Below are 60948 nucleotides of genomic sequence, written 5' to 3'. Positions count from 1 at the left end.
ACATTCCAAGGTGTCCAGTGCTAATTCCAGCTTTGTTCTTCTATCTTCTCCCTAAGACAAAGAGCCAAAATTCCCACTCGTGTTGATCCTTTGGCCACTGCCCAGTCTCTGCAAACTCCACTTTGAAACGTTTTCCTTCTCTTTACTGTGGATCATGGTAAAAAAATGTCCATAAAAGGGAGAACTGGGCCCACTTTGCCCACGTTTTCAAGCCGAGAGCTGGGTTTTGCTGCCTCAGTGACTGTGCACGTAGGATTTGGTTATTGTTCTGCCAGGGCATAAGCACTTGCGTGATCTTAAGCATTTTCCCTTCTTAAGGACTGAATTCATGCTCAGAATTAGTAGCTGAGTGTTTTCTTAAGCTAGGCCTGCGTTATCTCCATCCCTGGAATATGTGATGCCGCGTGGGATGGCCGTGGGTGCTGTTTGGAATGGCTGTACTGAAGGCTGACGCTCGCCCCGTTGGAATCCAGCTGGGATGTGCCCCCTGCAACTCCTGAGTGAGGCTTGGATGCTGTTTTTAAGTAGACCCTGGACCAAGAGAGTGCCCCAAAGCGTCACTCATTCAGGGACAGGGTGGCACAACTGCCCAATATTGGGGCAAATTGCTAAAGCTTCAGTTTGCATAAACATCCCACAGGTTTGGAGGCTTCCCCAAACCTTGATCCCATTGACTTTGGGAAGTAAGAGGGCTCTTGGGAAGGGAAACCAGCTTGGATTTCCAAGCTTTTTTCTTGCTGTAGCCAGCTTGGGTGTATAGTAAGGGTAAGGGGACCAAGGCAGAGGTGGGAGGGTAATTCTGCTCCCAGGGTCAGTCACAACCTGGGAGAGGAGTGGAACCGCAGAAGGAAACCACAAGGAAATGAAAACACAGCTCTACTGAGCCCCCAAAGAGGCTCCTGCTGGGAGATCATTCCCTGTTGGCTTCTGTTACCAGGACAGGCTCATCCTGCTCCTCAAGGATGTCCTAACCTCTTGCAACCATGGTAGCCATGGGCTGGCAAGAGGGAGTCGTCTGGCAGAGATATGTCTGGTTTCACTGAAATCAGTGGCCAACCTTGCACTGACTTCACTAAGACCATCGTCTGGAACAGGATACTTGATGCAGAACAGTGAGTTTGCTCATCATCCCGAGAGCTTTGCTCCGTTAGCCAATGTGGCTAAAAACATCTTGGAAAAAAAAATCAAACCAACCAACCAAACCGACAAACCTGCCACTTTGAACTGTTTCGCTGCACGAAAATGCTCGGGAAACCAAAGAAACCGAATATTAACCCTCCAAAACAACCAACCGAGGAGGGGTGAATTGTAGGAGAGGGGGTGGCAGCCTCCAGCGGAGTAACAGTCACGGCAGATTAACGAAAGAGCCAATTTTGACCCTCACCAGCTGTACTAGGAAAAAAAAAACCCAAAAGAGATGTCGCATCATCGATAGAAAACCAACGCACATCCACAGTTATTTTACCTACAGAGCACAGAAGTGGAGAGTAAGGGTGGTGGAGCTCGGCTGGGAGCAGAGCAGGCTCCCCCTGCTCCGGCGGTAGCGCGTTATCCTTCGGAAGATCACTGGCTTGAGTAGGTAGTACATGCACAGCAATAAAAAAATCTCGTTGTGTCGTGGTGGTGGCCCCTCCTCAGATCTCGGTGGACTCAATTCGCTCGAGCCTGGAGGGAGTCCACGTCTTTTTCTCCTCGGTGTGCGGGGGGCTGGTGGCCTTGGTGTTCATCTCGTTCACCTTGTGCTCCAGGAGCTGGTTCTTCTGGTACATCTCCACGTAGTTCAGCTGCAGCTGCTTCTGGTACTTGATGACCTTCTCCTTCTCCTCCTGCCACGTGCGCCGCTCCTCCTCGAAGTCCATCACCTGCTGCTCCCGCTGCTGCCGCTCCAGCTTCAGCTCCGTCTGGAGCCTCTCCACCTCCTTCCGCAGGGAGTTCACGCTGTCCTCGCTCTGCCGCTGCATCTTGGCCTCGTCGCTCTCGCAGGCCAGCGGGTCCCGCAGCTTCTCGCCCAGGTCGCCCCCGAAGGGCCCCGGGGGTCCCATGCTGGCAAGTGTCCGCTTCAGGCCGGAGACCTCCAGCTCACAGTGGTTCAGTTTTTCCCTCAGCACCTGCACCTCGCTCATCTTGCGCTGCAGTTCGCCCTCGCAGATCTCCAGGTTGACGCTCTTGGAGCTGTAGGAGTCCTTCAGGGTGAGGATCTGCTCCTCCTTCTCCCGCAGGAAGTTCTTGCCTTCCTTGAGCTGCGAGCGCAGCCCCACGATCTCGTTCAGCTTCTGGGAGACGTCTGCCTGGGAGTCCTTCAGCTGCTGCTTGAGCAGGGAGATCTCGCCTGCCTTCTGGCACACCTGTGGGAAGAGCATCCGTGAGGTCGGGGGACAACAGCAAGGAGCCACCACCTCTGCTCGTCCCTCGTGCTGCCCATGAAACAGCCCTGCTCAAGGACTGAGTTCCAGCCTTCACCAGGCCCCAGACCACGCCAAAGACCTAAAGGTCATCCCCACACATGTGGGGGAGATTTTGTGTTTTTTCCTGCAGAAACTTGGGACTTTTCAGGGACCCGATGCTGTTCCCAGCTGGAGTTGTCCAAACAGCTGAGCCAAGTGCTGTGAGACAGTGATGCTTCCCTCCTTGCGTTTATCTTACTCACCCAACCACAGCCCTGTGGTGCTCGACCCCAAACCCTCTGCTCTCAGCAGGAGTTTTCCCACTGACCTCAGTGGCATCTGGACCTTGAACAAGCCTGAGACAGAAACACCTCAGACCCAGGGACCACCCGGGCTCTCCCTGAGCACTGGGACAGTAGGACAGGATGATGTCACTTACTCATCCTATGATGCCTTCCTTCCCAAAGACTCCTAAAGAACCCTGCAAGCGTTCAAGACTTCAAGGACAGGGCTTGGAGCACCCTGTTCTAGTGGGAGGTGTCCCTGCCCATGGCAGGGGGGTGGAACGAGGTGGTCTTTCAGGTCCCTTAACAGAGCAGGTGGCCAAAGGAGGGACAATGCAGCCTCCTCATTCTGGGATGTAACTTGCAGGGATTTTACAAAAAGCCTCTAATAAGCTCTACTGAACATCTGCAAAGGTACATTTCAGAGCCTAGTTAATCCCAGCTTCCTTGACTTCCCATCAGGATTAGCAGAATAGGGTCTTCTTGATTCTAGAGCTACGTTTTGCCTCTGCACTCTTAATAAATTTAAAGTTTCTAGCCAGTCCATGGAAGGATTAAAATTCTTCACATGATCAAGCTGGAAAAAAAAAGGTATGTGAGCACTGGCTATACAAACAGACTTTGATAAAATGTTCTAAAAATAGAAACGGTAGGAAAAAATTATGTAGAACTCAACAGGAGAACTAGAAAGAGGAATTTGCCTTTCAGCTTTTTAAGAGAGATAAACTTATTAAGAACTGAAAACAGCGTGTTGCAATGGAAAGCATGAGGTAGACTTGGCCATTGATATAATTTTTAGCTCAGTTGCTTTTTATCTTCAGCAAAAAAAAGAAATTCAAATATTTGAAAAGCAGTTTCAACATTTGCCCAAACGCAGACCTTACAAGAATTTAATTAAAACAGACTTAAACCTGGTTTTGGTAGGCACAAATACCTGTATGGAACGAGTTGTGTTCCCTGAGACTGGATTTAAATGTCACAAGTTGGAGTGACTAGACTGCAAAGTCAAATTATTAATCAGCACAGGAGGTATGCACAGAAAGTTATGCTTATTTTAGTTCAATGGAAAACAACAGGTTTGGTACTCAGACAAATGAGGTGACAAGTGTCCACAAGAGGCCACCAACCCATAGCCATTATCTGTGGGGTCCCCTTAGGGCACATGGGAGGTACTTTGGGCTGCCAGAACCCTTGATGAAAACCTGTTAAAACAAGGCTCTTACCTCCCACTTGGTCTCTTCAATCTTTGGGAGAAACTCAGCCTGCTCCTTCTTGAAAGCCACAAATTTCTTCTCCAGCTCCTCTCGCTGCTGGAGGAGTTGCCCCATGTCGTCCTGGAGTTTTTTTTTCTCCTGCTGGAGCTTGAAAATTTGGAGCTGCAAAGCCTGCTGAGCCCGCTGCGCCTTTTTGGAGACCTGCTGCAGCTTGTTGGCGTAGTTCTGCCTCAGGTCCTCCATCTCCCTCTCCCAGATCTTCTGCTTCTCCTCGAAGACCTGGAAGATCGCCGCCTCGCTCTTGTCCAGGTTCCTCCGCATCTGGAGGACCTCCTGCTCCTTCTCCCACAGCCGGTCCTCCAGGTCCTGGATGATGTCGTCCGTGGAAGGCGAGTGGAAAGGCATGGTCTCGTTGAGATGGTTCAGCCTGCTGAAGGAGGAGGTGCTCTTGCTGGAGGACCGCCCGCTGTCTGAGGTAGATATCCCGTTGTATCCCACGATGTTCTTCTCCACGTAGGTGGTGCCGATGCGGTTGATGTGGCTGGTGGAGGCGCTCATGGGCCCCACGTGCTGGCTGTAGCCCGTCCCGTAGGTGGGCAGGCTCGTTAGGGAGTTACGCCCCGAATCCGAGAGCCCCCCCCCTTGGTTTGTAGTCCTGTTAAGGCTGCCCTTGTCGAGCCCAGCTTTGGGTGCGGACGGGCTATTGCTGTTGGCGTGGTTCAAGCTCTTCCTGTTCTCCGTCATCCCGTTGCTCTGCGGCGGGCAGAGGTTCTGCATGGAATGGAAGTTTTTAGGAACTACTGGCTTAAAGGCTGAGGGTCTAACTAAGGGCTCATTGCTCTGCAAAAAGGAAAAAGGACCACGCGTCAAACATGGCAGGAGGCTCGGTAACGACACAACAAAAAGAGACACATCGACACAGGGCGGGGCTGGTGGGGTCAAGTCAGCTTGGGACGGCTCCATGTTACACCTTTTGGGCCATTTGGGGTTGTACAGGAGGGACCTGTAGTCACTGGTAGGACATGAGGGACCTGTGGTCACCGGTAGGACATGAGGGACCGGTAGGACAACACTTTGTCTTCCCTTGCCCCAGATAAAAAGAAGTAATCTTGACTCACCCCCAAATCTGTGCGATTTACCCCCTAGAATACTCCTTGGGCTGCCACTTGCCTACCAAACCTGATCAAAACAACTCTGATTTTGGCTGATCATATTTGGAAGGACTCTCAGCCTTGAGGGTGCATCGTCCTGTTGCTGAAAACTGAATTGAACCCTTGAATTGGCAGCTATTTTGCCCCAAGAGCATCATGTTTCCCTCCTGCTGGGAGTGATCTCTTCCTGTGCAGACCTTGTGTCCTGCTCATGCTCTGATGGGAGCAGGTAGGAGCTGTGACCCCAGCAGTGACTCCAGGCAAGGAACATGCTGAAGCTGCTCTTCACTGGAATATTTGTGTTTTCTATGGGCATAAGCAATGCAGGGGGGAAAATGGACCACAGGGATTTAGAAAGGATTTTAAAGCCTTGAACGTTCCCCACCCTGTCAATGCGCCTACAGAAACAAAATTTCCTCAAAATGGGATTGAGTCTCCCCTGCTGCACGTTGGGTTTTAGGTGAAAATGACAGCAGAGGAATCAAAGATGTTTTGGAAGTGCCTTCTGGGAGAAACAGGAGGAGCCCTGGTGAGCAGGCTGGAGACCAAAAACCTGATGCCTGTGAGACTGAGATGGACTACAGGGACCAGTGGATTAACAACCCAGGAGAAAAGGCCACCAAACATTGCAGAAATAATACTGGACACAAATTATGGAAGTCACTGGAGCAGAGCAGAGCAGGGCACATAAAACACTGCTGGCTCTGGGGCTCTGCTCCTCCAGACTTGGCAGATTTTGCTCCCTGAAGCCAAAAATGAGCCACAAGGACTGGGCTGGACTGGGTTATAATGTTTACAGGGGTAGTTTCAAGCCTTGTCACTTGTCCCTCACAAGGGATTTTGAACAGAGGCTCGGAGGTGCTTTCAAGCCACAGCTTTAGGTGGCAGTGGGCAGTTGAGGATTGCCTATAAATGGTACAAACATAAGAGTGGGACTCAGATGTTGGATGTACTGAAACAAGAGCTGATTCCAGCTCCCTCCCCATCCATCAGAGAGGTAGGCACATCATCTCAGGGAGGTTGGAAGAGCCAGTGGCTTAAATACAGGTTTAAATGAGCTGAAAACTTCACTGAGATCATGCTCTTGGGTTCCTCAAGAACTAACGTTGGCCCTGAAAGTGATAAGAACGATACTATCTGCACATAAAATGTACAGAGTGAGAACTGGACTATCTGCCAGGATTGCTTTTTTGCCCAGGGCTTCCTGGTGTGTGTTTTCAGGGCCGTGCCGTGGCCACCGAGCTGCTCCAGGAGGCGGAGGGTCTCACCTGGTCGAGTTTGCCGGAGATTGGCAATATCTTTGGTGGGTTACCGGGCTCTCGGTACTGGGGAGGAGGCGGCAGGTTCTTCTCGTTGTTGGAGGTCACGTTCCCACAGATGTCCATCTTCACCTTCTCGCTCTTGCGCAGGTCGCCGTTGATGTAGAGGGAGTTGGAGACCTTCTCCGACTTGTAGGTCTTCTCCTCGCCGGAGTAGCAGTTGGAGATCTCCCGCGCGGAGTAGCCGTTGTTGCGGGAGCCCTCGGAGGCCTGGCGGCCGCTGCCCTGCGTCCGGGTGCCCACGCTCTTCATGGCAAACTCCTGGTCGTTGGCCACGCCGCTGCCCACGCTCCCCATGGCGCTCCTGGGGGCGGCGGTTCGGGATGGCCGGGCGGCGAGTCCGTGGAAGTTCTGCGGGCTGGCGCGGGTGGGGTCACTCAGGACGGGCAGTGTCTCTAGCGTGGCCATGGCAGCGTCGAGGTGAGCTGGAGGCACGGGTCAGTGGCACTGGGAGCAGGAGGGAGAGGAAAGGGGCTGTTAAAGAGGTGCCTTTTACCCACCACCCCCTCTGCAGATCGAAATCGTGTCCCGGTGTCCGGTACAGAGCGGATGGTGGGGTTGTCCTCCTCTCTGGGAACCCCAGACCCCCTGTGGCAGGAGGGCCTACCCCAGCAAGGCCTAAAATCCAACCAGAGAATGCAAACAGTGCCAGCTCTCGTGTCAGCTCTCTGTGATGTGTTAGCAGTGGCACCATGGTAATGTTCTTGGCGTCGAATTCTGCTAAAACCAGCCTGGTTCACCAAACTCCAAACACACATCCTGCTTTTTGAAGTCTGATGTGACAAATAAGCTGGGAGCTAGCCTGGAAATTTGTGACTGGCGCTCAATCACTTTATACCCTAAAAGTGCAGTCCCCTTTCATACAGTCATGTTCTTCTAACTTAACCCTTCTTGGGGTGTATGTGTGGAGATTCCTCCCTTGGCTGGGGACACCCCTCAAGGTGACTCCTCAAGGTTCAGAGATCTCCCCACGAGCGTTGGTCTGGGGGAGTTACATCAAATCTTTACTTAATAACTATTTCTTTTTGCCAGCTTTAATATAACTGCTTCAATAATTGATTCAATATAGTGCACCGTCCTGTCTTATACTACACTACTAGTAGTGTTAGTGTTTGTATGGTACAGTAAATAATTCTGATTAAGATGTTTTGTCTGATCATTTGTATAAAATAAATGATTCGTTTTATATAAATATTCTCGTTTTGCCAATCATTAAAACCCGCGGGACAAAAGTGGTTCAGTCACACATTCTGTAATTCCTTAAACTTAAACCGTTGACATAATCCAAGGCTGAGATTGGATTCAGCTGCACCCAGACTCCTCTCTGAGCAGGAGTTTAGAAAGCCAGGGAGCCCTTTCTGCACCTTGTGACTCAATGGCAGGGCTTTCTAAATAAATTCTGCCTAAGCCTTCCACTCCCACCCACGACACCCCCTTGGAGAAGCACTGATCCCCCAAATCCCACTCAGTGCCCTCCAAAAGAGCTTCTCTTAAAGCCTCTGACCCCAAAGGTTGGGTGCTCCTCGGGGGAGGGAGCCTGTGTGGGTTTTGTTTGGCACAGCTCTACGGCATCGGTCGGACAAGACCGTTTGCAGTTCCCAAGGTTGGATTATTTCTGTCACTTTTCCCAGGTTTTAACAAGTTTGAGTTACCATGGGAATATGATTTCTCCATCCCTGGTCCATCAGTAGCTTATCCAATTCCTCTCTCCAGCCCATCTCTTAGGGATGACTCAACAAGTCTTAAATAACACACTTTCCATCTCTTCTTTTGGGAGTGTTGCTCCCATGGGCTTGAGCTTTTAGAAAGGTGCTTTTGTCCAAGTGTCATCCTGAGTTTTCTTTTAAACATTTGTTCCCCTTCTCCATCTTATTCTTACTTAGGTTGTGCCTTGGACTGGCCAAAACTAGGCCATGGGAAGTGGATAATGTGCAAATAATGGTTTTAAAAGTTGTCTTTGACCAGGTCAGAGGAGCTGGGACCAATTGTCCTTGGGACCAATTCTCACATGTCTGGATGCTCTTCATCAGCTTTTACATAAAGGTGAAAAATCTTATTTAAGGAAATAAGAGCAGTAGAAGGTGAAGGTTTCCCCCTGGATGGGATAATAAAAAAAGTGATGCCCCTTGCAGAGAGGTTCAGGGATGGAGGAGCTCCGACAGGGCCAGCAGGAAGAGGAGATGGAGAAAATCCCCATGTCAGTGGGGTTTTCCCTCTTCTTGGGGTAGGGATGTTCATTGAGCCCTCCCCGAGAAAAGCAGGAGAGCTGGGTTTATTTCCCTGGAGAGCAAGCTCAGGTCTGGAGCTCAGCTCCCGTGCGGTGTCTCAGGGGGTCTTGCTATTTGCGCTAATAACGGAATGGAGGAGCATTTAAAAGGTTAAAGCAGGGGCTGTGCTGCTCAACTTTGCTTTTATTAAACTGCAGTTTCTGGAGGCTTCTCCTCCCTCTTTCCAGCACCTTGTCCTGCCCAAAACACAGCTCAAGTGTCACATGGCTGGTGGGCAGATGTGGCAAACAGCTGTGCCAGAGGGAGAGGGCACAGAGCTGATACCTACAGCGAGCTGGCAGAGCTCCTGTGGCTGTGGACGTGGTCACATCCTAAAGGCACTTCCCAAAGAGCATCACAGACAGTTCATGAGTTGCACAACACCCAGGAGCTAATCCAGCTGCCTCCTGGGCACCTGGAGACTTGTTTGGGCTATGGAGTGATGAGGAGGTGTGGGCAACACCCACTCGAAGCCACACTCAACCCACGGCACCTTTGGATTTTGTTAGTCGAGGGAAGACTTTTTGTTCTGCTAATTTAGGAGTAACCTGCTTTTCAGTGACTTTTTACAGTCACTTTTCAGTGACTTCTCTTTGTGGGACACCAGCCACCATGGGAGGGATGTGCTGCAAGGCCTCAGCTCCAGACGAGGGAAAGGCAGAGGCTGCATTGTCTCCACGCAGAGCTCCCCAGCCAGCAGAGGAGAAATCCAGGTTACCTTTCCCTCACTGGGTAAATTTCACGGTGACATTTGCACGTTTACATTGACTCTCTGAGGGCAGGATGAGGTCACTGGAAAGTCTGATCCTTAAAAAGGAAAAAAAAAAAAAAAGGCCAACGCAACAACAAGCGGTTTCTTTTAACTGGGAGTCATCCAAGCAAACATTCTGAAAAAAACTTGTTATTAGCTTATGTTTACTGCAAACCCAGGGCCTGATAAACAGAGTGCAAGGACAAGCCTTACAAATGTGTTATTAAGGAGGTGCCAGAAGTGCCAACAGATCCCCGACAGTACAGCTTTGTTTGCCAAAAAGGGCCATTTTTTTGAGAACAACAACTCTTGGGTTTGTATCTTCTGGCAAGCTCCGGTTCCCAGTCAGGTTTTGCACTGGTTGTTCCTCAGCTGAACTGAGGAAACTGAACTGAAAACAAGTTTTGAGCACAGGAATAGCTCTGCCACGCTCTGGTGCAGAGCAGGAGGGTCATTTTATTCTCCTTCCAGGTTTGGAGGAGTGTGTGATTCAAAACTTCCCCAGCACATTTCTTCTCCTTAAATCTCTTAATCTCTGTAGTGATAGGATGAGGGGAAATGGTTTTAAACTTGCAAGGGGCAGGGTTAGATTAGATAAAAGGAAGAAATCCTTGGCTGTGAGGTGGGTGAGGCCCTGGCACAGGTTACCCAGAGAAGCTGTGGCTGCCCCTGGATCCCTGGAAGTGTCCAAGGCCAGGTTGGAAGGGGCTTGGAGCAACCTGGGCTAGTGGAAGGTGTCCCTACCCATGGAGATGATCTTTAATGTCCCTTCCAACCCAAACCATTCTGTGTGGGTCCATATGACTCCATGATATCTACCTCCCTCCCATGGGAACGTGAACTAAAACTGGGTGATTCTCCATGAGAGGAACTGGCAGTCCATGAGCACAGGAAGGCTGAGAGAAGCCAAATCGCTCTACTTTAGCAGTGTTTCATTCCCAAGTCTGTCCTCTGGAAGGAAAGAGGAGTCATTCTCAGCATGGCTGGGCTTAGAAGAGACTCCCAAGCCATGGTAAAGGGATGAAAGTGGCTCCCCTTGGCCTGTGGAGGGTGGAGAGGCTCCAGACAGGGAGGAAACTAAAACAGGAGTATTAAGCCACCTGCCAGCCACTGCCCTTTCCAGACGTTCTCTCTTTCCAGATGTTACATCCCATCTGCAGTGGGGAGGAGGCACCAGGAACATCTCAGTCTTCATCCTCACCAGGCTCTCAAGAAGATGCTATGTCCAACTCACCTCCCAGGGAGGGCTAGGTCTGTCCAAATCAATCCCAAGTGACACCTATCTGTCTATCTGTCCATCCCACAGGGCACTGAGCCACAGGGCCCTTGATGAGCTCTGCCCTCACTCCAGCTCCCCAAAGCCCTGTGGTTACAGCAGGAACCCGAGTGAAGGGACTTTCTGCAGACACAAAGGAGGGGCAAACCCCTCCAGAACAAACACTGAGCCGAGCTCACATTTCCCAGCCTTTCTGTGTTAATAAAAGCTCAGAAGAGTTTCTTTGTCCGCCTGGATTGATTGAAGACTCCCTTCCTGGTAGGCATCTCCATGCCAGCACCTTACCAAGGTGCAGACAGCCTTCTCTGACCACGGACACTGGGATTTCACACGCTCCATGTTGCACCAGCTCCCTGTCCCATCCAGCTGCAGTGGCCCCTTGGCCTTTCCTGCAGCAGCCTTGCCTTGGAGACAGCAATATTTTAATGCCTGATGGATGAAATCTGAGGTGAAATGTCCTTTTCCACCAGCTGTGGTGGTTAAACTCTTCATGGCCACCTCTTACCCAGACTTCTCACCATCCCTGCAGCTCCAGGGCACTCCTATTGTAAATACAATTATTTGTAAAATAACAACTGTGTCTTCACACTTGCTTTCTCCAAATGAGTTAGCGATTGCCTTCCAGTTAAACAGAATTAAAAATCACTTTCAGATAAGCAGCTGAATGGTTAACTAAGACTAAATTATGGGGGCCTGGCTCTGTTTCTGCCTGAGCAGGTTAATTGTTAACACTCTCGTAACAAAGGCCTTGGGGGAGACAGACATACCTGGGCACTGTGCCACGGGAGAGGGAAATCAATCACCCGGCCTGGGCAGAGGGAGCTCCGGCAAACAGCCCTGGAGCAAGGCAGTGCCTTGGCACACGCGCCACCCCAGGCATGTGGTGCTGGCAGGACGGGCAACAAAGGCATCTGAAGGTCAAAAATTCCCCCTCCTCACCGTGGTAACAGGTGTGCCCGTGACCTTCAACGGGCACAGGTTTGTTTGTGTCGGTTTTAACGAGCAGGCAATTACCGACGCGATAACAAACGTGCTTTGTGGTGCTGTTTTTTTCAGGGCTATAGGACCTGCACCTGCCCCGTGTTTAGGGGCTCTGGTGGGCTCTGCCAGTTTGTTGGCGGCAGCACCAAGGAGCTGGGTTGGCTGGAGGAAAAAGAAGTCAACACGTCCTGGGGTGGTGGAGCAGGTTGGAAACGGCGTAAAAGGGTTGAAAAAAAAAAAAAAAATTGCTGTAGTGATTTCGGCTTCTTCCAGAAAAATACATGGAGAGAGAAGGGCAGTAATGGGTTAGTAATGGATTAGCAGTGAGAAGACAGCAGACTCTGTAGGGAGCAAAACCACCTGTGTCCAGTGAAGCATTAACAGGCCCTGGAGAAAAACCACCACGGAAACACAAGACCTGCAATTGCACTCGGCCAATGTATCATACAGCATAGACTCACAGAACCAGGAAGGTTGGAAAAGACCTTCAAGACCATGGAGTCCAACCATCCCCCTGCACTGCCAAGGCCACCACTGACCCATGTCCCCAAGTGCCACATCCACACGGCTTTTAAATCCCTCCCGGGATGGGGATTCCCACACTGCCCTGGGCAGCTGTGCCAGGGCTTGACTGTGCTTTCCATGAAGAAATTTTCCCCAATATCCAATCTAAACCTCCCTGGTGCAACTTGAAGCCCTCTCTTCTTGTCCCTCTTAGTCCCATCCCTCTTCTTCTCCAGGCTGAGCAAACAGCCTCAGCCTCTCCTTGCACATCACAACTTCCAAGAACACCATTCAGCTACTGCTCTGCCTACTGTGTGTCACAGACCATCACATGTCACCTCCTTATGGCCATGCTGGACCCAAACCTGGCTGAGAGCACCTCCACTGGGATCGGTTCTGGGGGCAGGGACACCACAGCTGCCCTCCCATCCGGCACCTCCTTTTCTCCTACCCCCTTCTCAAGTTGCTCAGTCTTGAAGAGGGGAACGGAATGAGCTTTTCTTGTCTCTCACAAGCATTTTTTCCAGCCCTCAAGCAATTCTTGTGACTCTTTTCTGCACCTCCTCCAGCTCCTTTTCCCCCCACTCCACCATCCTGGCTCAGTGGCTGCCAAATTTTCCTCCACTTCTGGAATACAACAAGAACACACTCGAACCTGTCGGCAAAAACATGCACATCTCAGGCTCCTCAACCACAAGATTTTTCCACAACTGAAAGCCAGACGAAGTCAAATGAACAACTCCTGCTGCTCTCCTGGGACACAAACCTCTCTTTTCCCGTTTATCCCTGCTGAAGGGCACAGGAGCATTGCTATGGGGATATTTTTTCTCCCCTTCAGGCTAAAAGGCAAACTCAGGAAGGCAGGTTGGAGGGTCAAGGAGTGGCAAGTTCTTGTAGCCACTTCCAGACACCTCTTGGGCTGCAGGGTTGATGGATGTCTGCACATCTTCCATCCCTCTGTGCAAAGGATTTATGGCTGGATTTACTTTTGGACACAACTCCGAGTAACGCGCTCCAGGGTTCCCTGCTTGAGCAGGGAGGTTGGAGCAGGTGACCTCCAGGGCTCCCTCCAACCTGAACCATTCAGTCATTCTGTAGTTGCTGCTGGGCTACAGAAACTTAAGCTCTGGGGTTGGATTTTCGGGTTAAAATGAGTAAAAAGTTATTTTCTCACCCCAAGGCCCCGTGGCCTGGGAGATCCTGCAGCTCCTGCACCTGGACCGGGGCAATTCCAAGCACAAGGACAGGCTGGGTGGAGAACGGAATGAGATGAGCCCTGGGGAGAAGGGCTGGGGGATGTTTCTGCATGAAACCATCCTGTGCCATGATCAGGGTTGATGAACAGAGTGTGGGTGGAAGCAAACCCCTCCAGGAAGGGGTTTTAGAGACCTCAGCAAGCAGCAGCCCCTGCCTGGAGCCCCGGGGCACTTTGCAGGGACCTTTGTAGCTCTGTTTAGCTGGAAGCAAGGAATGCCTGAGTTCAGAAAGCAAAGCAACACCAAAGCCATTCTACATGGCTTCTCCTGGGAGCAGCCTCCATGTATCCTAAGGCTATTTCCATCACACTGCTGCAGGCATGCAGCCCCAGAAATCCATCCTGAAGCTCTGTGCTACCATCCCAGCTTTGGAGTCCTGCTGAGGAACATCCAGTTTGGGGCTTTGTCCCTCCTTGACCCCCCTCTCCTTTCCCAGCATCTGAGAGCACTGAGGGGTCTGCACAGGGAGCAGCATCCTCTGAGTAACTGGGCCCAGTTAAAAGCTACCCACCCTCCCAGTACGAGCCTATTTCTGGGACAGGAGGACCACGCTCTGCTTTTCCCTCCTGAAAAAGTGTCAGCCTCAGGTGTGGGTGGCAGGGCTGGGGGCAGGCAGGACCCCGTTTTGGGGGCTGCTCTTCCTCAAGCTTCTGTGGGAAATAAAAGCGAGAGTGGCTCAGAAACATTTCCTTTTCCTTTCCGCCTGCTAATGAGATAATTACAGCTTTTTGTATTCTGGGAAACCACTTTCTCATTATGGGGGCCGCAGCAGCTATTTACATAATAAGCCTGAAACAAAAGAGATGAGATGAAAAGGCCCAGGTGGCTCTTCGGGGGAGCTCTCCTTGAGCTGCTGAGGGAGAGCCCGTCGGGATTGATGCATTCCTCCATCCCCAAAGCCCCTCTGCCGAGGGCTGGAGTAGGTGGCAGCACTTGGTCCAGGATGTTCCCAGCTTGGGATGCTCCTCACTCCCAGCTGTGAGGGTCCCCAGGGTCCCCAGAGCCAGCCCGACGTGCTCCCGTAAACCACCCACCGCAATTCCCGTTGCCAAAGGATTTGGGAGAGGTGACCCACATCAAGGAGAGTCATGTCAGCGTTTGTGGGGCTTGTAGTGACACTCTGGGACAAGTCTCACCACCCAAGGATATGTTTGGTACCCAGCTGGCCCGTCCCCTGTCTCATCTGCCGTGTCCCAGTTTCCTACAGCTGTGGATAAGGGACATTCTGGGGACCAACCTGTCCCATCCCACATCCCATGTCCCCATTCCTTGTCCCAGCTGCTGGCCAAAGGACATTCTGGGTACCAACCTGTTCCATCCCATGTCCCATGTCTCTGTTCCTTGTCTCCCCTTCTGGCCAAAGGACATGATGGGTTCCAAATTGTCCCATCCCATTTCCCTGTCCCCTCAGTTGACTGGTTACCTGTCCCACCCCATGTCCCATTTCCATGTTCCCCCAGCTGGCCAAAGGACACGTTGGGTACCAAACTGTCTCATCCCACATCCCATGTCCCATTTTCCCATCCCCCCAGCTGGCCAAGGTACCAAACTATTTCATTCCACATCCCATGTCCCATTTCCACATTCCCCCAGCTGGCCAAGGGGCGCATTGGGTACCAAACTGTCTCATCCCACATCCCATGTCCCATTTTCCCATCCCCCCACCTGGCCAAGGGACATGCTGAGCACCAAACTGTCCCACCCCATGTCCCAGTTCCCTGCCCCCACAGCTGACTATTGGGTACCAAACTGTCCCAGCCCACACGCCAGTGCCCTGTCCCCCCATCTGGCCAAGGGACACTCTGTGTACCAAACTGTCCCTGCCAGCAGCCACCTCCCTTCCCCAATAAAGGCCCCATTGTTCTCCCCCACAAAGCCCGAATAGTGCAGCCTGCTCCAGCTCCACCTTCCCTGCCAATCCTCCCCCTTTGCTATCAGTTTTCCTCCTCAGTTGCTCTGTGTTTAAGGGACACAGTCCAGTGCCACCCCTCCCTGTCCCCCGGGAAGTGGCGGGAGGGGAATCACGGCAAAGCACGGCCGCAATCTGCACATGGCCTTGGCTCCGTGTCCTGCTTGTCCTCCTTCCCCCTCCCCGCTCCCTCAGGGTGCTCCTGGAATGAACACCCCCCCCAGCTGCCTGGAAAGCCTTCTGTGGACAGCAAAATAATCAATAAATCCATCTGGGCATTGCCACTGCTCATCCAGAACAAGCTGCTCTGCCTGTCCCAAGCCCACCACCACCCCAGCTCATCTCAGGGCGTTCCCAGTTTTAACCCACTGGATTTTCTGGATCCAAAAGGAGCAGGCAAAGGTGTGGGATTAAAAGCCAAGCACCTGGCAGGCTGCACTGATCTCAAGCTGCTCCAGTAAGGAAAGAAATAAAAAGTTGTTGTGGAGGCTGCAGCAACGCCCCAGAGAAACCTCAGCAGGTGACCTAGAGGTGTGACAAGGTGCATCTCCAAGGTACAGGGTCCCAGGGAGGCTTTTTAGGCTCCATCCTGGGAGTATTTCAAGCCCTGAATGGACCAAGCAGGGTCTGGTGCCATAGCTCAGTCTGCCTTCAGCACTGAGTTGGTCTAGAGACCCCCTAAGGACCCTCCCACCAGGAATTATCCTGCCACAGAGGTTTTGGGAAGCCACCCCAGGGCTGTCCACCTGACCAGAGTCCTCACCCTCAGGGGAATTTACCCCCCTTTTCCCTGTCTGCTGTCAGAGCCCTGGATTTTGGATCCCCCAGGATGCACCTGAGGGCAGCTAGGAGGGATTTTCCATGACATGCCATCTCTGTCCCCATCATCCCAAGGGGTAGAATACCAGTGGGACACAGTGGTTTCAAGCCCAGCCCAAACTGCCATCCCAAATCCCAGGTGTCCATCAGGAAGGGTTAGGCCACGGTCTCACCTGTGCCCACCTGCCCTTGTGGCTGCCCTCAGAAGATGCTCAGTGCTGGTTGTGCCCTTGTCCCCAGTAAGGTCCCAGTGGCTGCCCAGAAAACACCAACTTCGGTGGACAAGGAAAATTCCCGGAGTTCACTCAGTATAGGGAAAGGGAAGTTTGATGGAGCAGCCTCAGTGCTGGCTGTGGGGCTGAGCATCTGGGATGCTCCATGCCATGGGCTGGAGCACTTGAGGTCATCCCAGCCCTGTGTGCCTCAGTTTCCCCTTGTTAAGGGGATTCTATTGGATCCAGGGAGAGCTTTTCCCACCTGGAACACCCCATCCCTGCTCTGACCCCCCGGTGCAAACACAGCACAGTGGGTTCATCCCATCCCCAAAAAACACCTGCAAAGGGTCCCACTGGCTCAGCCCTACACTAATCCACCAAAACCCTTTTGGCAATGTGGCTGGAGACGACCTGCTCCCGGCTGATCCCATTGTGCTCCCTGATCCGGGGGGTATGAGGGAGCTCCTGGTTCACTGCAAGGTGCTGCTGCCCCTGGAAGTTCCCCAGCATGGAGCTGGCAGTGCCTTGCCTGGCACCCCAGGCACCTTCCTGAGCATCCTCACACATGCCCACATCCCAGGGATCCCGATGTGACCCCCTGCTCCAGCCCCACTCCTTGGCTCCGAGCACCTCGCGGTGGGAGCAGGAGTCACCAGACCCCCCCCTTGTCCCCAGATCCCTGCAGGATGGAGACCCCTGCCCTGCACGTGGTGTTGCAGGGGGAGGGCCGATCCTGCCCTTTGGGATGATCCATCACCCGGGAAGGGTTCCAAGAAGCGGCCCCCGCGAGCCCTGCCCGGCTCTGCCATTCCCAGACCTTTCCCAAACCTCTGTCCCCGCAGGAAGAACAACAAGGGGACCCTCCACCGGCTCCCACCCGCCTCCCACGCCGCCAGCCCGGCCGGGATTTATCATTAACTCGCCCTGAGGAATTTCAAGAGCGCGGAGCCAGCCCGGGAAGCGCTTTCGCTCCTCCTCGGACACCACGCGTGGAGCGAGTCCCCGCGGTGGCTTGTCCCCATGGTGGCTTGTCCCCACCGCCAGCTAAACCGGAGCGGTGCCCCAAAAACCCGCTAGGGTGCAAGGTCTCGGCGCTGGGAGCTGCCAGCTGGATCCAGGGGGAGCTCAGAGGGGGGGGAAATAGCAGCTTCCCCCATCCTGATCACCCCACCTCCGTGCACCCCATCCCCGCTCCCACCCCAGCCCGCTGGAGAGGTCCCACCCCAAAAAAATCACCTGCAAAGTGTCCCACGAGCTTAGCCCGCACTTAATCCACCAACAACCCTTCGCTCCCCTGCCTGGCCCCAAACAAAGACACCCAGCGAGAGGGGGGAAGGAGAGGAAAGGGAAGATTCCCGGAAAGAAGCACCCACCGGGATTTACCTGGGCAGCCCAGGGGTCCGTCCTGCAGCTCCCCCATCCTTCGCTCAGCTCGAAATTCATTGTTTCGCTGCCCGGTATCCCGGGAAAAAACTCCAAAATAATACCTGCGGAGAGCAACCTGCCGCTGGGCCGGGGCCAAGGGCTGCCCTCTGCTCGGTGGGATTGGCCACGGCGCCCGCGGGAGTTTAACTCTTTGTGCCCACCTCCGGCGGCGATTTTGGGGAGAGACGGCTCCGTCCGGCTCAGATTTGGGGATTTGGGGAGGGTACTGATGGCTTGGTTTCGCTCACATGGGCATTTTGGGGTCTCACAGCTGGGTTTTCCTGAAATAGGGATTTGGGGTCTGACTCTGCCTTTCTTATTTTCAAATGCGGATTTTGGGGTCTGGTGGCTTCTTTTTGCGTGCAGGGGGGTTTGGGGATCTGAAAACTTGGTTTTGCTCAAACAGGGATTTTGGGGTCGAACTGTCTGTTTTACTCCAAATGGGAATTTTGGGGTCTGACAGCTTGGTTTTGCTCAGATGGGGATTTGGGGACCAGACAGCTGGGTTTTTTCAAATATGGAATTTTGGGGTCTGAATGATTGGTTTTGCTCAAATAAGGAATTTAGGGGCCCAAGGCATCCAACAGCTAAATTTTCGTGTGTGTGTGTTGTTTTTTTTTCAATTTTTATATTTTGTGGGGTTTTTTGTTGTTGGGGTTTTTTGTTTTGTTTTTTTTTTGTTTGATTGTTTTTGGAGTTTTTGTGGGTTTTTGTTGTTATTGTTTTTTGTGGGTTATTTTGTTTTGGTTTGGTGGGGGTTTTTGTTTCTTTGTTTGGGTTTTGTTGTTATTTTGTTTTTTGTTTTTCAAATGAGGACTTTAGAGTCTGATAGCTTCTTTTTGCTCAGATGGGTGTTTAGGAGTTTGGGTCTGATGACTTGTTTTGGCTCGAATGGGGATTTTGGGGTCCAACAGCTGGGTTTTCCCAAATAGAGATTTGGGGTCTCACTGCCTGCTTTTATTCCAAGGGGGATTTTGGAGTCTAACGGCTTGGTTTTGCACAAATAGGGATTTGAGGGTCTGACAGCTTGTTTTTGCTCAAATAGGGATTTGGGGGGTCTGATAGCTGGGTTTATGTTTTTTTTTTTTCAAATAGCAGATTTTGGGGTATGATGGCCTATTTTTCCTCAAATGGAGATTTTGGGGTCTGGCATATTTTTGCTAAAGGGGGATTTTGGGGCCTGACAGCTGGATTTTCCCCAAATAGGGATTTGGGGTCTGATTGCCTGTTTTGAGGTTGGTTTTGTTTTTTTTTTTTTTTTTTTTTTTTTGGTTTGTTTGTTTGTTTTCAAAAGGGAATTTTAGGATCTGGAGTCTTGTTTTTGAATAAATAGGGATGTGGGGGTCCAACAGCTGAGGTTTCTTTCAAATGGGAATTTTAGGCTCTGACAGCTTGTTTTTGCTCAAATTGAAAGTTTGGGGTCTGACAACTTGGCTTTTTCAAAAAAGGAATGGCTCAAACCCTCTTGTTTCCCCTCAAATAGTTATTTTGGGGTCTTCCTAATAGGGGGAGAGAGGGGCAGAGAATTGGGTGAATAGGATGTTGTGTCCATAGAATCCCAGAATGGTTTGGGTTGGAAGGGACCTTAAAGATCATTTAGCTCCATCCATCCACGGGGCCCATTTAGCCCATTCCATGGGTAGGGACACTTTTCACTACACCAGGTTGCTCCAAGCCCCATCCAGCCTGGATAAAAGCTGGACTTGGTTTCTGCTCTCCCTGCTTTGCCATCCAACCCCCCCCCATCATTCAGAGCAGAGTGATACAGGATGGTCCAGAGCTCCTTCTCCTACTTTTCCAGCTGCCAGCACTGAGGCAGGAGAGCAATCAGGATTCCCATCGGGAGCCCTCTGGCCTCAGCACTTACATGGGATTATTTGCAGTGGTGGAGGGAGGGAAATAAAGCCACACAAAGCTGCCACTAATTTAGACTTATTTGCTCAAGTGAATTTTGTGTTGGCAGGATGTCTGTGGATCAAAGGAGCCACCGGTTGGAGCCTCACAAACAGCCTTGGCATCGGTGGGCAAACAGCAGCAAGAACAGTAAAACACCAATAATGCTAAAAGAATCAAATATGGGTTATAGTGCATTTAAACCAGGGCAAAACACACTGCTGGGGTGCGTGGGGAAGGTGTAAATTATACCAGAATGGGTCCCTGTGGAGACTCAAACTCTTAATTTTGCCCTTTAACTCCAGAGGCAAAGAATTCCAAGAAACAGGCTGGTTTCTGCATTGCCAGAAGATTCCCAGCGTGTGCAGCTTGGAAGCAGCCAAGAACTGCTCCTGCAATAACCAGAGCTGATCCAGGAGCTTTGTCAGGATGTGGACCCTCCTCCCCAGTGGGATTTGGGGAAGCTGCCCAAGCAGGAGCCCTTGGATCACGGCATGGAGCTGCAGCAGGCCCAGGCTGGGCAGAGCTCACAGGAGACAGGCAGCTGGTTTAGGCTGTGCTCATTCTCCCTTTGGGAGCTGAGTTATGTCTTAGCTCTTCCCACAGATGAATAAATCATGATAGGAGAGACTTTGGAGGATGCTGGAAACGCTGGGATAACCCGTGCTCCTGGCGCTCTCAGGCAACTCATAAACTTTTGAACCCTGAACTCCCGTTTCTAAGCCAGGTCTCCGGTCTCTGAGACGTGAACCTCTCCACCCACCAGAGTCACCACCCCCAGAGTCCCTCCACCACCTCTGAGAGCCAGCAGAGACTCCCCAGTTGGCATCCAGCATCCCTTTGTGCTGCATCCAGGCCATTGTGTTTCCCTGTCCCCATGAGCAGAACCACCAAGACCTGGTCTCACCCCTTTGGGGGGGTTTATCTGTCTCTGCACTTGCCCTTTTTGGGTGGCCATGGTTGGACTGTGCACCCAGACCCAACCCCACGAGGTGACCTCCAGCCTGGGTTGGAGTTATCCCCCTAAAAATCCCCCTTCTGCCTTGGGGAAGAGGCTTCAAACATCCACCTCTTGAGGAAAGGAAAAATAGACTCTATTAAACCCAAACTCTTTTTTCCCTTCTGTTTTCCTTTTTCTTTTCCTTGCAGAAGTGGCATACTTTGAGCAGCCCCCCCTGGCAGGGTGATCCCCTTTCTCTTGGAGCCATTTCATTTCAAGATCCCAAAGATCCCGGAGATCCCTGGACTGCAGCTGCAGAACTGGTTACATGTTTTCTGCCCCGAATCACAGAATCAGTTATGTTGTAAAAAAACCTCTGAGACCATCGAGTCCAACCTGTGTCCCATCCCCACCTTGTCCCCCAGCCCAGAGCACTGAGTGCCACATCCAGTCATTCCTTGGACACCTCCGGGGGTGGGGACTCCATCACCAACCTGGGCAGCCCCTTCCATTGTCTGATCACCCTTTCTGTGATTAGAATTTCTTCCTAATGTCCAACCTAAGCCTCTCCTGGTGCAGTTTAAGATTATTATCAGAGAAGGAGAAAAACAGGCAGTGAGGCCTGAAGGAGCATCCCTGGCCCAGGACTTTCCCTGGGGAACACGAGCAGAAAGCATCAATCTGCTCAGGCATGTGGTGAAGTGGAGGAGGAGATGGAAATGGGAGCAGAGACATCGACTCCCTGCGTCAGGATTTCTTCCTTTAAAGCTCTGAGGAGCAAGTTCTCAGTGCAAAACATCCCTATGTGAGCAAGAGCCTTCCTCCTCTCTCCACCCAGACTCCTTTGTTTCGAGGGAAGATCATTTCCAAAGCCTCGAGGAGCAGAAAAAAATCCTAAATAAGGGTCACTTGGCTCCTGAACATACTGTGAGGTCATGAGTGAGGTGGAGGCATCCCCATCCCGGGATGTCTTAGTGCCATGGCTGGGAAATGTCAAGGCCAGCCTGGTCTGGTGATGATGACAATCCTGCTTGGGCTGTGAAGTTGGGCTGGAGGCCTCCAGAGCTTTCCAACCAGCATCACAACAGCTTAAACCCAGCTCCAGACCTCAGCTGTGAACTGACTGTGCTTGGTAAGTGCTTGACATCCAAGAGCTTGGATGCTGAACTCAGACCTCCTGCAGCACCTCCTCACCAGGCTTTGTTTGAAGCTCTTCCCCACTATCTGTTATTAGAGCAGAGATTTCCATGCTGATCTTCAGAGCAAGGGCCTGATCCTGCTTTCACTCAATAGGTGTCAAACATCTGAGGGTTTCCCTGTGTTCCTGCAGAGATGATGCTTTGTCTGATTTGATGTGGGTGCCCTGCAGGGATCACAGGGGCCACAGGGGAGGGAAGCATGGCTGTGCCATTCCAGAAAATCCAACCAAAGCTGATGAAATCCCCAAGCAAGCTCTGGGGCTGAGCTCCCAGGAAAAGTGTCACAAAAAGGTGGACACTCAGTATTTATTTGGGCAAGAAGAAAAGGGGTTACATGATGCCACAAAACTTCTCAGTAGCTGGGGGTTCACCCACCCCAGCACTTGCACGGTGACATCCCACCACCACACTGGGATGGAACTTCAGATGCTGAGAGAGGTTGCTCCTGCTCGTTAAGTGGAATAATTTGAGCCCATGGGAGGCCCCTCCACACCCACGCAGAGCTGGGGGTGGGAGAGGACCTTCTCCAAGCTGCCACAGGGGATGGCAGGGGGTCCTGAGGCTGGGTTGGCACCACCAAGCTGGGCTGATGCCAGCTGCTGCACTGGGGGACCCTTTCTATCTCCAATCCTTAACAGCTGCCTGCTCAGCTTGAGCCAACATGAACAAGCCAAAAGACTCGGGTTTAGTCATTCAGAGGGATGGTTTCCTATTCTGGAAAAAACCATCCCTGCTGGTATAAGCTGTCTCTTCCTGTATCCACACAGGGCAGACAAAGCCTCTCAGTGCTGGCAAACCACAGCCTGGTGCATGGCCCAGGTCTTCCCATAAATCAGGAGAGGCTCCTGCATCTCCATGTGCAGCTGGTGAAAGCTCGGTGTGTGTGTGCTGGGATGCTCTGGTGTGGTGGCTTGGCCATGGGATGTGGGTCAGGTCTGTAAAAGGGTCTGTAAAAATCCCAAACCACGTGGCCTTCCTGCCCTGTGCCTCCAAAAGGGTCTGTAAAAGTCCCAAGTCAAACAGGCCTCCTGTCCTCTGCCTGCTCATCGTAACTGAAGAGACGAACATTAAACGATCACCTTCCTCCCTGCAGCTCACGAGAGGAACAGGGGAAGTGGGGTCTGGTTCACCAACCCCTCAGACCTCACAACCCCTGTAGGGTTGGATGGAGATGTTTTTCTCTCACAGGAGATCAAACCATGTTAATGCTGGGCAAGACCTTCACCTAAAACATAGGAACTGGAAAAAAAAGTGTGTGGGGAAGCAGTTGTTGTCCTTTCTTCCTGCTCTCCCTTCATGCCTTGGCTGGACAACCCCAAGAGAGGCAGCAGTGGTGCCAATGCCAATGAGGTCTCCAATGGGCAATGGCCAATAATCCTTGGGGATGCCAGGTGTTACCAGGTTTCCCAACTAACTTCTAGAATCATGGAATAATAGATTCAGAATGGTTTGGGTTGGAAAGGACCTTAAAGACCATCCAGTTCCACCCCCTGCCATGGGCAGGGACACCTTCCACTAGACCAGGTTGCTCCAAGCCACATCCAACCTGGTCTTGGACACTTCCAGGGATGGGGCAGCCACAGTTTCTCTGGATGACCTCTGCTGTGGTCTCACCACCCTCACAGAGAAGAACTTTTTCCTCTGTCTAATCTAAATCTCTCATCTTTTAGTTTAAAACCATTCCTTAAATGTCTTTGGGTGCTCATTCAGAATCAAGGAAATAAACCTCCCATTCACAGTCCAAAAGCATCAGGCCAAGTCTGGTAAAAATAACTTGGAGCAAACTAACTGGCAGCCAGGAGGGCTGGATTTCCACTGAAATCACCAGGTGTTCATGGATCCTGTTTGAAAGTGCCATTTCTGCCCATATCTGGAATTAGGGATTTGGCACAATACCCTTGGCTCAGGGTGGGAGGTTTTTTTCAGGGAGGAACATCAGGCTCGATTCTCATCAGGTTTGTGTACACGTGATGTCCCATCCAGCTTCAGCCCCATCATGGCCAGCCTCTCGTCTGGGCAAGACTTGGTGGCTGAATGGCTTCAGCAAAAGCAGAAGCAAGAGAATCCCAAAGTCCTGGGAAGAAGGAGCTTCTGAAGGGGCAGCAGAAGACCAAGCAGGGAGCCTGGAGCACCTCTGTGGTGGCTACGAAGCCTCTGTGTAGGACCCAAGGTCTACACCCCATTTCCAGCCCCCAAGGACCCAGCTGACACAGTCCATGTATTGGATCCCTCCCACAGAGAGGGCTGAGGCTGACTGGAGGTGGGTGTGGGCTGAAATTCCCTCTGAATCCATGACCAGCTGATGGCCCTGAGCTCCGGGAATTTGCAGTTAATAAATGGCCTGAGTGCTATAAACAATCCCCCAGCCACTGCCTTCCCCATGGCTTCTTTGTCCTCCGAGGAATGCGGGTATTCCCTGCCCGGAAGACAAATTCCTTTGCAGTCACTGGCACTGAACCGTGTCTGGAAACCAGTTTCCCCAGTGGATGAGCCAGTGGTTTTGTCTCCAGTCCCGCTCCAGCCACCAGCTCTCTCACTTCCTTTTCTTTAGAATGGCCAATTCTCCCTTCCCCAGCTCTACAAACTCTGCTTCCCAGCCACTGAAGGATTCAGGCTTGTTCATCTCCAGGCTCATCCTCCTCAATCCATGCACTGGCTCGGATGCCATGGGGAGAAAACGAGAAGGAAAGGTCTTCTTGACCTAGATTTGCAGTTTTGGTGGTGATAGGATGGTCCAGAACTAGGAGACACCCCTCTCCATCACATATTAGTCCTCAAACACAGCAAGGAAGGACCCAGATTTGACCAGGAAGAGGGATGGAAGAGGGTAGGACCAGAAGGGTGCTCAGCCGTGTGTGCTGCAGGTACAGAGTGATGCCTCCAGGATACTTATCAACCTTTATTCCTGAATATTTGTGGTCAAGGCAGGATTTACTGGTCATGCCAGGGGATTGTGTCCCCTCTGACCGGCACTGGTGGTGGAGGAAGCCTATGTCCTGGAGATATCCATGCCTCTGACCTCTGTGGGCTGTCCAACCACAGGAGAAAGGCAATGGGACAGAGGGAATTTGGAACAACAAAATGGACAAAAGTCAGAAAGGATCCACAGGCAAAAATCACTGTGGTTTAGGCAAAAATCACTCTGGCTTGGAAGCATTTTTGGCTGGAGAACTTTGATCATGCTGTGATTTCACCCTGTCAGGAGTGACTTTGTGGGTCACCTGAGAGATCCTCCTGCACCCTGGAGCAAACCTGTGGAGCAAGGGTGTCCCACCAAGCCTTCCCCCTGCCATGACAAACCAGCTTTCCTTGGTGGCTCCCTGGCAGCCTGGGCATCCCCCAGCCCCTCCTGGGGAGGGATCAGGGGACTGTCCATGCAGGTGCTGCTCCAGAGTGGGAGGACGGAGCAGATGGCCGAGGATGCTGATGTCTGCTGACGTCCAAGCCACAGCAGATGCCAGGGGAGACCTGGCTCCAACGTGACCCCCTTCCTGTCCATCAGGTGAAGAGGGGCCTTCTCCCAGCCCTGCTGAAGCCAACTCAGCAGATTCCAAGCCATTAACTCCTTTTGCTCCCTCACTGAGGGATGACGGACGGGGAAACCCAGGGATGGGTTTTCCACAGAACTGCCCTTCTGGAAGCCTGTGGACCTCACCCATCGCCTTTGGGATGAGCCACAGAGAGCTGAGGGTGAAAAACAAAAAGAAGGACTTTGAGGGGAGAGTAGGGGACGGGCCAGGGAGGGAAAATTTCCATATCTGCATAATGAAGCTGATTACATAAGGGCATCTTGCGTCATCTGCGGCTGCATCTCCGGAGCAGTAATTACATCTGCACCACACATCTAAAGGAAATATTACCACATTCCCTTCCAAAATCTATATTTAGCTCTCCTAAGATGTGTGCCAGGGGCTTTATCATTCCGTGTACATTGGCTACAGAGCCAGACAACGGGCACATGGAGGGTTTTTTGTTTGTTTGGTTTTTTTTGATTTGCCAGCTAGGAAAATATCTGGAGTTTGGTGTGGCAGCTGCCCCGAGTCCCCCTGGAAGGGTGGCTCCGAGGTTTTGAAGTGGTAAGTGAAGAGTGGAATATTTTCCCGGCCTCCCTCGGTGCCTGCCAGGCTGTGGGGGTCCAGCAGGAGGGCAGGAATGGCAAAGCCAGGGCTTGGCTTTCCCTCCTCCTTCAAATGCTCTTTGATTTCTGCCCTAGTGCTCTGAGCCCTGGGAAGCCTTTTTTCCCCTCGCTGAATAAATGACCTGATTTGCAGGGAGGGGTTGCTCTCACGGGTTCCTGGGCTCTCTGCTCCGTCACAGGTGTGAAACAAACCCTTTTGCTTTGCCCAGCTTTGGACTTCAGAACCATCTTTGGGCTTTGAACGCTTCTCCCATCCCTCCTGATCCTCTGGAAAAGGAAAAAAAAGGTGCTTTGAAACAGAAAGAGAGGTTGCAAACCCCTTGGTTTGATGGAAGGCTTTTCATGTGGAGCTGGAGATGGGACAAGCCTTAGGGAAGGGCTGGAGGATGAATGAAGCATAGATTTGGTTTTCTCTTATTTTCCATTTGCTCATCACCACCCTGAAAGCACTGGAAAGCACCAGCAGCTCCGATGCAAAGAAAACAGTGAGGAAATACATCCACATCTCCTCCAAAGAAACTCCTCCAACAACAACTTCTGGTGGGAAGTGGGGCTGTGCATGGCCAGGAGTGAGGGACTGAGCACCAACATCCCAAGGACTTGGTGAGAAAATGATTCTGGTTGTGTGTGTGAGTGTGTGTGTGTGTCCAGCTTGGATGAACCATCCTCAGGTGGAAAAACGCCCTCTCCATCCTGGACTCGTAGAGAGGGGTGACAAATCCTCCCTGTTTCTCAGTTCTGCATTATTTCCACCTGGAAGACACAGAGAACTGGAGGATGGAGAAAGGGGAGGATGACAAAACTCAGCAGAGCTGTGATCAGGGTCAGATCTAATGAAAACCGTGAGCTGCCCTGTAATGACTGAATAAACAACCCAGAGGATGTGAGATGAGACCTGCCCAGAAAAAAAAGACCATTTTACTCCTGTTTACAACCACTCCCAGGAGCTGCAGGATCTGTCAGTGATCAGGAATGATCTTCTAGGAAAGGAAAACCCAGAGGATCAGACAGCACATGCACAATCAATCCATGATGTCTCTGATGACCTGTCCAGCCCAAAACTTCTTCCACTGCCCTGGTGTCCTCTGGTGCTTTACCTACAGCACCCTATGGCTGATATAAAACCTTTCTCCATTGCCCCAGTCAGCCTGAAGATGACCATCATCTGTCAAAATCATGGAATCACAAAACGGTTTGGGTTGGAAGGGACCTTAAAGCTCTTGCCATGGGCAGGGACACCTTCCACTATCACAGATTGCTCCACCCTGGCCTTGGACACTTCCAGGAATCCAGGGGCAGCCACAGCTTCTCTGGGCAACCTGTGCCAGGGCCTCACCATCCTCACAGGCAAGAATTCTTTCCAATATCCCATCTAACCCTGCCCTCTGGCAGTTTAAAGCCGTTCCCTTGTCCTATCACTCCAGGCCCTTGTCCAAAATCCCTCTCCAGTTCTCTTGGAGTCCCTTCAGGTGCTGGAAGGTGCTGGAAAGTGTCTCTGGAGCAATCACCCTGTCCCTTAATGGAAAATTTTCCTCTCTCCCATTACAGGCTTTGTGACTTTTATTGCTCACCTGAGCTTTGCAGAGCAGATTATGGACTGATGGTTTACCCCAAAACATATGACGGGTTGTGTTCTGTGCCTGCACCTCCCAGGATAAAAACCTTCTGGCACTTCCCTCCTGCCCTAACCCTGCTCCCAGCTGATTTTCCCTGGCTCCCAGGGTGCTGCTTCCATCCCAGTGCTCCTGGGGAACACTTAGACAACCCTTCCTCTTTTCCTACTCCAGCATTCCTACTGATGCTGGAAGTGGGGGAAGATGGGGAATGACACCCCAATCACACAGCAATGGGCACATCTTTCTGTGTGGAAAGGAGAGAGGGGAAGAAAGATGGTGTGGGAGCAGGGAAAGAGGGAAAGCAATTCTGTAAATGATTTGCAGAAGAGAAAACAAGCTCCTGGCTGGTTTACGTGGTTTTGTGGGGACCACAGAGGTGCTGGGTTAATGGTTGGATTTGGTGATCTTAGAGGTTTTTTCCAACCTTAACCATCCTGTGATTGTGTGCTTTCAAAGGAATGCAGCAATTCCTAGTTCAGGCTCTAGGAAGGATGAGGAGGAATGGCCAAGAACTTGGACCCAGCTCATCTGGTCTAAGCTGACCATGCCCATTCAGTCCCTTGCTCACCATCAGCCAGGAGAGGAGAGCAGATCTACCAGGTCAGGATAACACTGACCAAGCCCAAATTCTGTCTCCCAGTGGTGACCAAAAGCCAAAGGCAAAGCAGAAAGAAGAGTCACCCGTCCCCCTCACAAAGCTGCTTTTCTTCCTCAACCAGCCCTTGGGCCTCAGGCCCCTTTCACAGAATCACAGAGTGGTTTGGGTTGAAAGGGACCTTAAAGACCATCTAGTTTTAGTTGCTGATAACCAGATCAGTGGGAAACAGCCCATGAGGCCCCACCACATTTATTCTGGGCTTGTGCTGGAGTAGAGATGTAGAGTCAGGCACTGCAAATCTTCTCATGGCCAGGATCAAGTCCCAGATGCCTCTTCTTCTGCTCCTGCCTCAACAGCAGGCAGCAAGATGCCTTCTCCAAACTCAGTGATGTCCTTGATACCCACAAATGTCTTTTGGATGAGGACTGAACACTGGATTTTCATTTATAGGATGTTTTTCCTGTCTTATCTATATCCCAAACCCCCTGAGCATCTTCTCCAGAGCTACAGATGCTCAGGTCAAGCTCATTTCTCTCCCTCAGAGGAGCGTGGTGTGTGATCCTCCATGTCCCATGAACACCTCACCCCTTCTCATGGTCCCCAAAACTCCAAACACATTTTAGGAGAGACCTTTAACCCCTGTCTAGCTGATGTTTCCACATGTTGAGATCCCTTGTTATTCCACTGGGAGATTATTCTCTCTGAAAATGATGATTTTAAGGAGCCTTATGCACAGACCTTCTCAGACATTCCTTTCCCAGGCTGGCGATTTCGAGCCGAGGGAGTTGTTCTCCATAAAACCCATAAAACCCTACAAATTCCTTTCCTCTGCACCCTTTGCAATCCTATAGTATCCTTTATGGGATATTGTGATCAGAAGTCTGGAAAAAGTAAAGCAAGGCCAGGGAGGAGCTCCTAGATCCTGTTTTTAAGTGGACTTGTGGTACATGTTACGTGGGGTAGAAACCCCCCCGTAGCAGTGCTGGCTCTGGGGCTGACTCTGGGTGGGACACTGCACTCCTGGATGATCCCTGCTCCAGGGAGTCACAGCAAGACACCTCTACTACCTCCATGCACAGAATCCATCCATTCCTCTGGCCTTTTCATCCTCCTTTAGAGAGATCCTGACCATAACCCTGCATTCCTTTTCTTCCCAGGCTGCATTTTCATGAATTCAGGCTTTTTTTCCATCCTGGTCCAAGCCTTAGAGATGACAAATGACTTCAGCAACAGCTTTCCTGACTTGTGGCTGTGGGGTTGGGAGGGACAGGCGGAGAAGTGGATGAGGTGACCTTCAGTTCCCAGCCCTTGTCCTCTCCTCCCCTCTCCTCCCTGAGCACAGACCACACTCTTTTCCTTAATCCCAGAAGGATTGCTCTGCTTGGAATAACCACCTTGCACTCAGCAAACAGCAAATACACCCTGGATCAGCCAAGGATCCTTCTGGGATCCATCCAGCCCCCACTGCACAGGGAGAAGACCTTGGTGACCAAGCCTCACACCTCCACCCCAGCTCCCACCGCCGTGCTTTGTGTAGTGGATGGATGTGTCCATCCCTCCCAAATCAGCCCTGCATCCATGGCCTAAAGCCAGGCAAGGATTCCTGGTGCTTTTTGCTGGTACTGGGCAAGGATGTACCAAGGGAGAAGGCACAGCCTGGGCTGAACCACCAGCTGGTCTCTCCACTCCTCTATTTTCCTCTCATCCCTGAGCTGAGCCCAGTATTCCTCAGGCGTGCATGTGAAATGGGAAGCACTTGTGAAACAAGCTCCAGAGGAGCTTGGCACATGTTACAAGCTTGCACTTCCTATATTTGGGGCAGGATTCATCCCGGCACAGCATCCTTATTAATTTGTCTGGGCTCTGAGCAATCCCACGCCGCTCATCTCACCTGTGCTGCTGACAGGGACTTCCCTGAGATCTGCCTGTTCAAACACCACAAGGATTTCCAGTGTTTTTCCTCGGGTTTTTAAAGGAATCTGTGCTGACAAATTGCTCACACGTTCCCAGGAGGCTTTACAAGGTGGCTTTGGGGCAGTGCTTCAGACAGGAGTTGGGAGCAGGATCACAGGAGGGGTCAAATGACACAGAGATGTGGATCTCTGAATCCTTTTCAGTGTGGAAAAGGATTAGCCAAAAAAACCCACTAGGAAGCAGGTAAAGGCAGAAATCAGGGAGAAAAGGGAGAAAAGGAAGAAAGCCCTTCCTCACACAGTGGTAGGTGGCCTGGGAAGCTCCTGCCATGGGATCCAGTTGATGTTCAGTGGGTACCTGTGTTCCAGGGTAAAGTTCATGGATCAGAAATCCATCAGGAGCCAGTGAAAACTGCGGAGAAGTCAAATTTGGGAGTGCATTGAGGAAATATAAAGCGGGCAGTCAAAAAACCCCCAACCCTTTTCCACCTGTCCTTGCCCATTGTTCATAGAATCACTGGGGTTGGAAAAGACCTTTAAGATCATTGAGCTCAAAAGTTCATATTGATTTTCCCTGCTGCTCATCCCTAAAACATTAAGTGCCCCCATTTTGTCCCAGGAAGGCAACGGGTTGGAGAAAGATCTGGGAAAGCTCAAGTGATTATAACCCAGAGGGTCTCGTGTTCATAATACTACAAAGACACCCCACCAAAAAAAACCCATTAAAAACTACAACAGCAACAACAACAAACCCAAAACCAAAACCAAACCCAAAATCTCCCAAACAAACAAACAGACAATCCCCCCCAAAAAACCAAAACAAATCAAACTCCAAAAACCCTCCAAACCAAAAGCCAAAACCACCTTAATATTTTGCCAAACTAAATTAAACCAGGGAATTTTCCAAGCTGAGGATGGATTAACTGTTGTGAAGGGACCTAAATCTGCATGATAGGATGAGGAACTTGTCTCCAGCAGGAAGGTGGGATGGTGGGGAAGGGGAGGTGGTGGTTAATGTTTTGGGAATGCTGTGGGAAGGAAGAGCATCCCTGGGAAAAGGCAGCTTGGGCTTTGAGGAGGTGCTAAGGACCTGAATTCCCTGGAAAGGACAGGTGAAACACAGTGTGGTGGATCCCAGGCCACCCAAACCGTGGTTGCCCTGGGGCTTGAGCACAAGGAGTTTCTTGGCTCAGAGGCAACACTGTCCCAGGGCCCAGCTGGAAGCTGGACAAGTCCCGTGATGCCACCTTTGCAGGTGGATAAGCTGGAGGGGTCAGTGGGTTCTGTTGACTCCCAGAGAGGGAATGCCAAGAAATGCAGGAGCTGTTGGCTCACACGAACCTGGGAGTGACAGAGGGGTCACGGGGACACTGAGCTCCAGGGGACATTGGCTACCTGAACATGATGCCACCTGACCCTTAGTTCCAGGAGGAAAGAAAACTCTGGGGAAAAGAGGAGGAAAGAAAACTCTCCATGACTTGGTGAGGAGTTTTAAAAAAGTGTGTTTACAGCAGGGGGATCACCCTGGTGCAGACAGACCTACAGACTTCCGAGCACTTGAAGAAGCAGGTAGAGCTTGGACAAAATACCAGGGAAGGGAACAGAGCTGGGAAGGGGCTGGAGCAGCAGGAGCGGCTGAGGGAGCTGGGGGGGTTCAGCCTGGAGAAAAGGAGGCTCAGGGGGGACCTTCTGGCTCTGTAACTCCCTGACAGAGCTGGGGGGGGGGAATCAGGCTCTGCTCCCAGGGAACAAGGGACAGGAGGAGAGGAAACGGCCTCAAGCTGTGCCAGGGGAGGTTTAGGTTGGATATTAGGGAAGATTTCATCACTTAAAAGATTGTCCATCCCTGGCACAGCTGCCCAGGGCAGTGTTGGAGTCCCCATCCCTGGAGGGATTTAAAAGCTGTGTGGATGTGGCACGTGGGGACACTGGTTAGTGGTGGCCTTGGCAGTGCTGGGTTAAGGGTTGGACTCAATGATCTTAGAGGGGTTTTCCAACCTCAGTGACTCTGTGATTCTCTCTGTGCCTTGTGTTGCCTTGTCTTTATGGCTCTCAGCCTCTTCCTGATCCTGCCCCCTGGAATCCCAGGAAACACCACATGTTTGCCCTGGGAAGGGTCTTTTTTCCCCCTCTTCTCACCTGGCCCTGTCTCTGCAGAGCCATTCTTGCCAAGGGCAGCCTTGCACTGATGATGCCTCGGACCCCAGTCCCGGCCTGGGGGGGGGGCTGCCCCACAAATAAGGCCCTGCTCAGATACCACTGAGGGAGGAGGGACAAGGGGTTAAACACCCCCAAATGTCCGTGGTCCTAAAAATAGCCAGGCTTTTCCTGCTCACATTGACTCACCCGTCACAGACCACAAATTCCTGAGACACGTCACGGGGCTGTGGGGAAATCGCCTTTCCCTGCACTGCTCCAAACAGACCCTGTGTTTGTGTCACCCTCTGAGGGACAGCCCTGCCCTCCCAAGCACGGGGAGTGATGCCATTACAGTGCCAGGGGTGATGGTGCTGAGATGTGTCAGCAGAGATGGACTTGACAGGATTGAGAGCTGAGTGAGCATCCTCACTCCCTTCTCCTTCTCCTGGGATTTCCAGGGGTCCTTTTTGGGGTTCATCCCTGCCAGTGAGGGTTTCTACACCTGCAGGTGCCTCCTGCTCTGGAATAAGATGCCCAGCAGAAAGTAGGACCTTGTGTGTGTGTCTGTTCCCATCCAACCGGATTTCAGTTGTCTCTGGTTTGAGTCCCACTCCCTCTTTCAGCTCCAAATCCTCCCCCACCTCTTCCCAAGTGCCAGAGCTTTAACCCCAAATGGGAGTGGCTCAAAGGCCCCTTCTTGAAATGTCCCTCAGTAGACTCTCACTTAGTGGTTCCAGCTTAAGAGCAGAAATGCAGGAAAAACACAACCCGAACTATTTTGGAGATGTGGGGACCAGGAGTCTGCTCAGCTGCCTCTGGACATCCAGGTGAGATCACAACCACGAGCAACACAGCCTCTGAAAGCCACCAGCTGACCCACACAGCCGTGTGGTCAGGGAGGTGTGACCTCAGGAGATGGGATAGAGCAGGGGGTCCATGGCCCTTTGGTGCCAGCCAAGCCCCTTCTCCCTGCAGGAGCCTTCCCACCAAGACATGTCCCCTCTCCAGCACCCAGATCCTCATGGTCCTAACCCAACCTGCCCAAAACTCTGCCCTTTGATCGCTGGGGCCTTCTCCCACCGAGAGGAAGGTGCAGAAGGATGTGCTTCACATCTGCCCTGCTCGGTGTAGAGACCCCCAACCCACAGCTGGGGTTAAAGGAAAGGTTGTCACTGATATGTTGGGAGCCACTTCCTTCCCCTCCCCTCCTCCAGAATAGCTTTTTGTCTTTGGGTTTATTTTCTTTGTTGCATTATAAAGGTTTGACCCTGACGTGTTTTGAATGGATTCAAACGCGGCATTGAATTCCTCTCGGGATGTGGCTGCTTTGGGGAAGAGAGGGAGGAGGGAATTTCATTGTGTCCAACCTTGCAAACCTTTGGAGAGGAAAAGCAGGGTCTGTTTCTCTCTGCTGAGTCCTGTGTCCTCTCCCAGCTCCTCCCTAAGATCCAGCCACTCCCACACATGTCACTTGTCCCTGTTCAACAGCAGCTCCACCAGCACAACTCCTCCACAGTGGGAAAAGTGGGATAATCATCTCCTGGCCAGCTCAGTCCTGGTCAGGTCCAGCACAGACTCTGCCAAGACCTCACGGATGGATCCAGCTGATTCTTGAGCGTCTGGAGACTCAACCACCAGGTAAATTAGTGCAAACCCAGGATCTCCCTGAGCATCCACCACCAGCTGCTTCTCCCTGTGCCAGGGGCTCTGGATGCATCAGGGATGGTTACAGAGGGAAATGGGAGCCTCAGGTGATGCCAACCTGCAAAGCTGGCTGCACAGAGGGGTTGTGTCTGCTGTGACAGTGACACTTGGCCCTGGGGGTCCCTGTGGCCCCCCTGTGTGATTTCAGGGGAGAAGGGACTCACACGGATGGCAAGGTGACAGAGTCACAGCCCTCTGTGACTGATGGCTTTGCATGTGGCTGAGACCTGTTTATGGTGTTTATTCAGCTGGTGGGTGGCCAGCTAATAATTTCACCCTCTTGAAGTAAAGAATAAAAGCTCTGGCAACAATCTGGCCTCTTGGCAGGGAGTCAAAGGGTCTTGGAGACCCCAGTTTTATTTTGGGCTGTCCCTTCTCCACCCAAAACACATAAGAACTGGCTACCAGGACAAAAACTGTTAGTATTCTGGCTCAGCAAACTTACAGAATTTACTCTGCAATTCAGTTTGCAGCAAATGAATCCCCTTCCCAAGCCTTGGCCATATCAGATCTCTCCTGGAGGCTCATGGACAACAGGGAGGAAAGGACTTTTCATTTGATTTTCCAAAATGAAGAGCAGCGAAATAACTGCAGCAGCATTGCCTGTGCTCAAGCTGGAGATCAGAAAATTGCTGATAACAAGGGAGGAAAAAAGCTCAATAATTTCTGTTCTGGCTTTGGAAAAAGCAGGCTGATGTTCTCATATTGCACAGGGACAACCAAGTGCTTTCTAGTCCATTAGTAACCCAGGAAGACACTCAATGGCATGGCCTTAGGATAAACATTTTTAAACAGTGGGTTCAAATTAATTTGCTCCCAAGAGTCCCATGGAGGGAGGACAAGGAGTGGTGTTGCCTGCTGCTCATCCTCTCTAAAAAATCCTGGGACTTCTCTCTGATCCCAGAAGGCTGGAAAGATGATAATTACAGGGCAATATTAAAAAAAAAAATAAAAGGGGGAGAGAAGAAGAGTTGGAATGATACAGCTGAGCCTGGCAGAAAGTGATGCAGAGCTGGAGGGATGGAGCGTGGGAAGCTGTCAATATAAATAGATGGCTCATGCAAAGCAGCACTTCACAGATTCATTCAACTCCAGCAAGGGCAGGTTGTGTGAGATGACCCAGGCAGCTCCACAGATGGAAATGTGCTCCTGTGAGGTGCTTTGGTTTGGAGTGACGAGGTTATTCTGCTTAAAAAATGAGTTATCGTGGAATCATGGAGTGGTTTGGGTTGGAAGGGACCTTAAAGATCATCCAGTTCCAACCCCCTGCCATGGGCAGGGACACCTTCCACTATGCCATGTTGCTCCAAGCCCTGTCCAACCTGGCCTTGGACACTTCCAGGGATGGGGCAACCACAGCTTCTCTGGGTAACCTGTGCCAGGGCCTCCCCACCCTCACAGGGAGGAATTTCTTTCCAACATCCAATCCAACCCTGCCCTCTGGCAGTTTAAAGCCATTCCCCTTGTCCTGTCTGCCCTTGTGAAAAGCTGCTCTCCCTATTCTTTATGCTTAAAGCTTTTGGTGGGGAATGCTGGCTCTTCACTGGATGCCAAGGGGCTGGGACAGGGGTGTTTCCAGCTGGGTTTCGTGGAGGTCTTCCCATCTTCCCTGTGCAGCTGGTGATTGGAGAAAAAAGACTAGGAAAGGGAGGATCTCACTGATCCTTCCCCATTTCCCCCCCATCCCTGGAGCTTTTCAGGGATACCTCCCACCCGAGGTTGTCTTTGGAACCCCCTGAATGGTTTGATGCTGTCAGGGGACACTCTCCATGACACTGCCTGGTCCCTCCTCACTCAACCTAGTGGTGTTTCATCCTCCATAAATTTTTTGGCAGTGAATTTTTACATTTACAGTGAATTATGACCTCTAAGAAAAGCCACGTCATTTGGTTTCTCTTTAACCCAGTATTTGAGTCATCTCCTGTTACATTTTGAGGTAGAGAGAAGAGTCACCTCCCCTCATCCCTTCATCCCATAAACAGGCCCTTTATTAACCCATTTTAGGCTCAATAGGAGCTGCATATACTTGAAATTTTAGTGCCTCTCAGGCACTTTTGAGAGTTAAAAATCACTGTCCCAGGCTACGGTTCCCCTCTTGTGACTCTTCTTCAGCCCTACAAGTCACTGGGATACCCACAAGAGGTGTCCCTGGAGCAGAAACCATCTCCCTGTTGCCATTCCCACCTCTTATGTGGGACATGCAGGCCACTGCCCACCCCCAGGGAGGCAGAATCCCCCAAGGTAATTCATGCCAATTACTGCAATCAGCTAATTAGCAAACAAGATCGATTCAAATGAAGTTACGGTGTCAACAGCTATTATGCAGGCTTGTGTGTGCTGGAGTAAAGCCATCCTGGGGGGATCAAAAAGCCCTTGGAGATGGGAAATAGGGAGAGGTAAAGGGGATGTGGAGGGCAGAAGGGAAATAGGGGGAAAAGAAAACATCCCTGAGACAAATTAAGGAGGAGAAGTGTCGGGAATGGAAAGCGATCCAGGGAATTGCTTGTGAATTTGATGGGGATGATGGATAGGGATGGTGCCCACCAGCCAGGCAGGTTGGGATGAGAGGAAGAAGTCAGGTCTTCAGCTGGGAAATACCTGGACTCCTCTGCAGGACATCCCCCCAAAGGTGGGGAGCAGGGTGGGATTCATCCTGGCATTTTCCAGGGTGAAACAGCCTGGGAAGAGCTCTCTCCTCCCTGGCCATGGGACATCCCTGCCAGCGACCTGCACCAGAGCCAGCTCTCCAAGGAAAACTGATTATCACTTCTGGAAGGGAATTGCCAGCCTGGGATGCAACAATCTCCCAGGACTGGGAGTTAGAGCCAGGCTTGTTCCATTTCTGCCTACCACCATCTCCTTTGGGAAACCTGGAGCAGGACGGGGCCATGAGGATGTGAGGCTCTGGGACCAGTTCCCACCCGGAGCCAGAGCCTGGTGTAAAGCCTGCAGAGACATCTGCTAATCCTGCCCTAAGCCCTCTGTGATGGATTTAAAGGGTGTTTCTGTCGCTCGCCCCTGGGATCAAGATCCTTACAGGATAAGTGTCCGAAGGAAATGAAGGGATTCTTCTTCCCCCAGTGGGGTGTGAAACGGAGACGCAGCTCCCGCTGGGATGCCCCTGGGGGGTGGTGTGCTGGTGTCACCTCAGAGGACAGGGACACCTGCTGCAATGCTGTGCTGGACTTTCAGGAGGGGAGTTTTGCTCTGGAGCTGACAGATGCCCTGGTTTTATCACAGCAGCTGGCCCAGAGAAACATTATCCGGCAGCCCAAATCTCTGCCTGTCTTTAAAACCCTGGAGAGGTGCAAAATTGCTTTTCACTCCAGAGCCAAGGGTGGAGAGCTGAAGAAAAGGGTTTTCCCTGCTTCCTGTCCTGCTCAAAGCTGGGTTTGGGGCTATAAGGCTGTTGTTCTACCTGTCCTCAACTTCTCTGCTAAGGAGGAGGGGGGGAGACATCAACAGATTGATGGAAAGTTCATTAAAGGAGGAAAAATGAAGCTTTCCAGCTTTGAGGAATAACCTGTGAGTGCTGGATGCATCCACACAGCCTGGTGCTGGGATAGCAGGGCTGGCCACTTGGGCATTCATGGCACGGGGAGGCTGCTCAGGTGACTTGTAGGACTCGTTTTTAAAACAAACAGATCCCTTTTATCGCCTGAAATCCCGAACCTCCGCCGGGAGGAAACGTGTGGAACAAAGCAACGCCACCATTAATCACCCCTGGAGCTTGGGGCTTGGCTGAGGCACCTCTTCCCAAAGCCATGGACCCACCTCCCACAGTGCTGGGCACCACCCAGCCCTGCTCAGAGCCGGGCTGGCCAGCCCTGCTCACCCTGCACGTTTCCATCCAGAGGGAAATAATCCCTCTTTTCATTCCCAGCTATCAGGAATGCACCACACCTGGTGCCCCTCGGGGAGTGTTTGCCGTCCTGGCGGGCGCCGGGGCCGGGTTGTTTGCCCAGGGATTTTTTTTTTTTAATTTTTTTTTAAATTAAATATTATTATTAAAAGCTAATTCGGGCCCCTGAGAGTGTGGAGGGGAGGGCAAAGCCCTTGGCTGGCGCTGAGGAATGTCAACAGGCCCTGGGTTGGTTTGGCCGGTCCTGGCGGTGTCACAAAGCCCTCCAGAGCCGCAGGAGACGAGTTTGTCCAGGTTTTTCTGCTGGAAAACAGTCTGGCTGTTGCCTGCAGGGGGATTACCCACCCCAAACACGTGCAGGTGGCACATTTCACCGCTTTAGACACAAGATCAGGTTCTAAAACACCTCCTCATAGTCCCCAGATTAGCTCCCATTCCATGCAATCCCTTGGAGGGGCCGAGGGAAGCTCAGCTTTGCAGGGTTAGGGATCAGGCCACACGAAGCACCAGCAGCAGAGCACAAAACACATTAAAAACTTCCCACTCAGGGCTCAACAGCACTAAAACCACTCCTGGGTGTTGGGGACACCCCGATCCCCGAAGAGATCAGCCCCTGGGGCTTGGAAAACCACTGGGAGGGAGAGAGGGAGAGCGTGGCAGGCAGGAGGAAGAGCGCAGCAGTCCATGGGAAGGAGGAAGGAGGGGAGCAAACTCCTGCTGTGCAGTGGCTGGTGGCCAGGGCCCAGCCGGGCAGCAGGGATTTATTGGTGACATTACTGGAGGAGCCAGAGCCGTGGGGAACATCAGGGGAACATCCCTGAGCCTGGCACTGAGCTGAGCTTTATGGGCTGTGCTCAGCCCACTCCTGAGACAGGTATTTATGCCCCCACTGAGCTGAGAGCGGGTGGAGGTGTGGGTTCTCCTGGCAGAGGCCTTTTAAAGAATGTATTAATTTGAGGAGGGAGAAATTTCAGCCAAGAACAGGTCCTGGTCTTTCCCAGAGATCCCTGCCCTGGACAGTGACCACAGTGCCTGAGGGAGGAGAGCTGTGGGAGTGCAGCTCTGCCTGTCTCATCCCAGCATCTCTTATGATTTTGGGGATGTTTTCATCCTCTCCTTTCTGCCCTGGCCTCTCTAAGCCACCCTGAGGAGCCACTTCAGCTGATCCATGTGACAGGGACAGCCTTCCCTGGCTTTCCACCCCACAGTTTGGGAGGTGAGATGCATGGTCTGGCCAAAACAAACACCAACATGTCCCTGTCCCCTCTCCCTCATCTCCTTACAAACACACCAACATGTCCCTGTCCCTGTCCCTTGTCCCCCTACAAACACCAACATGTCCCTGTCACCTGTCCCTCGTCCCCTTGCAATTCCCTGCATTGCTGGAGGCAGGAGCCCCCACTGCAGGGAAGTGTCTGAGTCCTCCCATCCCAACACCTCCGCTGGGATGGCTGGGCTGTTACTCCAAGTGCTTGCCAAGGGCAGAGCTGGGGATGTAATGAAGGCAACGGTCCATGGGGAGTGGAACGAGCCTGTACTAGATCAGCTGATATAATTAGAAAGCAGGGACAAGGAGATGAGCTCCTGTACCCGAAAGCTGGGCTGTTTTTTCCAGCTCCAGCAGCTGGGCTAATAAAAGCTCCGACCTCCCCTTGTGCATCATCTCCAGCTCGTGCCTGCGGGGCACTGCCATGGCTGGGAGCTCGGGAGGAGCTCCCATCCATCAGTGTTTCCAGGGATGGGGCACCTACAGCCTCTCTGGGCAGCATCCACCACCATCACTTCGGTCAGTCTGTCTCCTCTCGCCCCCTTGCCCTGGGCCCAGTGGGTCTGGGCACCGTCTGTCCCCCCCCAAACCAGAGGGGGATGCTCACCCAGTTGACTTTGCCTACTGGTTTCATGTCCAGGTTGTCTCTCCTCATGTTTTGATGCAGGAAAGAAACCCAAAATGGCCCCAGAATGAAAACCCAGTCTGGTGAAAGTGGGGAGGAGACGGTGGATTTGCATGGGAACATCCCCACCAAGTGAGATGACAGGCTGGGAGAGCTGGGGGTGTTCAGCCTGGAGAAGAGAAGGCTCCAGGGAGACCTTCCAACACCTTCCAGTGCCTAAAGAGGCTCCAGGAGAGCTGGAGAGGGACTGGGGACAAGAGATGGAGTGACAGGACAAGGAGGAAGGGCTTCACACTGATAGAGGGCAGGGTTAGATGGGATATTGGGAAGGCATTGTTGTCTGGGAGGGTGGGGAGGCCCTGGCACAGGTTGGGCAGAGAAGCTGTGGCTGCCCCTGGATCCCTGGAAGTGTCCAAGGCCAGGTTGGATGGGGCTTGGAGCAACCTGGTCCAGTGGAAGGTGTTCCTGCTCATGGCAAGGGATGGAACTGGATGATCTTTAAGGTCCCTTCTCAACCCAAACCATTCCGTGATTCTATGAAATCCCAACCCCACAAGCCAGAGTTTCCCCATGGAAGAAGGAACAGGGTGAGGTGCCCATTCATCTGCAAACCCACTTCATCTCCTCTGGCAGCATTTACTCCCCTCATAACCCCCAAAACTTCCAAACTAACCTCACAAGCAAGGATTTAGCTGGATTTAGTGTCAGGAAAACCCTGGTTGTCTGGAGAGTGCAGAACATGCCCGGGCAGGCTGGGGCAAGCAATGTTCCTGCTGGATTTATGGGACATAGACACCTGGTCTGGAGACAAAGAGGTCCATTAAGTCCTACTACACGGCCTTGGGGCCGGAGGGAAGGAAACGTGGAAGTCTTCTGAGCCATACAGGGTCTACAACAAGGTATCCTGAAATCCTGAGCCTAGAGAGAAGACTGGTCCTATGGGTATATGGGAGAAGCACATGGATGCAGGATGAGACCCAACCAACCACCCTGGGCTTGTTCTCACCTCCCCTGCAAAACAACTCCCCCATCCCATCCTCCTCCCAGTCTGTCCCTGGCAGGCACGGATCTGTCGGGCATCACTCCACAGCCCTTCCGAGCAGGGAACCAATTTCCTCCAGTGCTGGACACACAGCCAGCCACTGCTTATCCCAGGTTTTGTTCCTGGCTTGGATCATTATTTTTATTACTGGTGCTGGGCTTCCAGAGGAAAACATATCTTTGGGCCACATCCCAAGGGATTTGGATAATTCGTCACCCGCAGACGCACATATATTTATTTAAAAGCGCCTCTTGTTATGTTACTTGGCAACTTCCGAGCCCGTGTGTTTCTCCAGCTGATAAATATTTGTGAGGTTGGTTGTGTGAAGAGCAGCATGTGTTAATGATCCGATTGCCTTTTTTCCCGGCCTTCCTGCAAAGGGAACGGGCTCCATTGCCCGGCAGAAAAGGACCTGGGGATGCCGGTCCACAGTGGCCCACACCAGGTGTGCCCAGGTGGCCAAGAAGGCCAAAAATAATGTGACCAGCAGGACTAGGACAGTTCCCATCCCCTGTGCTGGCACTGCTGAGGCACCTCCAGTGCTGGTGCCAGTTCTGGGCCCCTCAGACAAGAGTGATGCTGAGGGGCTGGAGCGTGTCCAGGGAAGGGAACGGAGCTGGGGAAGGGTCTGGAGCACCTGGAGCAGCTGAGGGAGCTGTAGGGGCTCAGCCTGGAGAAAAGGAGGCTCAGGTCAGGGCTGCTGTTGGTGAAGCCATCCCAGATCCTTCTGCACACAAGGGCTGCCCATGGTTGGCATCGTCCAGTGAGGCTCCATGTGCTGGAGTCATGTCATAGCATGAGCCCTCCTACTTTAATCCAAAGGAAAATCCAAAATGTTTCCAGCCCCTGTTACCACTCCCAAACTCAATGCACACATGTGAGAAGGAAGGTGCCAGCCACGGGGAGGAGATGGAAGGCAGACACGGCCACCGAGCCTCATGGTGGGTCAAATTCCAGCAAGACTCAGACAGAACTCATCCTTCTGACTCAGGAACCAGATAAAGCCAACAGGATCCACATGTTCATGGCACAAAAAAACAATTTTGGGAGAGAGAAACTCAGCTAGGATCGCTGTGAGGCTGATTCCCAGCCTTGCAGCAGCTCCACTGAGCTGAAGCAGGAGCTCCTGCAGCTCCTCCAGTGGCTCAAGGGGACTTTCAGCTCCCTCTGCCAGGAGAACTCTCGGCTCCAGCCAAACCTGGATCATAAGGCATAAGCCATCCCTCTTTCCTGACAGCTGCCTTAACACTTGTGTTTGCTTTCCTTGCTGTTTAAGGAGCTACAGGGACCTTCCTGTCCCCCTCAGGGGGTGTCAGCGTGGTCCTTTCCCCCACGGGGCCGTGGGGTGATGGGAGAGCTGAGTTTGGGGTGCATGTTGGGAAACATCCAGCTTATTGCAGGCTCTCAAAGTCCTTGGTCCACCACCACCTCCAGGATGGAGCATCACAGCCTGGAATGGTTTGGGATGGACAGGACCTTAACAACCATCCAGTTCCAACCCCCCTTCCATGGGCATTCACTAGACCAGGTTCCACGAAAACGACTCCCAGGTTGTGGAAAGCACAACCAGACAATGAATCCAGTGACCCAGAGTGGAGTCCAAAGGCTTTCCCCATGGAGCAGAGGTGAGGATGACCTGGAGGGGCTGGGGGGTCCCTGCCTGCTCCCCCATCCTGAGGGGCAGCAATGTCTGGGCTCCTGGCCTCGTGCCTCCATTTCACTTTCAGATCCCTCAAATAATAACCGTGTTTGCCAGCTCCTGTGACAGGAATGACTAATGGGAAAGATCTTCTGTGAAGGGAAACAAGAAATCTCCGTGTTTCACCCTTCGTTTGCTGGATTTCTCTCACATCCCCGGACATGGCTGGGCTCAGTTCCCCCTCACCACAAAGCAGATTTTAAGCCCTACAACAGTTCCAGTAACACCCCCTTAACTCTTAACCTTCCCAGTTGGGACATAACTCCCTTCATAAACTTTTTGCAGCCCGGTTCATCCACATTCCTGCTCCACACGGAGTTATCGCTCGGCGAGTGCCTCTGCCTGCTGATGCAACGTGGTTTTCACAGCGCATTTGGAAAACACCCTCCCCATCTGCCTGTTTTTTGCAAGTCAGGGGACCGTCTTTCTTCCTACTTCCTGTTTTTCCTCGGGATGGGCAATCAGAGGTGCCCTTATCATGCACCACGCCGTGGCGATGCCCCTGTGCTGGGCGCAGCAGCGGGTGCCCAGGGCTGATGCTGCAGCCCCCGTGGGGCTCTACCAGCCCCATCCTCTTGTAGGACAAGCTGCTGCTGTCTCCCAAATATATACAACCAGATGTTGGACTTTCAGATGCTTTTCTCCCTCCTCCTTTTTGGATCTGGGGGATGGTCCCTTGGGACATCAGCCCAGTGACCCAGCAAAGAAGAGTTTGAGGAGGAGGGAATCTCTTTCCTGTGTGGAGCCATGCAGCTGCTGGCACTGCTTTTTAAATGCCCACCGCTGCCTCAGGGAGCCCATTTCAGCCCCTCCACACATTCCTCCTCTTCCCTGTTGCCACCACAAAGCCACCACTCAGGACAACCGTGCCCTGTTCCCTCGCGTGAGCCCGGGCAACGCAGACAGGGGATGACACCGCTCTGGCATTTCCACGCCTGTTTTCAGCCCATTCGCCTCCCAGCCTTTGCAGAAAATAAATTCCCCAGCCAGGCTGAACTCGGATGACAGCATCGCTGCTATATATAGCCACGGCAGATCGCCGCTGCTCCAACCAGGGCCACACATAAACAAACCGCCCGGCGCACGGAGCCCTGCGCGGAGAGGGCACGGGAGAGGGGACCGCGCGGGATGCGGGAGCCTCCCAGCCCTGCCCGCTCCAAACCGGGGGTGCTCGGAGATCCTGCGCTCCCCTGTCATGCCAGCACCTCCCCAGAGGGCTCGGCTGCTGGGCATAATCCGCCGCCGGAGCGGGTTTGAGGATGAAGGATGTGCTGGAGGGTGTTGAAAGCAGAGCACGGAGAGCTGAGGGAGTTGCCAAAGGTTATCCCGTGGGGCGAGTGGCATCCCCCGGCTTGGATCGCACCCGCTGATTCCCGGCTTGAATCAAAGCAGCCGTTGGCATCCCCCTCCCTCCTGTTGTGGGGCAGAAAATGCCAGAAAATGACCCGCTGCAGCCATGCCCACCCCTCCTACCTCCACTCCACAGCTCCCTGCAGCCCTCCTGCCTGCATCTGCCTGCTCCGCTCCCTGCCCGACCCTATGCCGTGGTGCACGGAGATCCGTGGAGCTGCACAGGGTTTCATGGAGCTGCACGGGGATCTGTGGAGCTGCACGGGGATCTGTGGAGCTGCACGGGGATCCATGGAGCTGCACGGGGATCCGTGGAACTGCACGGGGATCCGTGGAGCTGCACGGGGATCCGTGGAACTGCACGGGGATCTGTGGAGCTGCACGGGGCTGCGTGGGGTGTGGAGCCGAGGGAAGAGGTTGTTGATGTGCAGCAGGGGCCGTGCCTGGCTCACTGGCAGGCCTTGCCCTCCTTCCCCGGCTCTCCACGTGGGGAAGAGAACCGGGATGCTCAGGGGGTGCTAAGGGGGAATCTTAAGGGGTGCTCAGGGAATGCTCAGGGGGTGCTCAAGGAATGCTCAGGGGGGTGCCCAGCAGGGTGTGGAGCATCCAGCAGCCCGACACCGTCCTCTGGACCAGAGGGATCATCCAGCCGGGGGGGAGGGGGCCGCTGGCATTCACAGGTCCCCAGGCTCTCGCCTGGGCTCCGAGGAGTGGATGGGGTGGCAGAGGGGGGTCCCTGCGCCCCTCGGGCACACCCACAGCCTCGGATGGGGCTCTGTGCTGCACTGCAGCAGCTCCGGCCCCTCTCCTTCCCGGGGAGCTGGCAGGAGGGGATGCCCACCCTCATCCTTCCTTCCCCACGGCCCCCTCCCCGCCTGCTCCAAGCCCCGATGCCGGGCCAGCGGGCGGGATGAGCCATCGGGAGGAGCAACAACCTGCTCCTCTCCCGCGTGGGGATGGAGCCCGCGGGTCTGAGCCCCCCGGGAGCAGAGGGCAGCGGGGTGGGTGTGCACCCACAGCCCTGCCAGCGTGAGCCCATGGCTTGGGGGCTGCGATGGGTGGGGGGAAACACTCAGTGTCCACATCCTTGCAAAGCCAGGGAAGCATCGGTGCCTCCTGGGGTGCTGTCCCAAGTGGGGAACCCCGCGCTGGGGTGAGAACATTGGATGCCCAAGTCCTCGCAGAGCCAGGGAGGCATCGGTGCCTCCTTGGGTGAAGCCCCAGGCGGGGAGCCCCGTGTCATGACGTCCCCCCACGTCCTCCCTCCCTCCCCACCGCCGCTCCTGGGCGAGGGCCACCCAGCACCGAGGCAGATGACATAATTCCCAGCAACTGCACGTTAATCACTCGGCCGCCAGCAACCTCCTTCCCGTGAATCCAACCCCCAGCCCCAGCCACCGCTCCCCTCCCTGACATCACTGCCAAAGAAATAAAGAAATAAATAAAAAAGAAGACTAGGAAGGGGTGAGGAGGGGGAATAACCTGGCCCTGGCACTGGCACACAGGTCTGCCCCCCGCTCCTCCCCACCTCGCACTCTATTTTTGGGTGCTGTCACATCCCAACGGCCCCGCGGGGCCAAATCCAGGCAGCTGCGACTTTAGGCACAAACAAGGCTCCCTCCCCTCCATCACACCCGAAATCGGCGCTGGCAGCCCATCCTCCACCCCCACCCCCTCCCCAAAATCTTCCCCTCCCCCCCCCAAATTACATCTGGGTGGGTGGTTCAGGCGAGCGAAGCTCCAGCATCAGGTCCCCCACCTCGCTCTCCGTGCACCCCGCACCTCTCTCACCCCCAAGAGACCCCCCTTCCCCGTCACCCCGCACCCCATCCCACTCCCCCCACTCCCAGTGCCGCTTCCCAGTTCCTCCCAGTTCCTCCCCACCCCGAGCCTTACTCTTGGCGGGGATGCTGGGGCTGCGCCCGTGCCCGGTGGCGATCGCAGCGATGTGCGGGAGCGGGCAGGGATCGGGCAGGGATCAGGGATCGCAGCCGGGCGGCCGCTCCCGTCCGAGGGGTCTCATCTCATTTTGTCCTGTGTCACCAACACACACACACACACATTCGCAGCCACGTTTCCCCCCCCTTCTTGCGGCAAACGGCGGCCAGCCCCGACCCCACCCCCTGTCACAGCAGCAGCCTAACAGCGAGGACTGGGAGGATGGAGGAGGATCTGCTCGCCTTCCCTTTAACTCTTCCCTCGCCACCCCTCCCGGACAGGGCTCTGTCCCCATGGACCTGGCTGGGGATGCTGGGATGCTCCATGGACCCCTCCACCCTTGTCCCCTTCCCCCACGGGGCTCCTGGACAGGGGATATTTGGGGTCTGGTGGTGCCTTGGCTCAGTGCCCTGCAGCCTCACCGTATCTCATCACCCTCAAGACCCCCAAAAAAGAGCTCCCCAGTATGGCTGAGCCCCGACATTGCCCCATGCAGGGGGTCAGGGGGTGTCTCGGGGGCACAGTTGGGGTTTGAGGGGCACAGGCAGCCTCTCGGTGACAGACAAGGCTGGGGGTGGGAACCAAGCCTGTATTCACCATGGAAATCTCAGTTTGGTCCCTGTTTTCCCCCTGTCTCCAAGGATAGAGCCCTTTGGGAGGGCACAGCCTGAACCCCTGGGGGTCTCCAGTGGGGGTGGGATGGGGAAGTAATGTCAGTCTCGTGGAGAGCTCCCACCCTCTGAGCTCGGAGAGGAGGCAAACCCCCCGAACTCTCTTTTACACAGATTAACTAAAAAAGGGACATTCAAATGGTCAAGGACTCAAACTGAAGGCAGGGCAGGTCCTGGCAGTGACACAGCACAGAATTGTCTTCTCCAAGGAGGAATGAGAGGTGCCAGAGGGAAAAGGAAAAGCTCCTGAGGTTGGTGGCACATGTCCCTGCCTCCAGCTTCACCCCAGCACTGGGGCTGCTGCAGCAAGTTTGGATCCTGCAACACACACAGGCTCTACTTCCCTTGGCCTTTCCATGGATGGATGGAGCTTACACCACTCCTACTCACCTGTCAGAAGTCCCAGGAGAGAGGAAAGAGGCAGGAATTGCTGCCACTTAATTCTGCTGCTTTCCAGTGAAATGGCAGGGCAGGTAATTAATTATCCCTGCTAATGGTGCCGGACAGGCACTCGGCTGCTCCCACAGAACTGCAGGCACCGAGTGTCTCCCTGCACAGGTTGTTGCTGACAGAGATCCAGAGGCTGTGTGTGATCCTCCTTGGATGGAAAGGGCAGCTGAGGCTCTGTGATTTACTTAGTCAGTCACCTTTGAGGACCGGGATTAGAGCCTGGGACAAAGCCACTTCTCCTGTGGATGGGATTCTGCTGCTTCCCACCAGCACTGCCAAGCAATGGAGCAGCTCAGCTCCTGCATGGACAACTGGTTCTGGTCCTGCATGGACAATTTTGCTGTGAAATCTGACAGAGCCAAGAGAAAGAGCAGAGCTGCAGATAGAGGATGGAGAAGGTCAGGTCTGACGTATCCTGGGACTGTCCCACCAGAGATGAAGATGTGCCCAGGACCCAGCAGGATTATCCCTGTCCATGCAAAGCAGTTCAGAAGCCAACAGTGTTCATAGGCAGCCTGGTCTCCTCTGAGCCTGATGGTGCAGCCCCTTTCAGGGGTCATGCAGGGGTAGGGGGTGTCTTACAGGAATCTGCCACTGCCAGACTCAGATGAACCCCCTTCTGGTCCTCACCTGGTCACACACCTCCAGGACTGAGCACCAATGTGGAGAAAGCCACACCTGAGGGAGGATGAGCTCCAGCTGCCCTCTCCAAGGGCCGCTGGGCTGCTCCTGGATGCCCTGAGGGGATGAAGAGGGAATCTGCACATGTCCCCCCATCCAATGATGCCTAGGCTGGGGCAGGGACAGTTTTGTAGCTGAGAACCAGAATCACAGAATCATTTAGGTTGGAAAAGACCTCTAAGATCACTGAGTCCAAAAGTTAACCCAGCACTGCCAACAAGAGGATGCTGTTGCAGCTGATGATGTTGCAGCTCCCCCAGGTCAGCCCAGCATCCTGTCCCCAGCTGCAGCTGTGCATGGACACTCAAGGAAAAGCAAACCCAGGACGATATTTCCCCCTAAAATTCTCCAGCCCCTCCAAGGGAGAGGCATTTTTGCCAGGCTGAGAACCCTCAGTGTGCTGTGTGTCCCCACTGAGTGCACCCCCACGGCAAGTCATTGCTTCCTTCGGCGTGGGTTGAAGCCCAGAGCCTGTAGGACACCTCACATGCTTTGGGTTCACTCTCCTTTTCAGTGGCTGAGTCTTTTTATAAGGATTACCCTGGGAGTAGCATTGGGGCAGCAGGTTTTCTGCTCTCCTCTCCTACCCTGCTCTTGATCCCTTTCCAAGCAGGGCTTGCAGATGCCATCACTCTCCACGCCAGGCTGGGATGAGCTCCCTCTCCAGAGGACAGCGCTCTGCCTCTGCTCCTTGTCCTCATCCCAGCCCCTCCAGCAACCCGAGTGGACTTTGTTTTCCCTCATTTGCTGAGTGTTTTGTGTGCCTTGCTGTGGTTATCATGCTCCAGCCGTCAGATTGCAGCGAGTCCCAGGGAGAAGGTGCCAACTTTAACATATGCCTGAACAGTTCTTTTCAGACATATACAAACTGGAACAATGCCTCGCTGAGAATATGCTTGTTGGTGCAATTTGCCAACTGTGGTTTCAGATCTGCTCTTTTCAGCACGCACCAACTATTTGTAGACAGTGCAAAAGCCGGGATAGCCATGGGCTGAGGGGGGCTCTGGAAGGCTCTCTCCAGGAAGGGAGGAACCAGCCTAGGGCTGAGCAAAGACCTCTGTGTAGCACAAATAATGTTCAGATCAAACACTTTGCTTCCAAGAACCTCAGTCCCTTTTCCCCTTTGCTCATAGCGTGTGGCCAGCACTGGACAGTCACTCTGATTTCTCTACTATGAACCATGAGCAGGTTCTCACCTTGTGCAAGCAGGACTTTGCTCAGCTCATCACATCTCCTGGGTTCAAACATCTCCCAGTGCTTCTTCCATCACTGGCGTTCACCTTTCAGGTAGGACATCACTGGGATGTGACTCCAGTGCTCCTGGACCTGAGGCACAGAGCCAGCCAGGGTGTTCCTACTCTGCCGTGTCCTTGGAAAAAGGACTGATGAACCTTGGCTGGACATTCCCTAACATCTTCCCAGACACCATGGGAAGGTTTGAAGGAAGGGCAGGAAGACCATAACAAGGTGGTCTTGGGGTTGTCTGAGGAGATGGTCAAGCTTTCCCAGTGGTCTCTCTGGGTCTGAGGAGGCAGAGTTTTCTCACCATCACTGATCAGGACTTGGCTGTGCCCTTGCCCACGTGCCTGCCCTCATCTTGCAAACTCCCAGGGCAGGGATCACGTCCTGTTCCTCGCTGGTGAGACACCCCCTCAGCCGGCGCTGCTGGATGCGGGAATGCCGACGGGCTGGTCCAAGAGCAGGAGGGTCAGTGCTTGAACTGCCTGTTCCCCGTGGAGATCGGCCAAAGGCATATGTGTTTGAGATAGCAAATAATCAAGAGCCCATTGTTCGCAGCAACCTCAGTGGAAATATTTTTGTGTGTGTGTGTGTGTGTATGTGCTGGCATCCAATTTGGCAATGGTTACTCAGCACAAGTGGGCGGCCTGTCCCTTTCTCTCAGCTGGAGTCTCCTCCTCCTCACAGGGACACAGAAGAGGGATGAAACTGGAGCAGATGGTTTGGGGGTGCTCAGATATACCAGTGCCAAGGGCTGTCTCATCACCAGCTAGAGCTTCGTGGCAGGCTGAACATGCTCAAGACCACAGAGGTCTCTCCAAGCAAGGAGGGGATGCAGGAGGCTGCAGGCAACTCTTGGGGATGTCGATGGTTTCAGCTTTTGGTTGGACTTTGAGAAGAAGGAGCAGAAATTGAGATGTTTGGGACAGCAGGCAAAGTATGGGGTTCTGCATCAAAAATTCCCTTTCCAAGTCAAAAGGAATTCAAAGAACTGATGCTGGAGGGGGACTTTGGACAAGAGCATGGAGTGATGCTACAAGGGGGAATAGCTTCCCACTGTGAGAGGGTAGGGTTAGATGGGATATTGGGAAGAAATTCTTGGCTGAGAGGGTGGTGAGGCCCTGGCACAGGTTGCCCAGAGAAGCTGTGGCTGCCCCATCCCGCTTGGAAGTGTCCAAGGCCAGGTTGGAGCAACCTGGTCTAGTGGAAGGTGTCCCTGCCCATGGCAAGGGCTTGGACGAAATGACCATTAAAGGCCCCTTCCAACCCAAACCATTCTGTGTTTCTATGATGAAGGGACACTGCTGGCTTTGCTGGGAAGAAGTCTCAGGGTTTTCTCCAGGTGAGATTCCAAGGCTGTAAGCCAGGAGAACTGACCAAGGCAGGCACACTCCAGACTATCTCCTCTTTCAGCACCAAACCAGATCTGTCACAGTCCTTTCATGGAGAAATTCCCAGGCTCCCATTGAAAGCTTTGCTGCCTCTCTCATCCCTGCAGAAGTGAATGGAGAGATTTGTCCTGACCTCCATCCCCCTCCACAGCTCCCGGCATTTCGTTTTCTCCAAAGCAACGCCGCTGCTGGAATCAGCTGAGATGAAACCGAGCTGGCTCCTACACACCTTGGAGCTCAGGCAGGGCTGCTTCCCACACAGTGTCTTTCACCCAAATCAAACAGCTCCCAGCTGAGCTCTGCCATCCATCAAGCCAAGCCTCAGGCAGAGCTCGGTTCTGGCAGCTTTATACCTCTCTGGGTTCATGCTTAGCAGGGAAAGAGCAGGGACCTTTTGTTTGGGAGTGTGTGGCAAGGGGTGCACGGCCGGGGGGGCTGCAGGGTCATCCTTGGGATCACGCTGAAAGCAGTGGGAGGCTGAGATCTAGGCATCAAGGCCTGTTCTATTAGGAAGAAATTCTTCCCTGTGAGGGTGGGGAGGCCCTGGCACAGGTTGCCCAGAGAAGCTGTGGCTGCCCCTGGATCCCTGGAAGTGTCCAAGGCCAGGTTGGACGGGGCTTGGAGCAACCCGGGCTAGTGGAGGGTGTCCCTGCCCATGGCAGGGGGGGTTGGGGAACTGTGTGATCTTTAAGGTCCCTTCTAACCCAAACCATTCCATGATTCTGCTCTATGATCCCGTGATTTTCAGGCTGCAGTGTTTGATATTCCAGGGGGCACAGGTGGGTGCAGACTCCCTGCTCCCCAGGGCTGCGTTACTCCACAGGGAGGTATCGCTGAGATACCAGGTTTCTGCAGTAAAAACAGCAGCAAAAATAGCCTGTAGGCCTTGATCCAGCATGGAAAGAAATAACAGCTGATGCAACGAGGGCTTTGCTGGCCTGGGATTCAGCTGTGCTCAGGCAGCTCCAGATGACTGAGTGGCCTTGCTCTTTGTCACCTGTGCCTGGTGTCATCCTGCTGAACATGCCTTGGTGTCCACTCTCCAGTCTGCCCTGGCTGTGTTATCTGAGCCCAGTTCAGTTGCCCAAGAGCACTGTGGGTGTCCCAGAGTATCTGAGTCACCTGCACAGAGCAGGCAGGCACAGCACAGAGTCTCCATCAGCATCACCTCTGGTGGTGATCCCTGGTGGGGACAACACTGCCTGTTCTCCCTTGCTACTGAGATATCCACCCATATGAGTTGAGGTCTTTGTTGGATATTAGGAAAGATTTCTTCACTGAAAGAGTGGTTAATCACTGGAACAGGCTCTACAGGGAGTGGTGGAGTCACCATCCCTGGAAGTATCCAAAAAATGAGTAGATGTGGCACTTGGGGGTATGTTTTGGTGGGTGTGGTGGTATTCAGCCAAAGGCTGGACTTGATCTTGGAGGTCTTTTCCAAAACTTAATGATTCTGTGATTCTGTGACAAGTGTTTACATCCAATCATTTGAGGTGGGAAAGGGAGGAATTTTGGCTGTCTCAGCTCCCTGTGCTGGACACATCCAGCTGGCTTTGCTGGGAAGAAGACTCAGGGCTTTCTCCAGGTGAGATTCCAAGGATGCAAGCCCAGAGAGCTGGCCAAGGCAGGTACGCTCCAGACTATCTCCTCTTTCAGCCCCACACCAGATCTGTCACAGTCCTTTCATGGAGAAATTCCCAGGCTCCCACTGAAAGCTTCTCTGCCTCTCTCATCCCTGCAGAAGTGAATGGAGAGGTTTATCCTGACCTCCATCCCACTCCATAGCTCCTGGTTCATGCCCATATCCACACTTGTGTCAGGTGGCCACAGCCAGGTTTCCTATTGGCAGAGGACAGATTTCTGGGGTAATTTTAGCAGCTCTCCACCACTCCTCTGGGTGGTAAATGAACACTTCCAGCTCTGTGCTGTGTGGGATTCACCCCAGTCTCACCAGATCAGCCACTTCAGCAAGGTGGAAATCTCTGGCTCTTTGCCACGGGAAGGCTTTGGGGAGAAAACATCATTATCTTGCTTTTTACCTTTAGCCTTGGCCAGCAGATCCTCCAGCCCCTCGCTGCCTGCTCTCCCAGAGCAGCCTGGGGGAATGACCTCAGCCTCAAACTGCATTAGGCAAGGTCCCTGTTAAACAGGGCTGCTCTCAGAGCCACAGTTCACAGGCATCCTTGGCAACCGCCTTGGGCTTTTTCCAGTCCTCCTGGGAGAAGCACAGTCCCCAGAAATCAATAACTGAGCTCTTTGGAAAGTCAGCAGGACTTTGGCGTGATCTAAGCCACTCTCCTCAGTGATTTCTCTCTACTGAAAGCAAAAAAGGGGTCCCTAAATGAGAGCCCAGGACCCGAAGGGGACCCTCCCTGACCCTCTGTCCCATCCCAAGGGATTGTTTAATGCTCTCTGCTCACACCTGTGTCCCATTCTCCTGGTCTCTCGCCCCCCAACACAGAGCCAGGCAAGGGGGGCCAAGCAGGTTTTCAGTGAAAAAAAACCTTTATTTTTTTTCTATGGAAATGCCATCCTGAGGTAATGCTGGAACAGAGAGAGTCAATCTCTCCTTCTCACATAGGGCTCAGCCCCCACAACTCATTTCATCTTCAGATATTCTCTTTAAAACTGGGATTTCTTTCCTGACTACAAAGGTTCCTTATTGAACATCCAATAAACACCCCAGCCCCTCCCCCTGTCTATCTTTTCCCTTCCCCAAAACATCCAAAATAGCAGACACAGCTTGATTAATATTAATTTTATATTAATTCCTCTCCCATCAGTGCTTTTTCTATGTGTCTGGGCTACAAGACTTCTCCCCAAGCTTCGATTAATGACTTAGAAGGCCTGGTTCTCCTGCCCCATCCCCATCCTGCACCACTTCCAGAGGAAAACACCACAAAACAGCAACTGAGGACACTCTGCTGTAATCCCCCCTCCCAGCATATCTGGTGCAAAGCCCACCAAAGGTCCCTCCTGATACTGAGGCACCACTGAGTCAAAATTAGGGCTGGCATGTTCTCCTGCCTGTGGACAGGAGCTGGGTTTGGAGCCTAGATTAACAGAGAAGATGCCTAATGCTCATTAAGGTGATGAATTAATACTGAATTGTGTGCAATATGCTTTATGAAAGTAACTGAGAGGCTGAGAGATGCACCAGCCCAAAATCTCCACGCTCTGCCAAGGGTCAATCCTGCAGTTCAAAGGGAACAAAGAAAAACTGAAGGAAGCTCAGGAACCACATTTCTAGTGGCCTGAGAAACTTGACTCACGGCCAGAGATGCAGAGAGGTCAGCTGGGTTTGTGCAAGAGGAGGTGGAGATGTGAGGGAGTCATGGACTGACCCTGTTTGCACAGTGAAGACCTTTTTGGGGGGGGTCATGGCTTGTCAGAGTCACTGGGAAAAGGCACAGTGAGAGGCAACGATGGGAAGATGGAGCTGCCTGAATTCCCAAGTTCACCCGTTTTTTAGCAGTGAGGGTGTTTCACCAGCTGGACAACTTACAATTGGATCCTCTCCCAGTCTTTAAACTGAGCCCATCTGTGTTTTTAAATACTAAGTTTAACCCCAGAAATGATGATACAGACAGAAAAAAAAAGAAGCCATTAGCCACTTTCTGCAAAGGTTCAGAGTCCTTGCACTTACTGACCCCTTGGAAAACATAAGGAGCCCCTGCACCTTTCAGAAACAAACTCCAGGATGTTTTAAAATATGTTTGTGCTACGTCTAGAGTGGTGTAGCAACAGCTGAAGGTCACAAGCACCATATAAATAGAAAGGAGATTTTATTGTGACATGTCCATCCGGAGCCATTGCTCCTGGGTATGCCATCTGGGATGGGAACAGGAGCCTGTGCATCCCTGCTACAGGGAAAAAAAAGAAATCCTTGTCCTTGCAAGGAGCGTAAGATGACACCATGGGAGAGGGGATAACGATGGGGTTGTAAATTTGCTCCCAATTTTCCTGATTTTCATGAAAAATCAGACGTGTGATGGTGACCTTTGGAATGCAAAGTTCTCCTGTGGGGCTTCAATCACACACCCAAGCAGAGAGAAGGAATGTTTTCCCCCATCAAAGGCGTTTTCTCTCTGCTGGAGAGTGGTTTGTAATGGCTGTGCTTCTAATTTGGGGAGCTCAGCGTCCCCATCAGTGGGGGTAAGAGGGGCTCTCTGGTGTCCTTTGGCATGAGCTGGTAGGACTTCACACCAGGGTCTGACAACGTGCTACTAAAGACCTTTCCTGGCCAAAATCCTGCTTCATGAAATTTCCCTGTGCATCCCATCAGCTCCCTGCACCCACCATTTTCATTCCTCGTGTATCTGGGTGATAAATTCTCCAGGATCTGGAGCAGGAGGTGCCCTTGGTCTGTGCCAGAACAACAACACTGGGAAGCAACTGGTCATGATCACTCCAGCAAGAGCCTGTGGATATCCCAAAAGAAGGGGATCACAGGGAGCTATGGGGGGAGTAAACCCTGAAATAGGAGTGAAAACAGGAGGAATGAAACACTGGGATGGAAGAGCTTGATCCAAGGAATGTGGCTGGACAGGTCTTTTGCAGTCACTCCAATTGCTGCTGCTCCTGAAGCAACTGAGTCGAGAGAAGATGAAGCTTTCGCTTTCCTCACTTGGCATCCAAGATAACTCTTGGTGTTTACTTAAGGAAAGCACTTTGAGAGGGACACAGGCTGTAAATCTTCAGACGCCGTGGCTGGACAAGAGCCAGAGAGTCTCTCAGCTCTCTCTGCGTGAGGTTCATCTAATCAGGGAATCTGCTTTCCTGATGGAGGAAACAGCCTCACCCTCCCATGGTGGGGTGAACTCCAGTGAGAGCAGGACTGGGTCTGGGACCAGAGAGCTGTGGGTGCTTGGTGAGGACCCTCTCCTTGGAAACCTGACCCTTTCTTGGGAGCAGGTCCTCTGACAGCTGCTCAATGCCACCTCCTTCTCCTCCTCCATGATCCCACTCTGGGGACGTCTCTTTTCACCATGGATATGGATCAGGAGCAGCCCCCTGCCCCCCAACACACCCCTTTCGCAAGGTACAGGTTGTCTGCACCTCTGTGAGCAGGAAAGCATGGATAAATAACCAAATTACTGTCGCCTGCTACTGCTGTCTGGAAGGAACTTGCTGATCCTGGTGGCACGCTAAGGAAGAGCTGGAGGTGAGGAATGCAGGGTAGCCAGGAGCTTCTGCAGCACAGGTAGTGCCAGATGGACTCCAAAGGGATCTTACCTCTCCCACTTCAATAGAGACTTGCTGGGCTCATAATTTTTCCATAGGATTATTTTTAGGAGGTGGTAAGGATGGGAACTGCAAGTCTGTTGAAATACCTTTGAGGTAGAAACCCATGGGAATGAAAGGAGGGGGGTCCCAGCTTTTCCCTGCAGCTTGGAGGGAGAGACTGTTCCTTCCCCTCCTTGAAGGACAACTGGGTGTACGACACTGTGACCCCAGAGAGGAGAATCTCTTGTCTCCTGCTCTGCCTGCTGATATGGTATTGGATTGTGTGATGGGTCACACCTATTGATCACAGCAGGCTAAAAAAGAAACAACCCATAAATAACTCCTGACGTCCCCAGCTGTGCCAGAAATCCCGAGCAAAGGGCTTTTAGGGGAGCTGTTGTGGGTCTTTCTCTGTCCCTCTCCTCTGGAAAACACTGGGGACAGGTTTTGGGTTAAGCCAAATGACTGGGGCTCCACTAAATGTTTTTGCAGGTGTTTTCTTAGCAGGGCTGAGTTATCTCGTTCCTTCATTCGGCCCTTCCTGGAAAAAGCCACATTGGAAGGGGGCAGTGGAATGGTCAGCTCTGTGCTGTTCCCACGCCTGCTCTCACTAACACCAAAACTGGTACATGGGCAGATGGTTAAGACATGAAGGCAAAGGTGACTGTCCTGTTCCTTCCCCGAGGCGAGTCATTCCTCATGCTCAATCTGTCCCTTGAATTCACAGAACTGCATGATTTTGGCAAAAAAGAACTGTAAGAATTGCCTGGCAGGGAGACTAAGGGGGAATCATGTTGGGATTGTGCTTTCTTAAGGAAACTCAGCCCCAGATGGCTCCGGGGTGCAGGAGCAAAGCCTGGGTCCTGCAGATCACCAGGGACCCTTCCAGCATCCAGGTCAGCTCCTACCCAGCCCCACTCACTGCTGGCCAAGGCCAGGGCATGAGGGGAAGCAGGAAATCCCCTCCATAAAGCACTTACTGATGCTCCACAGGATCCCACGTGCCACAGACCTACAGAGCCCAAAGGGACACGCGAGCAGAGGAGACGTCCAGGCACCACGGGCCTCCTCCCCCCTCCTCTTTCCTCCTCCCTCCCTCCCTCCCCCCTTTTCCTTGTTTTCACACAGCTGAAGCAAATGTTCCCCACGTAATGATGACTTGGCCAACAGGTCAAGTCAAGCATGACAGATCCCATTCCCGAGCCGGGGTCAGGCGGCAAATCGCCCTAATGCTGCTGGCACCGGGATCGCTGTGCTGGGGGGCAAGTGGGGTCCCCCCAGCACTGTCTGGCTGCTCACACCTCAGGTTTTGGGGGGGCTGGAGCATACAGACACTGCAGAAGAGGCCGTGGGAGCAGCACCACAGTGGTAACTCCCAAGCTGGGGGCATTTCCCACTTTATCAGAGGCCACGGCAACATGTTTGCTGAATATGTGAGTTACCTCCGCTGCCAACGGGGCACACTGTGCCCTGCGCTGCCTTGGCAGGAGGGAGGAGGCTGGAAATGACTTTGCTGGAGCAAGAGGGGTCCCCAGGGGAGCGAGGAGTTGCAGGTTCCTCTCAGGGAGCAGAGAAAGCTCCAGAGGACACCCAGCTATGAACCCAAGAAATGAATCCATCCTATTGCAGGGAGATGGAGAGTCAGCCAGGGAGGGGAAGGTTTATTTAGAGAAACAACCGTGGGCTGCCTGCCCACACCAGGCTTTTAGCTGATGATCTGCACGTGCCATAGCTGGGGGCGGCTGGGGGAAGGAGTCCACTATTATAAGCCTGACAGCATCTCTGCTGAATCCTGCTGGAGCCTGGGGAGGGCCTGATCCAGCAGGATCCCACCTCCAGCATCACCTCATGTGACCTCGGCCGAATCAGAGACAACTCCATGGCAGGTCATCCTCTCTCCTTCCAGGGGTGCAGCCTGGGAGCATCCAGCACTGGTGGGGAGCACCAGTGATTCCTGAGAAACTGGAAAATTTGAAGGGTTGCCCAAGATTTATAACGCGCCCAGAGATCCACATAAGCCCTGAGCATCCTCTGGGAAAAGGTGGGAAAAGACTGTGCTGAAGGGAGAGGCTGGAGATGTGCAGATTCCCCCACTCCCGAGCAGGAGGAAGTCTGAAGCATCAATGATCCTTGGGATTAATGGTGATCTGGGCACTGAATCCATTCCCTTTACACCTCTCATCCCTCCAGACACGGCCAGCACCTCACAGTGATGGGAATCAGCACAGGATAATCCATCTCTTTCCCTCTCCATTTCTGCCTCTGTTAAACACGCCCCACTCCGGGACGGCTCTGTCCGCAGTAATTAAGGTGGATATTTCTCCTGCAGCAAAGGGCACTTCCCGGCTCATTAACACAGGCAGGACTCGGCTAGAGCATCCCTTCCCTGCCCTGGGGGAGGACACAGGGAAAACAGTGCTGGGTGTACCTGGGAGTCCCACTGATCCATGGGAGCCAGGCATTCCCAGGCATGGATGGGGACATGGGGCAACACGCTCAGAGATTTTGGGGTCCTGGGCTTAGCTGTGTTCTGGGGTCAACCACATCTGTTTGCTTTGGAGCAGTGGGGAATCATCACAGAACCATGGATTGATTTGGATTGGGAAGGACAATAAAGACCATCCAGTTCCACCCCCCTACCATGGGCAGGGACACCTTCCACTGCCCCAGGTAGCTCCAAGCCCCATCCAACCTGGCCTTGGGAAGCAAGATGAGATGTGAGGAATGAGAGGCCAGGTGGGCTGTGGGACCAGGAGCCCACCTGAGCACATCAACCTCCTCTGCACAAATGGTTTTTTGACACAGCTCGGGAGACAATGGCCATTCTCTGCCCCACTCACAACCTGCAAAACCCATCCCAGCTCAGGCAGAAACAGGGAGGGATGGGGCAGACCCAGTGCTGTGGCTTCATGGCCCTGGGAGCTGCTCCTCCTTTCTCCTCTCAGCCCCACAGCTCTCAGAGCCAGAGGAAAGATGCTGAAAGACCTGCAAGGCTCACCTAGAAAACCTGGAAAATACATTCAAAGGCCAGTTTGCAACAGCCTTTCCTTCTCAAATGACTAGAGATGCTTTTCCTTCCCAGAGTTTACCTGCAGGAGGTGACAAAAAGGAAAGAAACCCTGATTTTCAGTGTTTTCCCTGAAAACACACGTGCTGAAGCAAAGCCACCCATGGAGCAGGCAGGGCTGGTGCTGGATGGTCATTCCTGTGCTCGCCCCTGGGCTCTGCAGGCAGCAGAACCACCAAACAGCAGAGCCAATTGGCCAGTACTGGTGGTCCTCCATCACAGAATCAATCACAGACTTGTTTGGGTTGGAAGGGACCTTAAAGACCATCCAGCTCCCATCCCCTGCCATGGGCAGGGACCATCCCTCTCATCCTGCCTCTCTCTGCAAGGATGCTCTGTGCCCTGAGTGAACCTCCCAGTAGCCCCCTGGGGTGGAGGAGGGGAGATCAGGGTCATTAGTGCAAAGAGGAATGAGGCCAAGAAGGCTTTCATGCCTCAGCATCTTAATTGAAGTGGGTTTCCCATCCTCCCCCTGCTCCCAAGCCACCACATCCAGGCTCCATCAAAGGCTCACAGCTCTCCTGGTCCAGTGCTGTGCACTCTCATCCTCCACGAACCACTCACATCTCTTTAATTAAATGTCAAGATATGCAGGTTTGTTTTTTTTTTTCAAGAGCCCTCTGCTCGGAAAAATTCATGGAGACTTCAGTTACTGAGTACTGAGGAGGGGGAGGAGCTTTGGGTAGGAAAATGGTGGAGAAAACAGAGATCACAGCCAGGCAGGATCTCCTGAAATCCTTTGGGTTGTTTATTTGCAAGGCTGGATATTAGGAAAAGGTTCTTCCCCCCAAGGGTGCTTGGGCACTGCCCAGGCTCCCCAGGGAATGGTCACGGCCCCAAGGCTGCCAGAGCTCCAGGAGGGTTTGGACAACGCTCTCAGGGACAGGGTGGGATTGTTGGGGTGTCTGTGCAGGGCCAGGAGTTGGACTGGATGGTCCTTGTGGGTCCCTTCCAGCTCAGGATATTCCATGATTCTCTGACCTACTAAACCAGCCACCTCCATGCTGGAGAGGCAGCCCCTTCATCTCCAAAGAGGTGGCCAGTCCTGGTGCATCCCCCCCCAGGGAATCCAGCCCTGTCCAGCATCAGCATGGGCTGTCCTTGTCCTGCAGGACCAAAACTGCTTTCCAGCAGCAAAGGGCAGCGTGGCACCATCCTCCAGAGGTCTGGGAGATCATGGAATCACAGGATCACAGAGTGGTTTGGGTTGGAAGGGATATTAAAGATCACCTCGTTCCACCCCCCTGCCATGTGCAGGGACACCTTCCACTAGACCAGGTTGCTTCAAGCTCCATCCAACCTGGCCTTGGACACTTCCAGGGATGAGGAGTCCACAGCCTAGATGCTTTAAGCCTTTGCTGCTTCTTTATACCAAGTCCTCTGGAGCCTCCTCCTTCCTGGAGTGTTTCCCTGCTCAGGAATGCCCTGTGAAAGGCACAGTGTCCGACATGGAGAGGTGCCAGATGTTCTTTCTTGCAGCTGATGGAGGGCTGGATGCCGAGTGCTGGCACTCCCAGAGGAGGCATTTGGATCTTCCTGTACAATTTGTCCTCCCAAGGAGACTTGGAGATGAAGTAGGAGAGGAGGCAGCAGGGCAGGAAGCAGCAGGGCAGGACACATCCTCCAGCCAAAAATGCACTCGGCTCCTGTCCCAGGCCATCACCTTGGATCAGCTCCACCTGCTCTGGGTCACTGCTTCAACCTCAGACCTGGCCAGGGCCAGTGTTGCACCTGGGAAAAGCCTTTTTAAATCTTGCTAAACTTTTAAATCTCAATGTAAATCTTGCAGTGATGACAGAGGGATTTTGGAGTTGCCCTGGTACGATTGGATGTACTTTCACCAGGCTCTGGGGAGCCCACAGCACGAGTCAGCTTGGAAGACAGAGAAATTTAGTGATCCAAACCCACCATCATTTCTCCTGGAAAGCACTTAACAGGGCTTCTCAGGTGGCAATATGAGCAGGGAACTGATTCCAGCCCCAGACTTCCCTCCATCTCCATAGGGTGCAGTGGGAGCTGACACATTCCATGTGCACACAGACCACAATTCATGTGAGGAGAGACCAAAATTCAGGTGAGGAGAACCAAAATTCAGGTGGAGTGATGTGGGAGACAGGAGTATGGTGCAGTAGTCATTCCATGCACCAAAATAAGGAGAACAAATGGTGCCTCTATCTGGACAGAAAGCCCATGGCACAGGGATGAGGAGGCTGGAGAGAAGCAAGTCCAAGCTTTGGTGAAACTCTGCAAAATTTCTGTGCTTTGAGATAAAAAATCCAGGTTTTACTGCTGGAGTAGGATGCCAGAAGGACATGGGCAGCTGTCTGTGTTGATCTCATCCCGGTGCAAAGCCATGGGCTCCCCCTCCCGGGATGCTCAGCCTGAATGGAGCTGCTCCTTCTCCCCCAGTGTGATTTGGGGGCCTTGGCTGTCTGGGAGGCATCACAGCAGAGTTCCTCTGGTGGGATCTCATTATGTGATGAGCTGAACATCTGGATTAAAATAGATCAAATAGTCACTAAATCCTAAATAAGCCTGAGAGCTC

The 60948-nt window shown here is 52.9% G+C and overlaps 1 protein-coding gene across 1 annotated transcript; it reads right to left on the bottom strand.

The window, feature by feature from the left end:
- Nucleotides 1-1444: 1444 nt before the first annotated feature.
- Nucleotides 1445-45805, bottom strand: LZTS3 (leucine zipper tumor suppressor family member 3). The gene is made up of 4 exons (XM_027712651.2): nucleotides 45637-45805; nucleotides 6302-6799; nucleotides 3892-4722; nucleotides 1445-2345 (listed from the first exon to the last, which is right to left on the bottom strand). Exons 2-4 carry the CDS (start codon nucleotides 6758-6760, stop codon nucleotides 1635-1637), a joined length of 2001 nt encoding a protein of 666 aa, XP_027568452.2. The 5' UTR covers nucleotides 6761-6799; nucleotides 45637-45805; the 3' UTR covers nucleotides 1445-1634.
- Between the last annotated feature and the right edge of the window lie 15143 nt (nucleotides 45806-60948).

This window comes from Pipra filicauda, unplaced genomic scaffold, assembly GCF_003945595.2.
Source record: "Pipra filicauda isolate LSUMZ 115617 unplaced genomic scaffold, ASM394559v2 scaffold422_size665910_pilon, whole genome shotgun sequence".
NCBI classification, from domain to species: domain Eukaryota; kingdom Metazoa; phylum Chordata; class Aves; order Passeriformes; family Pipridae; genus Pipra; species Pipra filicauda.
Note: the sequence above shows the minus strand (reverse complement) of the source record. Positions and strands in the feature narration are given on the sequence as shown.

Bases quoted from the DNA above. Each gene is read 5' to 3' on its own strand.
- LZTS3 (XM_027712651.2), bottom strand. From the start codon at position 6,760: ATGGCCACGCTAGAGACACTGCCCGTCCTGAGTGACCCCACCCGCGCC. The intron at 4,723-6,301 runs GTGAGACCCTCC...TCCTTTTTGCAG, and splicing joins TCTCCGGCAAACTCGACCAG to AGCAATGAGCCCTTAGTTAG. The intron at 2,346-3,891 runs GTAAGAGCCTTG...CTCTTCCCACAG, and splicing joins TTGAAGAGACCAAGTGGGAG to GTGTGCCAGAAGGCAGGCGA.